Source organism: Pinus tabuliformis, chromosome 2_1 (assembly GCF_031772625.1).
Source record: "Pinus tabuliformis cultivar Carrire ecotype Pingquan chromosome 2_1, CPIR1, whole genome shotgun sequence".
NCBI lineage: Eukaryota > Viridiplantae > Streptophyta > Pinopsida > Pinales > Pinaceae > Pinus > Pinus tabuliformis.
Window position 1 is genome coordinate 62,060,003 of NC_142299.1, and position 72,089 is coordinate 62,132,091.

The 72,089-nt window shown below is 39.3% G+C and overlaps 1 protein-coding gene across 1 annotated transcript; it reads right to left on the reverse strand.

Moving 5' to 3' along the window:
* Positions 1 to 38,380: 38,380 nt before the first annotated feature.
* Positions 38,381 to 39,004, reverse strand: LOC149198778 (uncharacterized). The gene has a single exon (XM_089400357.1). It carries the CDS (start codon positions 39,002 to 39,004, stop codon positions 38,381 to 38,383), a length of 624 nt encoding a protein of 207 aa, XP_089256483.1.
* Between the last annotated feature and the right edge of the window lie 33,085 nt (positions 39,005 to 72,089).

Consider the following 72,089-nt stretch of genomic DNA (forward strand, 5'->3'; position numbering starts at 1 on the left):
TTATTCAAAAACATGAGAAAACCATAAAAAACCAAAACCCTAACCCCAAGAGATGTAATTCCAAGAGTTTGTGGGCCCTATTGGGGTTAGTTGGGCAACCAAATTCCCTGGGTCATAACTTGGTCATAGTATCTTTGTTTGGCATGTACAATACCTTGTTAGAAAGGTCTCTTCGAGTACTACAAGATTTGTAGCACAAGAACGACCTTGCAACAGACCTCAAAAAAACATCATTTAGGGGTTCAAAACTACTTCGAAATTTCAGGACCCCAAAAATGCGAAAAATAGTAAATATTGAAGGAAAGTACTTTTGTGGGACAACCACAATTTTATCCACATGAAAGTGTCCTATGACCCGACTATAATGTGCCTTCCAAATAAACTTGGCATGCTCACTTGAAGGAACACAAAGGTGGCCCAAGTAGAATAATAATGCATCCTGGAGGTGGATTGTTGGCATTATGATTCTGGCTTGGCTCTATGGTACAGGTGTTGTACTTGATGGCAACTCACACAGGTGGAAAATCTCTGATCAGGCTCTCAATATGATGAAAAATTAGAAGTACGCAGGTGCATAGTTCAAAAGGTGCGTACCCGTAGGTACGCCGTCCAAGAGGTGCGTACATGTACGCAGATGCCCCGTTCAGCAGGTGCGTTCCCCCAAATTCGCTCTCTCCAAGGCAAAGAAGCGCGCTCACATGGGGTTTATCATGTTTGGCTCCTGGTATTTGGCCCATCGATCATGATCCTACGGTTTTGGCCCGTGGTATTGTTTTATATTATTATTATTATTGAGCCCCATGTTTTTGGGCCCCTTGTATTGGTTTTCTATGGTTTTGCTTCATGGTATTAGTAAAGGCTCACCTATAAAAGGGAGAGGAGATCACTTGGCAAGTCATGGGTGAATTTTGAATATCTCATGATCTGAAATATTGGGTTATCGGTTTAAAAGCGAGATCTAAATCAAGGTAAAAAATTGAAAGGCGAATCTATTGATAAGTGGTGATCTCTCGAGCACTTGATCAGATCTATGGATCTGGCCATTTGTAACTCATCGGTGGACTGCTATTTTGGCCCTAATCGAAGGTTCGCAGGCAACTAATGGTGCAAGCACGGGGGTACGCAGTACAGAAGAAAGCACAGTGCGTGGGTACACAATACAGAAGAAGGCGCAGTGCGTGGATACGCAGCGCAGCAAAAGACCTAGTGCGGAGGTACGCAGCGCAATTGAAGCCACAGGTGCGTGGGTACGCGGTGCAGCAGAAGGATCTCTGTGTGGATACACAGGGACGCAGAAGGTGAGCTGCGGGTATACGCAGAGGCACAGAAGGGCAAGTGTGGAGCCACGCAGACCAGATAAAGAAAAACTGTGGATCTGCCTTAAAGCATTTATTGGGTGACTTTTCTCTGTTAATAAGGTGTTCTGGGTTTTGTTTACTGTTACTGTTGATCTGGTTACTGCAGTTGACTGTGTGTTTTACATATTGATGTTCATGGATCCAGTTTGAAAATTTATGAAAAGTGGTCCTTGAAAGAAAAGAAGTAGGGGGTTGTAGCTCCCTTCCAGGAGAGACTGGAAAACGAGAGAGAGTTGTGGCTCTCTGCAGGTTGCAGCCTGCGTACTGGTAAAGGACTGCACCAATACAAAACGATTGTAAAAGAAGTTTCTAATTGAAAGAAGATAGAGACATATTGCAGCAGGTGGTTTTCACCCACATTGGGTTTCCACCTTATATCTGGTGTTCTATGGTGTGACTATCTGTTTTTCATGTTCTTGTTCATTATTATGCATAAGTTAATCATTAATATCTGAAGGATAAGCTAAAGTATAAATTTGGATGGTATATTGAAAAGTTTTAATAATACTGATTCACCCCCCCTCTCAGTATTATTTTCAACAATTGGTATTAGAGCAAGTCCTTCAGAGAAGCTTGATCGCTTGAAGGTAGATCGTTCATCATGAGCAACTACGAGAGGGAAGCATCAATCAGACCACCGATTTTTTATGGGAAAAACTTCAATTATTGGAAGATAAGAGTTACTGCCTATCTTCAATCTCTTAGTACATAAGTTTGGGATATCATAGAGACAGGCTACACTTTTCCTTCAACTACTCCTACAGATTCGGCCGAGAAGAAGAAATATGAAACAAATGATAAAGCAGTCAATACCCCGTTGGGATGCTTATCCCAATCAAAATTCGTGAAGGTGATGCACTATAAATCCGCAAAAGAAATACAGGACAATATTGTCTTGAGCTATGAAGGAGACGAACAGGTAAAGCGTGCTAAACTTCAAACTCTCAGGATTCAGTATGAGAATCTCAGAATGTATAATGATGAAAGTGTGGCTAACTATTTCCTCGAGGTAGATGAGATTGTTAACTGCATGAAAAACGTGGGTGAAGAAATAAAAGAGGCTATTGTGGTTGAAAAAGTCCTAAGATCCTTGTCCCCCAAGTTTGAATCTAAAGTGTTTGCTATAGAAGAAAAGGAGAATCTACGAACTCTCACAATGTCTCAACTACATGGAATTTTAACTGCTTATGAAATGAGAAAAGGAGGTCCATCAGACAGGAGAGAAGTTGCCTTCAAAGGACAATACTATGAATCAGGGCACGAAGAAGAAGAATAATCAAATTTTGTCAGAAATCTTCAACGAGGTACTGGAAGATTCAGAGGTAAGTTACCTTTCAAATGCTTTGCTTGTGGAAGAGTCGGTCACTATGCTGCCAAATGTCCTCATAAAGATAAGATTGACAAGGGAAAGGAACCTGTTAAATGGAACAAGAAACAGAATGCAAATAAGAAAAGCTATTACACTCATGAAGATAGTGATGGTCTTTCAAATAGTGACGAAGATGAACAAGGTAATAAATACAAACTTTTAATGGCTTTTGAAGATGATGATTACATGGATGCTATAGATGTAGAAGGCTTTTGTGAAGAGATGACTAATCTCAAAGTGTGCTTAGAAGAGAAAAGTGCAATTATTGATTCTCTACAATGTCAACTGGCTGAAAAGGAAAAACATCTTGAAAAATTGGAATGTGAAATTGTTTGTCTTAGAAAGGAGATTGAGAAAACAAAAGCTATTAATCTTAAATTTGTTAAAGGCTCTGAAACCTTGGATGAGATTATCAATGTGCAGCATTCTCCACTAATCAAGATAGGTCTGGGATATAATGGAGAAACATCTCAAGCTTCTACCTCCAAAAGTTATCTTGATGCAGCAAGGAGGAGCGAGCAAAGGCCTAATAGAAGTCATCAGGTGAATCAGGGACAAGCTACCTTAAGGACAAACAGAAGCTACAATCAGCCACAGGTAAAATCTTCCCAATTTGCCCCAAGAATGGATGTCAATAGAAACTACAATCGGTTGGATGATAGATTTGATAATCGTAGAAGTTTCTTCAATGGCCAATGTTTTTCTTGCCATAACTTTGGTCACAAAGCAGCTCAATGTGTTGCCTACAAGACAATCATGACTAGAGAAGCTCAAAAGCAAAGAAGTATGACTGGGACCACGAAAAGGACTTATAACAACTTTTCAGTCCTTGAAAATGAAGTTGAATGTTCTATTTGTAATAACTTTGGTCATGAAGACTCTGAATGCAGGAGCAGGTTTTGGAAGACAACACAGAAGGAACAAACCTCAAGTGCCAGAACATGGAGAATGAAGGAACTGCAACCAGAAAGATGTGGGATAGCTTTTTATGCAGAAGGTCAAGAAAGTCTATGGTACATCGACAACGGATGTTCGAAGCATATGACCGGGGACAAAGAAAAACTTGAATCATATACTGCATTAGAAAAGGGAAAGAAGGTTTCTTTTGGAAACGATATCTTTGCAGCGATAAAAGGAAAAGGCGTTGCTCAGTTGAAAGAAAAGGTCAAAGCTGGAAATGTTTTGTATGTTGATGGATTGAAGCACAATCTTCTGAGTGTCAGTCAGATGTGCGATCAAGGAACCAAGGTAATATTTAGATCAAATGGATGTTGCGTTCGTGATCTTGATACAGGTGAAACAGTGATCAAAGGTAGAAGGACTCCAAATAATCTATACATATTTGAAGAAAGACAACAACAATTCTATTTGAGCAAGGATGAGGAACACTGGTTATGGCACCGGAGGTTGGGGCATCTAAGTTTTTCACAAATAAGGAAAGCTTGCAAATACTAGGCAGTTCGTGGTCTTCCAGATATCAAAATTCCAGACAACACCATATGCAAATCATGTCAGTTTGGAAAGCAAACCAGAACTAAATTTCCAGAGAAGGAAAGATCAGCTAGCATGCCTCTTGAGCTAGTCCATACAGATGTATGTGGTCCATTTAGAAAAAGGACACCTCGAGGAGAAGAATACTTGATATTATTCATTGATGATTTCTCCAGGTTTGTTTGGTTGGGACTCATGAAGCACAAATACGAAGCATTCGAAAAATTCAAATCCTTCAAGGCATTGGTTGAAAATGAATCAGGTTACAAAATTAAGTGCCTCAGATCCGACAGAGGTGGGGAGTTTACCTCAAATGAATTTTTCGATTTCTGTGAAGAACATGGAATAAGAAGGGAATTCTCTACAGCAAGGACTCCTCAGCAGAATGGGGTGGCAGAAAGAATGAACAGAACAATCCAACAAATGGCCCGTGCCATGCTTGATGAATCTGGAACTCCCGCAACCTTCTGGGGTGAAGCTGCATATGCCGCAGTAGTGATTCTCAACAAAACAAATGTACGAGTGAACAACACTCAAACTCCTCATGAACTCTGGTTCGGTAAGACTCCTTCGGTGAAACATTTCAAAAATTTTGGAAGCAAATGCTATATCAAGAATACTGATGAACAACTTGGAAAACTTGAACCTAGAGCAGATGAAGGCATTCTCCTTGGTTATTCTCCTTGCAGCAAAGCATATAAGTGTTACAATAAAAGACTTGGAAGAATAGTTGACAGCATTGATGTAGTGATTGATGAAAAAGGATACATTCCTAGGCAAGTAAATTATGAAGATATCAAAGAAGATGAAGACTACCCTCCAAATCAAACTGATGATGAAGAAGAAGAACCACAAGAGGCACTAGAGGAACAGATAAGAATAGAAGAGAAGTCTCCATCCAGGTATGTTCAAAAGAATCATCTAGAATCTCAGATTTTGGGACAGAAAGAGGCAGGTGTACAAACAAGAAGAACAATAGCAGAAGCCTCAAGCTATTTGGCATTGCTCTCCTCCACTGAACCACAAAGTGTAAAAGAAGCATGCAAAGATGAATGTTGGGTCAAAGCTATGAATGAAGAACTTGAGCAGATTGAAAAGAACAACACTTGGGAGTTGGTTCCTAGACCAAAAGATAAAAATGTCATAGGGACAAAATGGGTTTTTAAAAATACGCTGAATGAAAATGGAGAAGTGATCAGAAATAAGGCCCGACTTGTGTGTAAAGGGTATGCTCAACAAGAAGGAATAGACTTTGAAGAAACTTTTGCTCCGGTTGCTAGACTTGAGGCGATCCGAATGTTCCTTGCTCTCTCAAGCTATCAAAAGTTCAAAGTATTTCAAATGGATGTGAAATCAACTTTTCTGAATGGAGATTTAGAAGAAGAAGTTTACATTGAGAAACCAGATGGGTTCATTCTTGGGAATGACCCAAACCTTGTATGCAGACTGAAAAAGGCTCTATATGGTCTTAAACAAGCTCCAAGGGCTTGGTACTATCGTTTGGACAAATATCTTCATCAACAAGGTTTTTCAAAAGGATCAGCAGATAGCAATCTTTATATAAAACTCGAAAATGACAAATTGCTAATACTTGTTGTATATGTAGACGATATCATCTTTGGCAGCAATGAAGAAGCTATGAGTCAAAACTTTGCTTTGGTGATGCAGAAAGAATTCGAAATGTCCTTGCTTGGAGAATTGACATACTTCCTTGGATTGCAAATCCAACAAAATGAAGACGGTATCTTCTTGTCTCAAACTAAGTACCTCAAGCAGATTCTGAAAAAGTATGGCATGGAAGATTCGAAACCAGTATGTACCCCTATGGTGACAGGATGCAGTCTTAGTGCGAATGATGAATCAGCAGCAGTTCATCAACCAACCTACAGATCTATGATTGGAAGTCTACTTTACTTGATAGGTACTCGACCAAACATTATGCACGCAGTGGGAATAGTTGGAAGATTTCAGGCAAATCCAAAGGAAACTCATCTTCAGGCAGTGAAGAGAATTTTCAAATATCTTCAAGGAACTCAAAACTATGGCTTATGGTATCCTAGAGATACAGATCTCACTCTTCATGCTTACACAGATGCAAATTGGGCTGGAAGTGTGGATGACAGGAAAAGCACAAGTGGTGGTGCTTTCTTCATGGGTTCCAGATTAGTATCTTGGTTCAGCAAGAAACAGAGTTCGATTTCTTTATCTACAGCTGAAGCAGAATATGTGGCTGCTGCATCTTGTTGCACGCAACTTCTTTGGATGATGCAGACCTTGCAGGATTTTCAAATCACTTGTACTCCACCTATCTCCATCTTATGGGATAATACAAGTGCAATCAGCATTTCAAAGAACCCAGTCATGCATTCAAAGACCAAGCACATACCGATCAAGTATCATTTTCTCTGGGAACAAGTGCTTGAACAAAAGGTCAAGTTGGAGTATGTTCCTTCTAAGGAACAAGTTGCTGATATACTCACCAAACCACTGCCCAGGGAAACTTTTGAATACCTCAGGCAAAAGCTGGGGGTTGTTGATGCATCATCTTGTTGTTGAATCTCATCTGTTTCAGAGATTGTTGGTTGTACGCAAGGTTGATATGGGGTATACATTTCCTGGTTTATGGACTGGTCAAAGTTCGAATGGCACAAGTTCAGGGGGAGCATATAATGCATTGTTGGCATTATCGTAGAAGATCTTGGAGAAAATACAAAAGGAGATCATGGATGCTGATCCAAATATCACTCCAATATGTCTCTATTTCCTTCATGGTCATTTATGGTGTTTGGTGATCATTCTTTTGCAGATCTGGTCTATGATCAGGGGGAGCATCACCCTTTGCCCTTGATGTCAAAGGGGGAGAATGACGTGGAGGATCTTGAGGTTGCCATCAAGTCCAAAGGGGGAGATTGTTGGCATTATGATTCTAGCTTGGCTCTATGGTACAAGTGTTGTACTTGATGGCAACTCACACAGGTGGCAAAACTCTGATCAGGCTCTCAATATGATGAAAAATTAGAAGTACGCAGGTGCATAGTTCAAAAGGTGCGTACCCGCAGGTACGCCGTCCAAAAGGTGCGTACATGTACGCAGATGCCCCGTTCAGCAGGAGCGTTCCCCCGAATTTGCTCTCTCCAAGGCAAAGAAGCGTGCTCACATGGGGTTTATCATGTTTGGCTTGTGGTATTTGGCCCATCGATCATGATCCTACGGTTTTGGCCTGTGGTATTGTTTTTATATTATTATTATTATTATTATTATTGAGCCCCATGTTTTTGGGCCCCTTGTATTGGTTCTCTATGGTTTTGCTTCATGGTATTAGTAAAGGCTCACTTATCAAAGGGAGAGAAGATCACTTGGCAAGTCATGGGTGAATTTTGATATCTCATGATCTGAAATATTGGGTTATCGGTTTAAAAGCGAGATCTAAATCAAGGTAAAAATTTGAAAGGCGAATCTTTTGATAAGTGGTGATCTCTCGAGCTCTTGATCAGATTTGTGGATCTGGCCATCTGTAACTCATCGGTGGACTACTATTTTGGCCCTAATCGAAGGTTCGCAGGCAACTAACGGTGCAAGCGCGGGGGTACGCAGTACAGAAAAAAGCGTAGTGCGTGGGTACGTAGTACAGAAGAAGGCGCAGTGCGTGGATACGCAGCGCAGCAAAAGACCCAGTGCGGAGGTACGCAGTGCAATTGAACCCCCAGGTGCTTGGGTACGCGGTGCAGCAGAAGGATATCTGTGTGGATATGCAGGGACGCAGAAGGTGAGTTGCGGGTATACGCAGAGGCACAGAAGGGCAAGTGCGAAGCCACGCAGACTAGATAAAGAAAAACTACGGATGTGTCTTAAAGCATTTATTGGGTGACTTTTCTCTGTTAATAAGGTGTTCTGGGTTTTGTTTACTGTTACTATTGGTCTGGTTACTGCAGTTGACTGTGTGTTTTACATATTGATGTTCATGGATCCAGTTTGAAAATTTATGAAAAGTGGTCCTTGAAAGAAAAGAAGTAGGGGGTTGTAGCTCCCTTCCAGGAGAGACTGGAAAACGAGAGAGAGTTGTGGCTCTCTGCAGGTTGCAGCCTGCGTACTAGTAAAGGACTGCACCAATACAAAACCATTGTAAAAGAAGTTTCTAATTGAAAGAAGATAGAGACATATTGCAGCAAGTGGTTTTCACCCACACTGGGTTTCCACCTTATATCTGGTGTTGTATGGTGTGACTATCTGTTTTTCATGTTCTTTTTCATTATTATGCATAAGTTAATCATCAATATCTGAAGGATAAGCTAAGGTATAAATTTGGATGGTATATTGAAAAGTTTTAATAATACTGATTCACCCCCCCTCTCAGTATTATTTTCAACATGGAAATCAGGATCTTGCTTTCCATCTACTAGCATCTAGTATGTGGAGGTGACCTATGGATCATTTTTGTATAGTTGCAACCATCCATAGTTCTCATGGCCATAAGAGTTGAGAACAGTAGTTAGTGCTACAACTAGGGATTGGTTGAGGCAGTCTGCAACATTATTGGTGCTTTCCTTTTTTTTATTTAATGTTCGTTTCATATATTTATACCACTTCCGATGGTGATTGTTTTGCAACTTCCCTTGTGTCTATACAAAATAAAGAGGTCGGTGATCAGTGTGAATGATCGTCTCCTTCCCCATAATGTAATGCTTCAATTGCTGGTAAGCCTGCATAATGGAGTACATCTCTTTATCATATGTGGGGTACTGCCTAATTGTATTGGAAAGTGTCTCACTATGATAGGCGACTAGATGCCCATTCAGGGTGAGGATTGTACCAATAACATAGTTCGAGGCATCTATCTCCATTTAAAATGGTTGTTGCAGGTCTGGCAATGTGAGTACTGGTGCAAATTAGAGTCGATGATTTAAGTCAATGAACACCTTCTATTGGGACTCGAACTAAGAAAACTTTGTTTTCGCTCTACCCTTAGTAATCTGACTCAAAGGCCAAGTGATATGGGAGAATCCCAACACGAACCTCTGATAAAAATTTGCAAGGCCCAAAAAACTATGAAGCTTCTTTGGAGTGGTCAGGGCTAGCTAATCTTGAATGACTTGGATCTTAATCTGATGCACATGAATGCCACACTCATCTATGATGTAACCGAAATATTAGACTTGGCTCATGCCAAAGGTGAATTTCTCCAAGTTGGCACATAGTTTTTGTTGCCGAAGGGAAATGTGTTGCAAGTGTTCTTCCCAACTCTTTCTAAAGATGACGATGTCTTCTAGATAAACAAAAAAATGAGTTGCTGAAGGGCTGAAATATGTCATCCATTAGCCTCATAAAAGTAGTAGGGGCATTTTTCAACCCAAAGGGCATAACCAACCATTCAAAAATTCCTTCGTTGGATTTGAAGGAAGTGTTTCATACATCTTTGGGCTCTATTGGAACCTGGTGATAGCCAGAATTCAGATCGATCTTGCTCTATTGGAACATCTGTGAGTGTAATAGGCTCAATATTCTAGATGTTGATGGTGGCCACAGTGGCACTGGGCTATGCATCAATGATTTGACTCAGAGTTGAAACCTTCATCTGACTCGGAAGCCTTTAGCTTAGCCACTAATGACTGCGTGGCCTGACACTCACTTGTGTTGTGAGTGGAGATCTTATGGAACTCACACCACTTTCCCATGGCATTCTTTGTCTTCATGGTGTTGTTCTTTTCTTGCGACTTCGGTGATTTATCTCAGGTCACCCCGTCTTGTCTTGACACTTTGTTTTGCGGTTTGGGGACACCTTTCCCTTGCTTCGAATTCACAGATCCAAAGTCTCACTTTTTCTGTTTAAACTTCTACTCAATCTTGACAGTGTATCGGTATGTCGTGCCAAGCAAGGAGATGCCCAGGAACTCCATCTCATCTTGGATGTACCTATGTAGGAAACCATGGTACTTCAGTACCAAATGTTTCTTAGAATCCTTGATACCCAACTTCGTGCAAAGGGTATGGAAAACATTGGTAAACTCCAGCACATCTTGGTCCCTTCCCTGCTATAGCATGTTCCACTTTATGTATTTATCCTCATATTTCCTGACAGGGTAAGATTGATCCTTGATGGCGTCCCAAAACAAATTCCAGGTGGGTGCAACTGAAAAGAGTGAGGGTGCACTTTCATGCTTCTTCTCCCAGTTGGTTTCCCACCAGTCCTTGACGTGGGGGATGGCTTTGAGAACTACAAAAGTAATCTTTTCCCGAATGGAAAATCATGAATAGAAAAATATCCTTCTAGAAAATGTAACCATTTATATACAGTGTCTACATCTCTCTCACCCTCAAATATGGGGATGTCAAATTTAACTTGTACCTTAAAGGGTGTGGCATTTCTATAGTAGCTGCTAGAAGGAGATGCGTCGCCCTTAGGTAGTTTCTGAAGGATCTAGGCAAAGTTGTCCATCATCGTGTTCCTCTGTTGCTTGAGGGATTCTTCAAGCAATATTGTAAAAGGATCTCCTACCTGCTCATCTTTCTTCTCTTCTTCCATGGGAGGCCATCAAGATTTGCAAAGTTGGTCTTGAAAAGGTTCGACCCTTTTGAGCCCTAACTCCTTATACCCCAACCTTGTTTGGGACATGCAAAGAAAAACTGAGAAAGAGCAGACTGCTCTGATACCACTGATGTGAACTAAAACATGAACACAAAAGATTATAGATATAACTATAAATACAGAGATGCAATAGAACTAACACCTCATTTCATTAATATCAAATACTGAAATATGCTTACAAACAGAATGGAAATGAGACTAGCTCACATGATGGTAGCTTATCTCTGAGAAGAGATGTGGCAGCTACATCCTTTGAATTATGTTACAATGAGGCTCAAGGGCCTATTTATTATTGAAAAACATGATAAAACCCTAAATAACCAAAACCATAAACCCAGGAGATGTAAAGCCAAGAGTTTGTGGGCCTCATTGGGGTTAGTTGGGCAACCAACTTGCCAGGGTCGTAACTTGGTCATATTATCTCCGTTTGGCTTATAATACCTTTTGGAAAGGTCTCTCTGAGCACTACATGATTTTTTGTAGGCCCCTACCCATGGTTATGGGCATGCATTGGCCCTAAAAAAAACATTATTTAGGGGGTCAAAACTGCTCTGGAATTTCAGGACCCGAAAAAGTGCTAAAAATAGTAAATGTTGAAGGAAACGAATGAAAGTGACTGGACGTTTAGGTGGAATAGGTGGGTGGCCACCAATATCCACCTGGATCAAATGGAGCCCTTTTATCATGTATTTCCACTTGTTTCACATATGCCAGCAACCATAACTTTTCGATCACCGATTGTCGATTGGCCCTTCTATTCAACCATATCCCTTTCTCCTTGATCTCATCATGACTGCATGCTAGCCCTTGTATCAGAGCCCTCTAATCGGTAATTTCTTAAGGTGGCCAATGTGCCAACCATCGCAAACATCTGATTGCCAATCGCCAGTGTGACGTCATTACTACCATGTGGCATTCCAGAGTGGTGACACATGTCACTATAATATGGCCCATTAGGCCACCTTAAAACACCAAAACGTCCTATCACCTGTCCCTCCATACTCCCACATCATGCCGATGTCAGCTGCCACTTGGAATTATTAGAACCAATCGGATCTTGTCATGTGTCCACATCGAAGCTCATGTGTGACTGCCATCTATCCTTATCAGACCCAACAGGATTCCTCCACGTGTCGTGCCTGGACAAGAGAGAAAGAGTCCTCTCCTGCTCTAGTTTTTCAATAAATCCATTTGTATTTCCCTTTTTGGCCTTCCCGGTGATTTAATGAAGAAACCTCAATCCCTGCTTATTCAACTCAATCGACGTTCGTTGATCGATAGTTTCCAAATTCTTGTCACCTATGAAAATGTCGAATGTTGAATGCCGATATGGCACTGTCCTTCGACATGCGGGATCACAAGTCCCTAATCAACGAGTTACCTTAGTTTTTGTGCCACATCTTGGCACCTCTGAACATCGATATGTGATATGTCAGGACCTCCCACATGCGGGATCTCTAGTTTCTAATTGGTGAATTGCATTCAATGTGCGCTGCTCCTTAGAACCTCCAAACGTCGATATGCGATATGTCGGGACTTTCGATCTTCGATCTCTGATATTGTGTTGGAACTCCGATGCTCCGATATGAGATGTCGCTAATCGCCAATCAGTGATTTTCTTCCACTATTTACCACACCTTCAATCATACAATCGCCAATTTTTAGTTGGACATGTGTTAGAATGACACAAACTCATTTTCCTATGAGTTCTCTTTTGGAGAGGCATAACGTCAACTAGATCTAACTTTTGATCCAGAAGTCGATTATGGGAGCCGTTGGAAAGAATATTCTGAGCACTAGCCAATGGAGTGGTTCTAATTGATATTTTCACCCATATGGAACCTCAAGGAGGGATCCAAAGTATCTGCACAACTGAAATCACAACCACCAAGCCACGAAGCCCCATCATTAGGTTGAGATTTGTTTGACACCAATTCCAACACTTACACAACTAGCGACCTATATACCATCAAATGTAAAATAATATCCCCCTTCGGCGTTGGTGGCAATGCTGCAGACTCCCACTAAGTTTGGCATGGTCTAATTTTATTCCAATCTTCTCCCCCTTTGACATTAGTGGAAAAGAAAACTTCACTTGCACTCCCCTTGAACTAATACATCCTACTCTCCCATGAATTCCACTCGCTGGTTAGCTACCACCACCTACCAATTGGAGGGAGGATTCACAACTCCTATGTACTGACTAAGATACTCAAATAGTTCCCTTTCTAGTGGCTTGGTAAAGATATCTACTAGTTGCTCCTTAGTGGGTAAATCTACAAGTTTTCCAATGTTGGCTACAACTTGTTCCCTTAAGAAATGATACTTGATAGGAACATGCTTGGATTTTGAATGCATGACTAGATTTTTGGAGATGTTGATTACACTTGTGTTGTCATATGTGATTGGAATGGAATTAGACAACTCTACCTATATAACATTTAAGGTTTAGTTCATTCATAGAATTTGTGTACAGTAGGTAGAAACATCAATATATTTTGCTTCAACAATAGATAGAGAGATAGAGCCTTGTTTCTTACTAACCCATGCCACCAAGCATTCACTCAGAAATAAGGTTGCACCAGAAGTACTCTTCTTGTCTTCAAGACTTCCAACCCAATCTGCATTTGTGTAGGCCTTCAAATTAAAGTCTTCACTCCTATCATACTACATTACATACTCTATTGTACCTTGAAGATATTTGAAAATCCTCTTAGCTGCAACCACATGACTTTCTCGTGGACAAGCCTGAAACTTGCCACAATTCCCATTGCTTGCTTGATATCTGGCCTTGAAGCTATTAGATACAGTAAGCTTCCTATCATCAACCTGTATTCAGTCTAATTTACCTACAACATTACATCTTCATTGCACAATTTATACCTTGTAGTCATGTGTGTGCTGACAGGTTTTCACTACTCTATTCTGAATTTATTTAGAGATTTCTTGAGATATTTGGATTGGGATATAAAAAATCCTCATGGAGTCTGAGTAATTTGTAGACCTAATAATAAGGACAACTCACCAATCATGGACATTTCAAACTCCGTTTGTATATAATTTTCAAACTGATGCCCCAACTAGTTGACATTGCTTCTAGATATTATGTCATCCACATACCCAACCACTATTAGTAGATGATCATCTTTAGATTTTACATAAATATTGTTTTCAACTGAGCCTTTCTTAAACCCTTTTTGTTGGAGATACTTATCCATCTTTTCATACCAAGCTTTGGGGGCCTGTTTCAGACCATCCAGGGCCTTTTTCAATTTGCATATGATCCCTTCATCGAAGGAAAGTATAAATCCTTCAGGCTGCTCAATGTAAATTTTCTCTTCTAAATATCCTTTGAGAAAGGAAGACTTCACATCCAGTTTATATTCTTTGATGTTCTTATGAATGACAAGAGCAAGAAATATTATTATGGTTCCTAGTTGGGCTACTGGTGCAAAGGTTTCTTCAAAATCTACCCCTTCTATTTGGGCATACCCTTTGCAAACCAACCAAGCTTTGTTCCTTATTACTTGACCCTTTTCATTCAATTTGTTCTTGAAAACCCACTTGGTTCCAATAACATTTTTCTCTTTCAGTCTTGGAACAAGCTCCCATGTGTCATTCTTTTCAATCTAGTCTAGTTCTTCATTCATGGCTTTCACCCAGAACTTATCTTCACTTTCTTAACAGAGGTTCTTGGGTTCTATATGTGATAGTAGAGCCAAATTTGCATGACTTGTACTTCCCACAAGTTTCCTTCTGGTCTAGACACCCTGTCTTTGATCTCCAAGAATCTGAATCTCAGGGTGTTCCTTCTATACATACCTGGATGTTGTTTTTGGCCTTGAAGACGTTCTTTCTTCCTCACCTTCATTGTCTGAATTTTTTTCAATCAGATCGGCAGCCCTCAAATATGAAATTTATTCATCATCTGAGTTCAAATTACTTTCAGAGGGTTCAGGTTGTGAGCCTACTTCATCAACTACTATGTCAATGCAATCCTCTATCTTCCTTGTCCACTTTTTGTAACATTTGTACCCTTTTCTTTGAATACAATATCCAAGAATTATTCCTTCATTAGTGCATGAGTTCAAACTTCCCGAAGTTATTTTCATTTATTTTAATGAAGCACTTTCTCCCAAACACCTTGAGGTGTTTAACTGATGTAGGTCTTCCCTTCCATAACTCATAGGGAGATTTTTCACTGTTAGGCCCAAGATGAGTTCTATTTGACAAGTATATTGTTTCCTGAGCTACTTCTCCCTAGAATTTGTGAGACACTCCTTGTTCATCTAACATCGCTCTGGCCATTTCCTGGATTGTTTTGTTCTTCATCTCCACTAGTCCATTTTGCTGAGGAGTTTTGGCCACTAAGTACTACCTCCTAATGCCTTTCTCTTCACAGAATTCCTCAAACTCTCTTGAGGTGAACTCTCCCCCTCTGTCTGATCTTAAGAATTTTATCTTCAAATGTTTCTCATTCTCTACTTGAACCTTAAACTTCTTGAAGTGCTCAAATGATTTTGAATTTTATTTTAAGAGAAAAATCTAAGTAGCCCTGGTGAAATCATCAATGAACATAAGGAAATACCTCTCTCCTTTTGAATTTGTTTCTCTAGTTGGGCCACAGATATATGTGTGAACAAGCTTTAGAGGCCTGGATGAAGATAAATCGTTCGATTTGAAATGAGTCCTATTTTGTTTGCCAAAATGACATGACTTGTAGATGGTGTTATCAGGCCTTTACAACCTAGGAAATCCTTTCATTGTTCCTATCTTACTTATATTTACCAAGTTGTCAAAATAGAGGTGCCCAAGCCTCTTAAGCGACAACCGTGCTTCACTTGTTTTGCTCAAATAACAACTGACCCTTGAATCGTCGAACACATATATGTTATTCTGAGCCCTGATTTCCTTTCCCACCAGTTTTCCATCCTTTATACTATGGATCTCATTGTCTTTAGATAATAAGGTCACATCATAGCCATTGTCACACATCTAGCTAACACTGAGCAGATTATGCTTGAGACCTTCCACATACAACACATTCTGTGCTTCTGTCTTTTGATCAAGACTAACCACTCCTTTTCCCTTGATTCTTGCTGAAGCATTGTTTCCAAAAGTGACATTGCCTCCTCTGTCTTTTTCTTTCAGTGACAATTTTTTTTTTTTTTCCCCGGTCATATGTTCAAAACAACCACTATCCACATACCATTTGTTTTCTTTATCATGAGCTAATAAGGCAAGTCCACATGGCATGCTCTTTTTGGTCTTTAGTTTCCAACTTCCTTTATCCTTTTGGATATGTTTTTGTATGTCATTTTGAGCCTTAGACAGATGTTCAAACTTGCTTCTATACTAACTGGCCTTGTGCCCAAAATTACGAAATTTAAAGCATTCCACTTAACTTTGTAGGGGAGATAAAACATTCTGATTCCTAAGAGAGGAATCTTCAAACTTAGCAGTCTGGTGTGTATTAAATCTTCTATTTTCATCTCTTTCAACTTTACCCTTCTACAATCAATGGCTTTGTGTCCAAATATATGACACTTATAGCAGTGACCATAAAACAAATAGGCACACCTATTTTTAAAAGCATTGTGAGATTGAGAAGGAAAATTCCTTGGCCAAATGACTGATTGGTTCATTTTCCATTGACATTATCCTCTTTTTCTAGCTACTCTCTTGTCTTCATGAACTATTTCATTATTCTTCCTATTAAGATCCTGTGGTTCTTCAACTCCATGGACATGAATTTGTCTTCTTCTTCCGAATAGAATATTCTTGTGTCTTAGAGTATCCCAGACCAATTCTGATTCCTGAGGGCCTTTGACGATTCATGATCTAATTTAGTCTTCTTGTCCCTTCAACAAATTTCTCATTTAGACCCTTTTCGGTGTTTCCTTCCTCAAGATCACTTCTTAGAGAGATAACCTCTACTTCGAGACACTAACAAATTTCCTCCCTTGTTGGAATTGTTAGTTACCTATACCAATAGGTTTCATATTTCATGATTGGCAAAGAAAGTTCCAAATATGCTCTGCTTTGGTGATGCAAAGATCCCATATTTCCAAGAGAAGACAATGTGTGTATATAGCTTGATGTTGTCCCAATTTGATGGATGTTCCAACAACCTAATCTGGATCATGCCATGTTTCAATTTTCTGTTGTAGAATAGAGAAAGAAGTTTGTCCAAACTGTCTAATCTTGGCAGACCAGTAGCTAGGTAGAGAAGTAAGGTTCCCAACTGCTTAATCTGGGACCTTGGAAGCAATAAGGGTAGTATTAGCTAGAAAATCGAAAGGAAAAAGCCAAGGAAAAGAAAAGGCATATGAGGGTCTGCAAGTCTAAGTGCACCCTCCAGGAAGTAACAAAAAATGCTAGGAAATAGATGGGTAAGCAGACGGGGTTGCAGAAATATAATTCCTTTCAATGGAGGGTTTGATAACCTGGTCACAAAGGCAAATCAGTGGATGGATAGGCTCCTCTTCTACATCATGTGCAGCAAAGCAAAGGAGCATGTCTAACTTCCCATTTTCCCCCTTTGCATTCATTTACTAACATCCCTTAATCAGCTCAGATTCATGGAGGAATTTGAGGTTTTATGCTGCTTCTTATGCCTTTAAAAGCCACATTTCCTATGTAAAAATCTTTTCATTTTGATCTACTCTTAAAGCTAAGTGGTTTTCAAATAGACTCAGTGATTTCACTCCTCATTCACCTTTTCATCCATATTAACCTTTACTTTTATTATCTAAATCCCCTATGTCACCCTTTCCCTACTATTATAACACTATGGTGTATAGATCCCAGCATTGTATAAATATCCTCCCTCTTTAGAACTATAGCTAAATAAATAAGTCTTGGGGAACTTTAGTCCAACAGGGACTATGGTCAGCCCTGTGAAGGGATTGCTTCAACCTCTGGTTGGAGTGATAACCTCCTCCTAAGCCCTCACCTTCCCGCTGCTCAAAAATACCATAGAAAACCCCCTTCCCCCTGCTAAACCCACTCTTAACCCCTTTTTCTAATTAAAAACCCTTGAAAAATCCAAAAATCCCAAAAAACCCACCAAAACCCTTATATCCTAAGTACCGCGCATATAAATTAAATTGAATATTTTAATATATGGGCGGGACCCAACCCAGAAAGTTGCGCGACCGTCGGCGTCGCCCGCCAGCCGTCTGATCTTCGCTGCCCAGATCTAACGGTGGGCGGTCGTTTTCGCTCCCCGACCTGCCTCCCTTTAATGTCCAGGGAAAGGCGGTATCGGGCGCCATACCCGGGACGCGTGGCAGGCGGCGGGGTCGTTCGGAGCCCCCCTCCCCGATACCGCCTTTGCCAAAAGGTGGTGCGGGGAAAACCGCTTACCACCGTCCCCGTTACCACCTCCCCTTTGCGTCAGGCACACGTCATCATGACGTAGCACCTCCCCCCGCCCCTGCGCCGTGTGGCCCTCCACGTAGCCCTGCCACCCTATCTGCCCGCCACCGTGTCAGTCCACTCTGGTCGCCAGCTCAGTGCCCACGTCACCTCCGTACCCGGGCCCGCCATGACGTCATGCTGACGTCATTGGCGGAAAGGCGCCAATTACTCTATTTTTCCGAATTTGTCGTTATAAGTCGCGGTTTGGGCCGTTTTATGTCATTTTCGAGCGAAAAGGACATAGCTGTTGCCGCTGGTTCACTGCCAAATCACCTCCGGACCTCCAAATTCGAACTTGCGGCCGTGCCAACTCATCAACCAAGCTACATTCAGCCTTCACAGTTCGGCCCGCAGGCTTTCTAAGCGATTTTTACAGGTATTCACCATAATTCCCCCGTTTCGCCCATGCATACCATTTCTCTGCAAATTCACCATTAGAATACCTATCAAGTGCCACAATTAATCACTGTCTGATAGTTAAATAAGAGCTAAAGGAACCTGTACTGCCACAACCCTGTAATTCAACATTGAAACAGTCGAATTCGCGCACCAAAATTGTAAATTCTTCCCCAAGGTGCCCAGCATTGTTCCCTTTTGCCGGGTGTAGACCAGCTGCAGTTTCTTACCAAAGAAAACCTCACATACCCTCTGCAATTTACCTCTAGCAATTCACAACCCCTGTGAATTTACCAAAAACTGCAGAAGCAAGCCTGCTTTTCCATTGTAAAAAACACTTCAGACATTGTGTACAGTTGGCCTATCATTCAAGCTCTTAAAAGCTTTGCAAACCATTGCACTCATCTTATTCAACATCAAATCATACAATGGCTGCCCCTGCACCCAAAGCTCTCAGTGTTACACCATTAAATCCACCCAATAAAGACCTGCAGTCCTTGCCTCTTGCTGACAAGGACTACCTTATTGAATACTGTGTGGGAATCAAGGACTTTCTGCAGACCTTCAGGCAATTGAGAGAGGACTACTTGAATGGTCATGATACGTATGGGATATGGGAGTCAAACCTGCCATACTATTGCCTCCCATCTGTAAATGTCTTTCCTGAAATCATTCGCCTATGTGCTGAAAACTATGATGCGCAGCACAGAGCTATTAGCACTCCATCTGGGAGGATCCTCTTCTACATTAATCCTGAATCCATCAACAAAATGCTACATTTTGATCAGACAAAGCTGCTAATCCCATTCTCCATGAACTATCTGCTGGACACTGGTGCCAAGATGACCAGTGAGGAGATTCAAAAGGTCACCTGGACATTCATGAGACCTGAGTGCCAGCCTGCAGGGCCACCTCCTTATTTAGATGTCTACTTCACTGAAGTAGGCAGATTACTCCTGGACATGCTTTCTTATGTGCTGGGATACAGAACCAGCGAACATGTGGATGAGACAATGCTGGTATTACTAGCTGTTTACAGCCCAGGCCAACCCCCTGCCCGCAAATATAACTTTTCCAAGTTTATAGCTAAGAAAATCCATGATTAGTTGGGTGCAGTGGATAGGCAGAGGGTCTTCAAGTACTCGGCTTATATCTATCACCTCTTTATGTACTATCAGTCTGAGGCTTTTCCATGCTATATCAAAAAGCTGGATTATAGAGGGGAAAGAAGATTTGTGATCTTCTGGACCTCTGTCTATCACAAAGTCACAAACTCACCCTATACCTATTGTGAGTTTGTTGACCAATTTGTGTATCCAGTCTCTTGCCTATTGATGAGGTCCCCTCCTCCCAGAATATCAACTGAGATACAGAAGGCTCTGCAGCTTTCCAAAAAATATAAAATAGGTGATTGGTACCTATATGAGGATCATATAGTCATCAGAGTCTATCGCTGTGAGCTCTGTCCATACAGGCTCCCAAAATATGTGCCTATGAGGTTGTTTGCCTTGGAGTATGACAGGCAGCTGATTCAGTCCGACCTCACCCACTTCCACAGCGCCAAAAAGAAGGCCCACCTCAAATTCAAACATCAGTTGGGCCCCTTCATCATGAATCAGAAAGAAGGATGGGAAGATGCTGACCTCATCCTCAAGGACAAATATAAACTATCATATAGTTTTCAGTGGGTCCCTTATGACCCTGAGGGCTTTATTACTGCCAGGAGAAACAAATACTGGCTTCTAGGTTATAGGCATTGTCAATACCCACACATTGAAAGATATGCCAACCAGCAAGAATGGCAGCAGGGTACTCTAGTTGAAAAGCTAACTGAGGAAGAGATAATGCTAAAGAATATAAAGCAGCTTGAAAAAACCATTGACCTAGACTCTGTGCAGCAGGTACCTTTCAAGCGGCCTTATTCAAAAGGAGAAGGGACCTCGGCCTCCAGGACTGCACCAGTCACACAAGCACCTTCCACAGCAGCACCAGCTGCAGACAAAGGCAAAGGGATAATGGGTGCAGAGGAGGAAACAGTGAAAGAAAGGCCTGCCCCTTCAAATGAGTAGCATCAAGAGCCCCAACAAGGGCAGCAAACATAATAGCAGCAAGAGCAGACTGCCCCTCAACAAACGGAGCTACCAGCAGCTCCAGTAATGCAAACTCCACCTCCACAGACTGAGCCATTGACTGCTCCAAGTTTGCAGACCCCAACACATGAGGAAAGGGGTATGAAAAGAGATAGAGAAGAGTCCACTCCTATTAGTGGATCCTCCCAACAACCAGGAGCCAAAAGGCAAAGGCTAGACTCCCCGGAGGTAGAAGACATCACTAAAGAATTCCTTGACAGCTCAAGAAAAAACAGGGAGGACAGCTAGCACACAGGGACAAGCTCCTTTCAGCAGGAGCAAGGATTACAACTTGGTTTGGAGGTGTCTTCCTCCTCCCAGCAGAGCAAGAAGCCTAAGAGCACTAAGGCTTCTTTCAAACAAATAAAAGCTCAGAATGATCTGCTGAGGGCTGAGGTCTACAAGCAATTTATAGATGCAACACCAGCCCAGCAAGAAAGGCTAATGTCTGTGTATGACATTAAAGAGGAAAAAATAATCCTCAGTCACTTTAAGCCTACAATACCGCAGCCTAAGTCAGCTGCAGATTTTGTGAAGACAAGGGTAGAGGTCATGGCCAAAGACATCCATCCCATGGACCAAATCGAACTCCACAAGAAAACTGGAGAAATGGTTTATGCAACCTTGGTGGAGAGGGCAACCATGGCCCATGAGCTAAAAGAGTCCTTGAAAAACACCAACACACAATTGGATTTTGAAAGAATGTCCTCCTTGGCCAAAGACAATAGAATAAAGTCTCTTGAGGACATCATCATTGATCTAGGACATGATCCTAGTGATCCAAAGGGTGTGAAGGCCCTTATGAAGAAGAAAGAGGATGACCTGAATGCATTAAAGAAGAGGTTGAAGCCGTTGCCCACAGAGCACCCTCAAACCGCAGAGCTCCAAAAGCAAAAACAGGTTGATGACCAATTGGACCTCATAATGCAGCTAGACCAGAGGATCATGGATTTGGAGAAAGAGCTGGAAGGAGCATTACAAGATAAACAGGGAGAATCCACTTCCCTAGCTCCTCCAACCACTTCAACAACAGCAACAACTTCAGGGGTAGCAGTGGCCCCCATAACAGAAGCAGCAGGAACAACATCAGCTCCAGATGCTAGTGCAAGTGTAGAAGAATTGACTAAGGCCATCAAGGAAATGGAGCTCTAGGAAAATGAAATAAAGAAGGCCAAGGAAAAATTGGCAGAACTGGATGCCAAATATGACAAGTCAAAAGTAACTGTAGTAGAGCAGGGCAGAGAAATAAAGGCCCTAAAAGACAAGATAAAGGCCTTAGAGAAGGAGCTGAATCTAGAGACTGCCATGGCCAACATAAAGAGGATTCTATGGGCCAAAATTGACCAATCCATCAGTCAACAATGGAGGTCAATCAAAATAATACATGAACAGATGGAATTAATGGGCCAAGCACAAGCAGAAATCCATAAGGCCAAGACAACACTGGGAGATAAGCCAGAACAGGCCAACAGGATGATAGACTTCTTGAATAGGCAAGAAAAGGAGGAACTGGCAGCCATAGGCATTGCCAACAGAACCGAGGCTGTCCTCACTGCTAAAAAGGTACTAACTCTCAGAAACTATGTACAAACTGTGGAGAGGAAGTGCTATGAGATCCAAGCTGAGGTGGAGGAATATAAATTTAAGATGGCAGTACTGCAAGCAAAGGGACTGCCCAGCCTCCTAAGTGGTGCAGGAAAATTGATCTCTTGAGATCAATTTGCCAACAGAATGGCAACCTCCATTGAAAATCAGATTATTGCATCTGGCAGTACATTTGAGCAAACAGGGCCCCCCACAGGACAGAGCTTGTATGATAAACTTGAAGGCCTGTTCTTCATTGAAAATGAGGTAAATCATCTGTTTGAAACCCCTCCTAGCTTTTATAGGTATACAGAGGCCGATGAGACCTTGATTAAAATTCGGAGACATCAAATGCCTAAGGAGGATTGGTGGCAAGCGATGCTTCAGATTTTGCCACGGTAGCCTCCGTTGTTCGGCTACCGCCAGCTCCAGGTCACTATAAAACAAACAGCATGACAAAGTCAGCAATAAAGGCAGCTGAAAGGGTGACTCAGCACAAAGACAATGACAGCTAGCCTAAAGGATAAGAAAATATGCATATTTGGACAGCTTAGCCTTAGCCGACTTCAACACCCACCAAGTCATCAATTCCTGACTATTTTTGACAGCTAAAGCAATAAAAAGTTACTACAGCTTTTACTTTCTCAGCTACCAAGCTCCAGGAGTTGGCATAACATTTATGAGCCATTAACTCCTTTTCTTGATATTTTACATGTAAATTTTGTATAAATAATCCCCTTAGTAACGCATAAGGGGTTGGTGATTTTTGACTCTAAGGAGAATCTATTGTATACTTTCAGTTTATCTAATACAAAGGGCTGGACCAGCTCAGTGATTTCCTGAAGTATTTGATGTCTGGATGATGCTAGGTGTGCTGATGCAGAATTCCTGTGTTATCTGATGAAATGACAAGTTTTCTTCAATCTCTGTTCTTTTTCTTTCTTATGTTTATCAAACCATACTCATGTTGTACTAAGCTAGCAGTGAAGAAAAAGAATAGTACAGGATTTGTTTTATTACACCTTGTGCTCAATTTTTACTGCTGTGAATGTTTGTCTTCAGGATTAACGATATACATGAATTCTTAACTGCTCATGTGTCTATTAATTCTATATGTGTCAATGTTAACTAGAAATTCTTCATTGCTTCTAGATTGATATTCTTACTGTCTTTTCTTTAGCAGTTTTCTGTGAGATTCTTAATTGCCTTACATAAACTGGATACACCCCACTTAATAACTATTATGAACGTTTTTCCTCAGACACAAATCTGGCTCTGCAGCATCACTAAGGTATCACACAGCATCTCAGACAAACTAAAGGACCATTGACTCCATGCCCAATGAACTAGGACATACTAGTGAGAACATATACATACTGACTAAAGTCATCACCAAACACTTTCTGAAAACAAAAACCTGAATATCATAGCTAGCCTAAAATACTATTAAAACAGAGCTAAACCTTAAAGAGAGAGCCCTCTCTGATTACAGCTTGGCTAGGAGCTGCAATCCAAAGACTGGTTAGTGGTTACCCCGGCCGTATTCCCTTGGGAGTCATAGGGAACAACCTGGGTGATAACATAAATGGCGACTCCACTGGGTACCTGAGCATATTGTTGTTCAACTGTTGTCTGCTAAGACAATGGTTTTAAAAGCTTGGGTAGTCCCTTAAAACAGTCCTAAAAAGTATCTTAAAAATACCAAAAAGAAGTTCAGAAACTGGCTCCTAAAAAGGAAATCAGGCACACTAGGTCAAATCCTGACCCTAATCCACCAGCTATTTTTGAAAACCCCAACACAATCCCAAAAATCATTAGGAGGAAACAAAGGTAGGGAGATCCTACTGATGTAAGCCCTGAGATAGCTAGCCCTGAACCAGTCCCAACTCCAATCAAGGTTCTATTTCGATCTACCCTTGATTCCCCCAGTTCACCATCCACCTCTCAAAGTCCTTCTTTCGCACCTCCATCCACTACACATACCCCCTTGACCAACACTTTGGTTTCCACTATCCCCATCACCCCTGTAGTACCAGTCATTCATACTGTCCCACTTGCCCCAAACAATCCTATAAATCCTGTAAACATGGCTAATAGGTATGCACCCCTGCAGTTGCCTGCTAAATTATGCTGCAGCTCTGCCTCATGAGTACCAATCCAAGATCACATATTTTGACTCCACTGGCCCTTTTTCAGCAACTCAGCATGCCAAGAGGATGCAAGACCATTTTGAGAGCTATGAAATAGACGATGATAGTGTGAGAATGAGAATTTTTGTTCAGAGCTTGACAGGGGATGTAAGGACGTGGTTTAGATCACAACCCCTGATAAGCTTTATCAAGCCTTTACTAACAGATGGGAGAAGAAGAAAGATCCCTTGCACATACTTGGTGAATATGATACAATCAAAAGAGGTCCCCAAGAGACTGTCTTAGAGTATTGTGCAAGATTCAACAATGTGTATAATGCAATACCACAAAATTTAAGACCTCCCCCTGATTTAGCCTTGTACAAATTCCCTGATGGTTTTGACCCTGATATGGCATATCAGTTAAAGGAAAGAGCACCTGAAACCCTTGAAGAAGCCCAGAAGGTTGTTGTCACAGTGGAGGCTAACCTAATTGCCAAGAGAAACAGGGCAAGATTGGAAAAGAGAACCACCTTCAAAGATGAACCCTCAGCCTTTGATCAAAAATTGGATGCAATACTCACTGGTATGAAGAGGTTGGGAGATAGAGTAGAATCAGTGGAGATAAAATCATCATGGGAAGCACCACCTAACAACCCTAACAGGAACCCAAATTTTAGGAGAAATCAAAACCCAAATGTTGGTAAGACCGGTTCTGACCCAGACATAAGACCTCCTTTCCAGGAAAACTATACTGAGGCATCCACTTCAGATGAACAAACAGATGATACCCACATCAACCTGATGGGCCTGAATGATGAGCAGCAAGTCTTTCTAAGTCAAGAAGATCATGAAGATGATGATATTCAACAATTCCAAACTAGGTCAGGTGAGTCATTTGACTTTAAACAAGGCTATGACACAACTGTTTATGAAGTTCATAAACAATATAAGCTAAGGAGTAGAACTATAAATGTAACACAACCTGAAAAAACAAAGGATAGCCACCAGCCTAAGAAAGCCATTGACACAGAACCAAGTAACAAAACTGGTCCAATTACAGATGAGGTGATAGTTGAGGAAATAACTGAACAACAGCCTATGGCTACATCACCCTTGCAGCCCAATCTAAGTAACACTTCTCAAGAAATGAGTAAGAAGGACAAGCTTCCAGATCAAGACAAGAAACAAGAGGAAGACCTGGGAAACAAGGAAAAGGCTACCACTCACAACACCAAGATCCAATCTGATAGACCCTTTGACTTAGAAGCTGAAATTGGAAAATTGAAGGTAGCTGTTCCCCTCTCAGAACTAGCCAAACATGACATTTATAGGCAGCAAATCAAGAAGTCCCTTCAACTAACTCGCAATAAAGATAATGTGAATGTGTTAGATGACACCCCAGAATTGCTTTTCGGTCCAGAAGTTGATGGAAAAGCAGTTGTTGCAGGTATCTTACCTTTTTATGTCAGTTTACATATTCATGATAAGATATTACACAATGCAATGTTTGACTCAGGTGCCTCTCACAATTTGATGCCTAAATCAGTCATGGAAAGATTAAATCTAGACATAAAAAGGCCATATAAGGACCTATTCTCATTTGACTCCAACCAAGTTAAGTGTTTAGGTCTCATAAAAGATCTCTGTGTCTCACTTGTCCAATATCCAAATAAGACAATCCTGATGGATGTTGTAGTTGCTGATATCCCACCCAAATATGGGATGCTGTTATCAAGGTCATTGGGGGCTAAACTCCAAGGTTCTTTGCAGTTAGACATGTCATATGCCACTATCTCTGTCTTTGGGCAACCAAAAAGACTATACAGAGAAACACTGATGAAATACATGGTCAGCAGTGAAGAAAAACCTCAAAATTTTCCCATATATGTTGTTCATTCTGATATAGACTCATACATTCTCTTCAATGACAACACAGGCCTTGTAAACAATGAAGAAACTGAGACACCTAAACAAGAGCAAGACATTAATCAACAAAACGTTCCCCCAGAAATAATGGCTGATCAATCATCAAGCAAAGCTGCTGCTCTAGGAGTCAAATTGATTCAATCAAGAGATGAGACGGTCCTAAAAGACAAACTAGAACTTCAACTTACAATTCCAGCTCATGAAGAGGTCATCAAATTTTCCCTAGAACAAAATATCCTGTGGTTCCTTGAATTTGATGGGTCAGTAAACAAATTAGGGGCAGGAGCTGGAGTTTGGATACATAATAAACAAAACAGTCATGCGGAAGGCAGGGCCTATAGACTAAATTTCAGATGCACCAATAACATGGCAGAATATGAAGCTCTCTTACTAGGCCTTAAACTAGTAAAGTCCTTACAAGCCATAAAGGTTTCAATTATGGGAGATTCAGATTTAGTCATCCAACAAGTAAAGGGAAATTTTGTCACTAATGACAAAATATTGAGGTCTTATAGGACTGCTGTTACTGAAATACTAAACTCCTTCACTGAATTTCAGATTACCAAAATTCCTAGAACCCATAATCTGCATGCCCATAGCTTGGCCACATTTGAAAGTACCTGCAAGCTACCTTTTGAGCCCCACCATTGCTTCAAAGCTGAGGTAAAACACAGACCTTCTGTCCCAAACAATGTCAAGGACTGGCAAGTATTTGAAGATGATGCACAAATAAATAATTTCTTGACCTTACAACAAGAATTTGTAGGACTAAATATTGACACTGAAAGAGCAAGTCAATCACAAATACTTGAAAGAGCAAGTCAATCACAAATACTTGATCAATAGAATCACAAGCCAATATCACCCAAAACAGCCAACCAAATCCTACATCCAACAATTTTCAACAAAGACAATATACTACAAATTCAACAAATTGGTTTTGAAGAAATGGCTGATGCTGAGGCTGAAGTTATACAATTGAAAGATAACTTTCTACCAACAGGCCTAGCCCCACTTGAGGATATTTTTGATTCAAATGATGTCCCTAGAAAACCAAAAATGCAGCCCCTTAACTCTGCCATTGAAGAATGCAACATTGGAACCATGGACAAGCCCAAGATAATAAAATTATCTGCATCCCTACCTCCTGATCAGAAGCCCAAATACATTGACCTCTTCAAAGAATTCCAAGATGTCTTTGCATGGGGTTATGAGGACTTAAAATCCTATGACACTTCTGTCATTCAACACACAATCCCTCTCAAGCCAAATCAAAAGCCATTTAAACAAAAATTGAGAAGAATAAACCCCATGCTCCTCCCTGCAATTGAAAAAGAGGTACAAAAAATGTTTAAAGCTGGTATCATAGCACCAATCAGGTTTTCTGATTGGATTTCAAACTTGGTGCCTACAAGAAAGAAAACTGGTGAAATAAGACTTTGTGTTGATCTTAGAAACTTAAACCAAGTATCCCTCAAAGACAACTACCCCCTACCTAAGATGGATCACATTCTCCAAAGAGTGGTAGGAGCATCAAGGATCTCATTGCTTGATGGATTCTCAGGTTTCAATCAAATCCTAGTGCACCCTGATGATCAAGACAAAACTGCATTCACAACCCCCTGGGGAACTTTCAAATATGTGAAAATGCCCTTCGGATTGAAAAATGCAGGGGCAACATTTCAAAGAGAAATGGACATTGCTTTTTCCAAGGAGATTCATGACTTTCTTGTCATTTATTTAGATGACCTTACACCTTTCTCAAAATCAGACCAAGAACACTTGAAGCACTTAAGGCAGATCTTCCTAAAATGCAGGAAATATGGAATTTCATTGAATCCAAAGAAGTCCCTGTTTGGTATGGAAGAAGGAAAGCTCTTAGGGCATATCATTTCAAAGGATGGCATCAGAATTGACCCAGATAGGATACAAGCTATCCTGCAAATGCCCCACCCTAGAAACATTAAAGAATTGCAAGCCTTCTTAGGGAAGATTAATTTCTTAAGAAGGTTTATCCCAAACTTAGCAGAACTGATCAGATTACTGAACAACATTCTAAAAAAGGATTCAAAAGTGAAATGGACAGTGGAAGAAAATCAAGCCTTTGAAGGTATAAAATTGGCCCTTACCCAAACCCCAGTCTTAACAAATCCTCAATTTGATAGAGAGTTTATCATTTTCTCGTTTGCCTCTCAACATACTATTGTTGCTGTTCTATTACAAAAAGATGACCAAGGAAATGAGAAACCAATTGCTTTCTTCAGTAGAACTCTTAGAGATGCAACTCTGAAATATCAGATCATGGAAAAACAAGCTTATGCTCTAGTCAAAGCCATTAAAGACTTTAGGATTTATATCCTTTATTCCCATGTTATAGCTTATGTGCCAAGTCCCATTGTAAAGGACATACTCACTAAAGAAAATTTAGAAGGAAGAAGAGGAAAATGGATTGCCAACATCTTGGAATTTGACATTGAAATAAAACCTACTAAACTAATAAAAGGGCAAGGTTTGGCCAAACTAATGACAAAAGCCAATTTCCACGCCTTAGACATAAACCAGCTGGACAATGAACCGGGGCTGGCGACTCCAAAGATCAATATAGCCTTTGAACAATCCCCTTGGTACTCTGATGTATGTTATGTATTACAAAACCTGTGTGCTCCACCAGGATTGTCCAAAACTAAGTGTAGGTTCCTAAAAATGAAAGCTTCTAAATTCTGTGTTATGGATGGTAGTTTGCTTTGGAAAAACCATGAGGGTATACTGTTAAACTGCTTGGTTGAAGATGAGACTAACAATGTCACCAAAGAATTTCATGCAGGTGACTGTGGTGGACACTTGTATTGGAAGTCCACTGTGGATAAGATACTGAGGGTTGGTTACTATTGGCCCACCATGTTCCCTGATGTCAAGAAATTCACCACCTCATGTCATAAATGTCAAGTATTTGAGGGAAAGAGAAAGTTACTGCCACTTCCCTTGAGGCCAATTGCAACTGAGAGACCTTTTCAACAATGGGGCTTGGACTTCATTGGGGAAATTCATCCCTCATCTTCAGGCCAACATAGATGGATTCTCACAGCTACAGACTATTTTACTAAATGGATTGAAGCTGTTCCATGCAGACAAGCAAATGATTCCACTATCATACAGTTCCTTGAGACCAATATTCTTTCTAGATTCGGCTGTCCTGATAAAATAATAACAGACAATGCTGCTGCTTTCAGATCTAAGAAGATGGTGAATTTCTGCCACAAGTTTCACATTACCTTAGGCCATTCAACTGCATACTATCCTCAAGGAAATGGCCTTGCTGAATCATCAAATAAAAGCCTGGTAAACATCATAAAGAAGGTATTGGAGGAAAATAAAAAGAATTGGCACAAGAAGCTTGTGAATGCCTTATGGGCAGATAGACTAACAACCAAGAGATCAATTGGGGTCAGCCCATATGAGTTAGTCTATGGACTAGAGGCCAAATTCCCTTCATCACTAGGGGTTCCTGTTATGAAACTACTGCAAGAAAGTCAAGCTGAACCAAATGACATGCAAAGAAGGGTAAATCAAATAATATGTTTGCAGCAAACTAGAGAACAAGTTTACAGCAGAGTGCAAGTGCTACAAGAAAAGTTAAAAAAGGCTTTTGATAGAAGGACGAAGGCAGAAGATTTCAAAGTTGGTGACAAAGTCCTTAAGTGGGATTCCAGAAGGGAAGATAAAGGAAAACATGGAAAGTTTGACTCCCTTTGGAAAGGACCATTTGCTGTTCAAGCAGTCCAAGGAAACAATACTTACTTCCTTAAAGGACTTGATGAAGCTGGTCTAGACGAAGGTCCTGTAAATGGCAGGATGTTGAAGCACTATTTTGACTACTATCCATAAATGCAGCCCGAGTTGCCCTTGTACATACTCAAATGTATATATTACTTTCTGTTAAAATGTAAAAATGCAGTTTCTCAAGTTTTATTGGTGCTCAGCAGAAGCTAATCAGTGCAGACATCTACCAAGATGGGAAGAGTACAATTTGGCATGTCAAAGCAGCATACTTCAAGTTTTGGTAAAAACAGTCAGGGGGCAAGGCATTTTGACCTGCTGTTCTTGGTCTTTCAAATGGAAAAACCATCCCCATGTGGAGCCACAGTTAGTTACCTATACCAATAGGTTTCATATTTCATGATTGGCAAAGAAAGTTCCAAATATGCTCTGCTTTGGTGATGCAAAGATCCCATATTTCCAAGAGAAGACAATGTGTGTATATAGCTTGATGTTGTCCCAATTTGATGGATGTTCCAACAGCCTAATCTGGATCATGCCATGTTTCAATTTTCTGTTGTAGAATAGAGAAAGAAGTCTGTCCAAACTGTCTAATCTTGGCAGACCAGTAGCTAGGTAGAGAAGTAAGGTTCCCAACTGCTTAATCTGGGACCTTGGAAGCAATAAGGGTAGTATTAGCTAGAAAATCAAAAGGAAAAAGCCAAGGAAAAGAAAAGGCATATGAGGGTCTGCAAGTCTAAGTGCACCCTCCAGGAAGTAACAAAAAATGCTAGGAAATAGATGGGTAAGCAGATGGGGTTGCAGAAATATAATTCCTTTCAATGGAGGGTTTGATAACCTGGTCACAAAGGCAAATCAGTGGATGGAGAGGCTCCTCTTCTACATCATGTGCAACAAAGCAAAGGAGCATGTCTAACTTCCCATTTTCCCCCTTTGCATTCATTTACTAACATCCCTTAATCAGCTAAGATTCATGGAGGAATTTGAGGTTTTATGCTCGTTCTTATGCCTTTAAAAGCCACATTTCCTATGTAAAAATATTTTCGTTTTGATCTACTCTTAAACCTAAGTGGTTTTCAAATAAACTCAGTGATTTCACTCCTCATTCACCTTTTCATCCATATTAACCTTTAACTTTTATTATCTAAATCCCCTATGTCACCCTTTCCCTACTATTATAACACTATGGTGTATAGATCCCAGCATTGTATAAATATCCTCCCTCTTTAGCACTATAGCTAAATAAATAAGTCTTGGGGAACTTTAGTCCAACAGGGACTATGGTCAGCCCTGTGAAGGGATTGCTTCAACCTCTGGTTGGAGTGATAACCTCCTCCTAAGCCCTCACCTTCCCGCTGCTCAAAAATACCATAGAAAACCCCCTTCCCCCTGCTAAACCCACTCTTAACCTCCTTTTCCTAATAAAAAACCCTTGAAAAATCCAAAAATCCCTAAAAACCCACCAAAACCCTTCTATCCTAAGTACCGCGCATATAAATTAAATTGAATATTTTAATATATGGACGGGACCCAACCCAGAAAGTTGCGCGACCGTCGGCGTTGCCCACCAGCCGTCCGATCTCCGCTGCCCAGATCTAATGGTGGGCGGTCGTTTTCGCTCCCCGACCTGCCTCCCTTTAACGTCTGGGGAAAGGCGGTATCGGGCGCCGTACCCGGGACGCGTGGCAGGCGGCGGGGTTGTTCGGAGCCCCCCTCCCCGATACCGCCTTTGCCCAAAGGTGGTGCGGGGAAACCGCTTACCACCGTCCCCGTTACCACCTCCCCTTTACGTCATGCGTACGTCATCATGACGTAGCAACCTTCCCCCGCCCCCGTGCCGTGTGGCCCTCCACGTAGCCCTGCCACCCTATTCACCTGCCACCGTGTCAGTCCACTCTGGTCGCCAGCTCAGTGCCCACGTCACCTCCGTACCCGGGCCCGCCATGACGTCATGCTGACGTCATCGGCGGAAAGGCGCCAATTACTCTATTTTTCCGAATTTGTCGTTAAAAGTCGCGGTTTGGGCCATTTTATGTCATTTTCGAGCGAAAAGGACATAGCCGTTGCTGCTGGTTCACTGCCAAATCGCCTCCGGACCTCCAAATTCGAACTTGCGGCTGTGCCAACTCATCAACCAAGCTACATTCAGCCTTCACAGTTCGGCCCGCAGGCTTTCTAAGCGATTTTTACAGGTATTCACCATAATTCCTCCGTTTCGCCCATGCATACCATTTCTCTGCAAATTCACCATTAGAATACCTATCAAGTGCCACAATTAATCATTGTCTGATAGTTAAATAAGAGCTAAAGGAACCTGTACTGCCACAACCCTGTAATTCAACATTGAAACAGTCGAATTCGCGCACCAAAATTGCAAATTCTTCCCCAAGGTGCCCAACATTGTTCCCTTTTGCCGGGTGTAGACCAGCTACAGTTTCTTACCAAAGAAAACCTCACATACCCTCTGCAATTTACCCCTAGCAGTTCACAACCCCTGTGAATTTACCAAAAACTGTAGAAGCAAGCCTGCTTTTCCATTGTAAAAAACACTTCAGATATTGTGTACAGTTGGCCTATTATTCAAGCTCTTAAAAGCTTTGCAAACCATTGCACTCATCTTATTCAACATCAAATCATACAATGGCTGCCCCTGCACCCACAGCTCTCAGTGTTGCACCATTAAATCCACCCAATAAAGACCTGCAGTCCTTGCCTCTTGCTGACAAGGACTACCTTATTGAAGACTGTGTGGGAAACAGGGACTTTCTGCAGACCTTCAGGCAGTTGAGAGAGGACTACTTGAATGGTCATGATACTTATGGGATATGGGAGTCAAACCTGCCATACTATTGCCTCCCATCTGTAAATGTCTTTCCTGAAATCATTCGCCTATGTGCTGAAAACTATGATGTGCAGCACAGAGCTATTAGCACTCCATCTGTGAGGATCCTCTTCTACATTAATCCTGAATCCATCAACAAAATGCTACATTTTGATCAGACAGAGCTGCTAATCCCATTCTCCATGAACTATCTGCTGGACACTGGTGCCAAGATGACCAGTGAGGAGATTCAAAAGGTCACCAGGACATTCATGAGACCTGAGTGCCAGCCTGCAGGGCCACCTCCTTATTTAGATGTCTACTTCACTGAAGTAGGCAGATTACTCCTGGACATGATTGCTTATGTGCTGGGATACAGAACCAGCGAACATGTGGATGAGACAATGCTGGTATTACTAGCTGTGTACAGCCCAGGCCAACCCCCTGCCCGCAAATACAACTTTGCCAAGTTTATAGCTAACAAAATCCATGATCAGTTGGGTGCAGTGGATAGGCAGGGGGTCTTCAAGTACTTGGCCTATATCTATCACCTCTTTATGTACTATCAGTCTGAGGCTTTTCCATGCTATATCAAAAAGCTGGATTATAGAGGGGAAAGAAGATCTTTGATCTTCTGGACCTCTGTCTATCACAAAGTCACAAACTCACCCTATTCCTATTGTGAGTTTGTTGACCAATTTGTGTATCCAATCTCTTGCCTATTGATGAGGTCCCCTCCTCCTAGAATATCAACTGAGATACAGAAGGCTCTGCAGCTTTCCAAAAAATATAAAATAGGTGATTGGTATCTATATGAGGATCATACAGTCATCAGAGTCTATGGCTGTGAGCTCTGTCCATACAGGCTCCCAAAATATGTGCCTATGAGGTTGTTTGCCTTGGAGTATTACAGGCAGCTGATTCAGTCCGACCTCACCCACTTCCACAGCGCCAAAAAGAAGGCCCACCTCAAATTCAAACATCAGTTGGGCCCCTTCATCATGAATCAGAAAGAAGGATGGGAAGATGCTGACCTCATCCTCAAAGACAAATATAAACTATCATATAGTTTTCGGTGGGTCCCTTATGACCCTGAGGGCTTTATTACTGCTAGGAGAAACAAATATAGGCTTCTAGGTTATAGGCATTGTCAATACCCACACATTGAAAGATATGCCAACCAGCAAGAATGGCAGCAGGGTACTCTAGTTGAAAAGCTAACTGAAGAAGAGATAATGCTAAAGAATATAAAGGAGCTTGAAAAAACCATTGACCTAGACTCTGTGTAGCAGGTACCTTTCAAGCGGCCTTATTCAATAGGAGAAGGGACCTCGGCCTCCAGGACTGCACCAGTCACACAAGCACCTTCCACAGCAGCACCAGCTGCAGACAAAGGCAAAGGGATAATGGGTGCAGAGGAGGAAACAGTGAAAGAAAGGCCTGCCCCTTCAAATGAGCAGCATCAAGAGCCCCAACAAGGGCAGCAAACACAACAGCAGCAAGAGCAGACTGCCCCTCAACAAACAGAGCTACCAGCAGCTCCAGTAATGCAAACTCCACCTCCACAGACTGAGCCATTGACTGCTCCAAGTTTACAGACCCCAACACATGAGGAAAGGGGTATGAAAAGAGATAGAGAAGAGTCCACTCCTATTAGTGGATCCTCCCAACAACCAGGAGCCAAAAGGCAAAGGCTAGACTCCCCGGAGGTAGAATACATCACTGAAGAATTCCTTGACAGCTCAAGAAAAAACAGGGAGGGCAGCCAGCACACAGGGACAAGCTCCTTTCAGCAGGAGCAAGGATTACAACTTGGTTTGGAGGTGTCTTCCTCCTCCCAGCAGAGCAAGAAGCCTAAGAGCACTAAGGCTTCTTTCAAACAAATAAAAGCTCAGAATGATCTGCTGAGGGCTGAGGTCTAAAAGCAATTTATAGATGCAACACTAGCCCAGCAAGAAAGGCTAATGTCTGTGTATGACACTAAAGAGGAAAAAATAATCCTCAGTCACTTTAAGCCTACAATACCGCAGCCTACGTCAGCTGCAGATTTTGTGAAGACAAGGGTAGAGGTCATGGCCAAAGACATCCATCCCATGGACCAAATCAAACTCCACAAGAAAACTGGAGAAATGGTTTATGCAACCTTGGTGGAGAGGGCAACCATGGCCCATGAGCTAAAAGAGTCCCTGAAAAACACCAACACACAGTTGGATTTTGAAAGAATGTCCTCCTTGGCCAAAGACAATAGAATAAAGTCTCTTGAGGACATTATCATTGATCTAGGACATGATCCTAGTGATCCAAAGGGTGTGAAGGCCCTTATGAAGAAGAAAGAGGATGACCTGAATGCATTAAAGAAGAGGTTGAAGCTGCTGCCCACAGAGCACCCTCAAACCGCAGAGCTCCAAAAGCAAAAACAGGTTGATGACCAATTGGACCTCATAATGCAGCTAGACCAGAGGATCATGGATTTGGAGAAAGAGCTGGAAGGAGCATTACAAGATAAACAGGGAGAATCCACTTCCCAAGCTCCTCCAACCACTTCAACAACAGCAACAACTTCAGGGGCAGCAGTGGCCCCCATAACAGAAGTAGCAGGAACAATAGTAGCTCCAGATGCTAGCGCAAGTGTAGAAGAATTGACTAAGGCCATCAAGGAAATGGAGCTCCAGGCAAATGAAATAAAAAGGCCAAGGAAAAATTGGCAGAACTGGATGCCAAATATGACAAGTTAAAAGTAACTGTAGCAGAGCAGGGCAGAGAAATAAAGGCCCTAAAAGACAAGATAAAGGGCTTAGAGAAGTAGCTGAATCTAGAGACTGCCATGGCCGACATAAAGAGGATTCTATGGGCCAAAATTGGCCAATCCATCAGTCAACAATGGAGGTCAATCAAAACAATACATGAACAGATGGAATTAATGGGCCAAGCACAAGCATAAATCCATAAGGCCAAGACAACACTGGGAGATAAGCCAGAACAGGCCAACAGGATGATAGACTTCTTATATAGGCAAGAAAAGGAGGAACTGGCAGCCGTAGGCATTGCCAACAGAACCGAGGTTGTCCTCACTGCTAAAAAGGTACTAACTCTCAGAAACTATGTACAAACTGTGGAGAGGAAGTGCTATGAGATCCAAGCTCAGGTGGAGGAATATAAAGTTAAGATGGCAGTACTGCAAGCAAAGGGACTGCCCAGCCTCCTAAGTGGTGCATGAAAATTGATCTCTCGAGATCAATTTGCCAACAGAATGGCAACCTCCATTGAAAATCAGATTATTGCATCTGGCAGTACATCTGAGCAAATAGGGCCCCCCACAGGACAGAGCTTGTATGATAAACTTGAAGGCCTGTTCTTCATTGAAAATGAGGTAAATCATCTGTTTGAAACCCCTCCTAACTTTTATAGGTATACAGAGGCCGATGAGACCTTGATTAAAATTCGGAGACATCAAATGCCTAAGGAGGATTGGTGGCAAGCGATGCTTCAGATTTTGCCACGGTAGCCTCCGTTGTTCGGCCACCGCCAGCTCCAGGTCACTATAAAACAAACAGCATGACAAAGTGAGCAATAAAGGCAGCTGAAAGGGTGACTCAGCACAAAGACAATGACAGCTAGCCTAAAGGATAAGAAAATACGCATATTTGGACAGCTTAGCCTCAATCGACTTCGACACCCACCAAGTCATCAATTCCTGACTATTTTTGACAGCTAAAGCAATAAAACGTTACTACAGCTTTTACTTTCTCAGCTACCAAGCTCCAGGAGTTGGCATAACATTTATGAGCCATTAACTCCTTTTCTTGATATTTTACATGTAAATTTTGTATAAATAATCCCCTTAGTAACGCATAAGGGGTTGGTGATTTTTGACTCTAAGGAGAATCTATTGTATACTTTCAGTTTATCTAATACAAAGGGCTGGACCAGCTCAGTGATTTCTTGAAGTATTTGATGTCTAGATGATGCTAGGTGTGCTGATGCAGAATTCTTGTGCTGTCTGATGAAATGACAAGTTTTCTTCAATCTCTGTTCTTTGTCTTTCTTATGTTTATCAAACCATACTCATGTTGTACTAAGCTAGCAGTGAAGAAAAAGAATAGTACAGGATTTGTTTTATTACACCTTGTGCCCAATTTTTACTACTGTGAATGTTTGTCTTCAGGATTAACGATATACATCAATTCTTAACTGCTCATGTGTCTATTAATTCTATATGTGTCAATGTTAACTAGAAATTCTTCATTGCTTCTAGATTGATATTCTTACTGTCTTTTCTTTAGTAGTTTTCTGTGAGATTCTTAATTGCCTTACATAAACTGGATGCACCCCACTTAATAACTATTATGAACGTTTTTCCTCAGACACAAATCTGGCTCTGCAGCATCACTAAGGTATCACACAGCATCTCAAACAAACTAAAGGACCATTGACTCCATGCCCAATGAACTAGGACATACTAGTGAGAACATATACATACTGACTAAAGTCATCACCAAACACATTCTGAAAACAAAAGCCTGAATATCATAGCTAGCCTAAAATACTATTGAAAAATAGAGCTAAACCTCAAAGAGAGAGCCCGCTCTGATTGCAGCTTGGCTAGAAGCTGCAATCGAAAGAATGGTTAGTGGTTACCCCGGCCGTATTCCCTTGGGAGTCATAGGGAACAACCTGGGTGATAACAGGAATCATATCTTAAAGAACCTCTTCCTTCCATCTGGCCTCCTCCAGCTCAACTTTCAAAGACATAAAATCATCTTTACATATTTTTGAGTTTGTTTCCCTTATTAACTTGAGAAACTCCTATTTAAGCTATTTTTTATCCTCTTCTAATCTTTCTCGGTTTCCTTATTCTCATTTTAGCAAAAGAGCTAGACTATCCTTGCTCTTGATAGCTTCTTCAAGCTTTTCTTTCTGATAGGAAAAATCCTCATTATCAGAGTCATACATTTCTTCTTCTACATGTTACAACTGTTCCTTTAAATTCTTGTTTGTCTTCCTTTCTTTCTTCAACTCATCAAGGGCACTAATGAGTTCCACTTCAAGGTCTACCACTCCTTCCTCTTCTTCCTCTTCAAATTCCATAATACCCAGTTTCTTGGAGTTTGTTTCGAGGGCCATAAGAAGATACTTATTTGACACATTTTCTAATGAGTCTTCATAGTCTAATTATGATGCTGAGCTATCCTCTTTGGAATAGAACCCCTTCTTCGTGTAGGTTTTTTTCTTCTTATATGTCTGCGACTTATTTCTAGATTTTAGATCTTCTTCTCTTTCAGATTTTTCTTTTCAAGGGAATTTGGAAGAGAAATGTCCAACACTTCCATAGTAAAAACACTTAAAGGGAAACTTCCCTTTATATTTACCGGAGCCACGCTTTAGTTTTCTGGCTAGTTGAGCCAGCTTCTGATCAGATTCACTATTAGAGTAGTCTTGATGAACTTGTGCTCCTTTCCCTTACTGGATACTCTAAATGCTACTTCCTTCAGTTCATATTTATCCATTCCTACTCTCATCTCATAGACCGTCAGAGTACCATGTAGATGTTCCATCTTGAGATCCTTTAAGTTAGGCATTTCCTCAATAACTGAGATTTCAGCATTAAACCTCATGGGTAGAGATCTCAATACTTTCTTAATAATTATCTCCTCCTTGACTTCTTCTCCTAGTCCTCTAATCATACTAACCACTTCATCAATTATGAGGAAGTAGTATGTTATGCTTTCATTCTCAGTCATCTTCAAGCTTTCAAACCTCATTTTGAAAGTCTGAATTTTCACTTGCTTGACTTTGTCATCCCCTTCATGACACTGGTTAATCTTTTCCCACATTCCATAAGTAGACTTACAATGCATAACTTTCAAAAGTTTTGATTGACTAACACCAGCAAGAATATCATCCTTGTATTTACCATTGCACATATACAATCTCTTTCCATTTGCATTAGTGGGGGGAATATCAGGGACACTGTAGTTTACTAGTACTGAGGTCCAAACATCTACCCCCAGGGACATAAGATATGCCTCTATTCTTACTTTCCAAAAATCATAGTTGGATCCATCAAATACTGATATCCTACTTGAGTAAAATACTTGACTCTCTTTCCTATTAATAATTCCTTATGGATCTACCTTCCAGTGTTAATTAAACAGTTGTTGAAGGAACTTAGTTGCGATATCAATTGTTGGAATAAGGAATTTCTGAGAGTGGGGGGTGCATAAGTAATTTATGAAACTATTAATTTTCTTTTATTGTTATGCTTATAGTTCCTTCTTATGTTCTTTCATATGTGAGATAATTCATTCATGAAACAATAAATCAATAAATTTTCAGACACACATACTCAACTAACAATCTCATGAGCATGACAAATTTGACATAATATTTTCACATGGAAATCCAGAGGGAAAAAAACACCAATTTGTTGTTTGTTATATGACGTAAGTTAAGCATCCACTTAATTACATTTGTTTATTTGTGAGCATCCACTCACTAGAGGCACCAACCCCCTTTGTTTAGCAAGCACCAACTTGCCAAGAGGAACCAACCTCTTAAGTATGTAGGGACCAATCTGCCACGACCACTATTCTGTTATTTCATGCAATTTTCAAACTGGAAACAAATGCATACAATTTTACAAGTAAAATACCAACTAATGGTTGTTTGGAGATTCAACTTTTGCACTCTTCTTTCTAAACTCACTTGTAGCAGACCTCCTCTTTGATGCACACAACAACACTTCCTCTTTGCTCTCCCTTCACTATCTAGGGATCTCCACTAACTTCATCATACCACTACCCATGTAACACACTGCTTCAATACACACTCACTTCTTTGCACTATCACACATATGCTCACACTTCCCCGTCATCTCAATGGAGGTTCTGCCTTTTGTTCCAGTGTTTCATTTGGTTCAATGTAGCCACTGTAACCATCAATTTTGCCAAAGAATGGCACCCCATTCTTTTGTTGTTTCATGCTTTCTCCAGTTATGTCATTGCATTAAATTCATAAGAATGGGTGATGATCACTTATCTGCCTCACTGTTGACTCTCCATGTTGTGTACTTAATCTTAGTCCCCTTACACATTCCATAGAGACTCCCCATGCATATTTATGGCTCACAAAGATTTAGTTGTACATCCTCATGGAGTCTTTATTCTTCATTTATATTTACATTGTGTGCACGAGAGGCCTTCGGCCATCAACCTTACAGTTTTGCATTGAACACCACAACTACTAATTCAAACATCTTTAATGGCTCCATGTACCATCATATCTAAGCTTTTCATCGCAGTGATGTGTAGTGGTGTAACACTATGAAATAGTTGATTCTTGACCTCCAATTATTTCTAGCCCATTTTGATTTGAAGCTCATGGAAATTTTATCATAGGACCAAGGGCGATGACCAAGGGATCATCCCCAAGGCATTAAGACTTTCAAACCCCCGTCGGGGGATATATTTCCTTTTTTATGCCCTTTTCCTTTGGTTTCATGTTTGTTTCACACAAAAATAATGGAGCCCTTTTATCGAGGATTTCCATGTTGTAAATATTCTAGCAACCAAAAATCATCGATCGCCAATTTTCAATTGACTCCTCTGTTCATCCCTAGACCTTGGTCCTTGACCTATTTGTGATCATATGCTATCCCTTGTATTAGAGCCCTCTAATTGGCAGTTTCTCAAGGTGGCCAATGTGCCAATCATCACAAACCTCCAATTGTTAATCACTGATATGATGTCATCATTGTCGCATGGCGTTTCTTGTGTGGTGACACGTGTCACTAGGATATGACCCATTAGGCCACCTTAAAACACCATAAATGTCTACCATGTGTCCCTCCATACTACCACATCATGTTGGCGTCAGCTACCACTTGGCATTATCAGAACCAATTGGATCCTGGCATGTGTCCACAACGGAGCTCATATGTGATGCTCTCGATATGCAATGTTGCTAATGACTAATTGATGATTCACTTATGTCTTTTTACTGCACCTTGGATCATCCGATCACTGATTTCTAATTGGACACGTGTCAAAAGGAAACCAACTCATTTTCCTTTTCCTTCTCCTTTGGAGAGGCAAAAATTCAACTAGCTCTAACTTTTGATCCAATTATGGGACTTCCATATACCATTGGAAATATTATTATGAGTACTATCCAATGAAGGGGGTCTGGTTGATCTTTGAGCCCATCTGATACCTCAAGGAGGTCTCCAAATTATATGCACAACTGAAATCACAACCACCAAGGCTTGAAGCCCAATCATCAGGCTAAGCCTTGTTTAACATCAATGCCAACACTTACACAGTTAGCCACCTACATACCATAAAATGTCCAACACAAATATTTAAAAAAAATTGACTCCTTTTGGGAGAGACTAGACCTTCATAAGGACAAGAATTCCATGCAAAGCCAAGGGAATGCAATGAAGAATAAAAATTTGAAAAGGTGAACTCTAATAATAAATATTTTCAACATATATTTAAGTATAATAGAAGCTCTAAACTAAGCCCTATGAAGTTACGGGTAAGATTGAATCATAGGTTACAATTGTTAGAAGTGTATTTTATTGTGCACAAATTATGAGAGAAGTCGAAAATAGATTTCTCCAAATTCATGCTAGAAGGTCATGCCAAAACTTGGTAGGAATTTTATATCAAATCCCTCATCCTATGGGGGAAACTAGCACTATCTAAGTTGAAGGTATTCAAAGAACTCCTCAAGTTCCTATTTTACCTTAGCGAGTATGAAGAAAATAAGAGGATGCCATGATACTAATAGTAATAAAGGTAAGGATAGAGTGTACAAGATTACACTGTAGAATTACAGAAGCAATCCATTTAGTTGGGAATACATTCCAAGATCCCACATATGGTCATAAATTAACTAGTTAGTTCAAATGATAGTCACACAAGAAGGAAATTTATTTTTTCCAAGCTCGAGATGATAATGAGGGCTACTTGCAAGGCCTATGAATATAATCTAGTAACAAAAAGGAAAAAACCAACTAGTTATAAGTAACTATATTAACACGAAGATACAAATAGAGGTAAAACAAGAAGAAAGGGAAGTGGAAAACAAGATTTTTTTTACCACTACACATGTTTGAAAGTAACCTAACAACCAATATAACTATTGTAGCATTAATTATTGCACTAAACAAAAATGTGTGATCTTTCGTCTCATGTTGAACATCAATAATAGTAAAAAGTAATATAAGAAGAATATCTTTCTATAAGTGGATGTAGATAGAGAGGTAGACATAAGCTCAAACATGGCATAATAATGTAGAAGGCGATGAAATTGAATGGTATCCATCATGAGATGAAACTTGAAGATGACACGATTTTTCCACATCAAGATTCTTATCAAGAAGGAGAAGGTGGATGTTATGTTCGATTTGGTTTATTGGATAACCTCATTTCAAAGGACCCAATAAGTAAGCATGGTTTATAAATGATTTATCAAGTATTCATCCGTACCCTTTACAGTGTGTAATAATGTACAACTCAACGTTACTAATCAACACAAGCTTAGACAGTTCTAGTAGTCTAAATTGAATTGATGAAGTATATTAAGTCAATGCATTTTCCCTAAATCCTTGCAATGTAGTTTTAGTAGTCACAATAAGTCTAAGAGGGATATTGTTGAAAAAATGTAGCAAGAAAGGTTCAATTTGACTTTAGCCTTAGTCAAATTGAGTAAATAGAAATTCAACGTCATCAGAAAAACTTGGAGGTAGTTAACTAATGTGGCATGGATCTGGTCACTCAATTAACTCAGTAAATTTGAGTTAGAGGGTTTGGATTTTAGTTATGCATGTGTGATTGCTAAATTCTAACAATTTATTTCAGTTATATTTAGTTGTGTTCAGTCAAGTAACCTCTATCTATTGTTGGAATTAGTTGAAGGTGAGTGGTGTAATGGGACAACACTTTAACTCAAAGAGTTGTTAATTAACTATTCAATCAACCCAAAATAGCTAGTGCATGGAAGGAATTAAAGTTTCTTAGATGAAGTGGAGATGACAAGGCAGTGTAACAAGAGTTGTGTACTAGCTTGAGTGTATAGGTGTTGCATGCAGTCAATGACCTTGGGAATTGCACAATCAATTTGGAGGAAATTCCTAAATAATAGGGGCTAACTTCTTCAGAAACTACACAAGGAAATAGGAGATTGATGGAGACATAAAGCGGTTAAGTGTTGGGCAGAGGTCTTGAGTCAATATAGAGAATAGTTATTCTCTTGCAGGTTAAGCTCAGAGTTTGAGCTAGAAATTGTAATAGGTTCTCTATTAATCTAATTAATGGAAACAAGCTTGAGGGATTTTTCCTAGTTGGGTTCCCCTAGAAATCACTGTGTATTTTTTTTCTTATTGCATGTTGTTCTAAATTGTGATTTCCATTTTGCAGATTAGTAGAATAGAATTGTGTCTCTTGTTTTCAGGTTAATTTCTTGAGCAACAACAATTTATATGAAAGTTATTCATGGTATTAGAGTTGGATTCACATTATAATAATAGTTTCGAGTTTTTTCCTCAATAAGTTCGAATTTCTAACTTCAGTGTAACAATTTTTCTTTAGATTCAGGAGAATGGACTGAGATTAGAGTATGCCTTGGAAGGTAGAGCGAATTTCATTTTATTGAAGGATTACATGGAGGAAGTGCTTGATGAAAATAGATTCTAGGATTATATGTCAAGACAGACATTCCAAAACCAGGATTAGCTGATGCCCAAAACCTATCCCAATGAAAGAAATATGTAGCCAAGGCGAGGAGAATAATCTTGTCTTGAGAAATCTATCGCAACTAGATTATGTGATTTCTCTTGCTTTGATAACTCCTTGTGATGTATTTTTACATTACTTGAATAAATTCTTATTTCCATTATTATTATTAGTGTTCTCTATCATCAAACAACTACCAAATCATAAAGAACAATGAGACAATAAGACACAAGATGTAGGTGATTAGCTAGGTCAAAAACCTCTCCAACTAAGAGGAAAACCCATAAGAATTTTTCTCTTCTTATATCTAACTTCAATTAACAAATTCCAAGACCTATGACCCTTGACAAATACCCTCCAAGACCAATTCAAAGTTTTCCTTCTTGAATGGCTTCCAAAAACAAACTTTGGCCTTCCAACAACTTCGACCTCAACAAAAAATTATGCAACTTCGACCTTGATGCAACTTCAATAAGTTTCACCTAGAAAATTCACAACTTTGACCTAGAAGCGATTTCACAACATCAAACTTCCATCTTCACAACTTTGACCTTGCAACTTCACAGCTTCAATCCAGCTTCACAACTTTGATGCAACTTCACAACTTCGATGCAACTTGAAAATTTCATCTTTCCTAGTAACTGTAGAAACCCCAACAAAAGAGAGAGAGAGAGGCCGAAAAATTTGAACTTGTTCTTCTTCTCCTTCTTCATATTTTTCCAACTTTTATCTTGAGGAGATCGAAATTTTTTGAGTGAGTCTCCAAATGAGGTCAAGTTCCTTCTTATTTATTGGCTTGTGATGAGTAAAAATTTCTCTCCTTAGGCTGACTTGTCCCTTCATGTAGACTGACTTGATATTTGCACCATGACAAGGTTTTGGAGGGTACTTTGACTCAAATAAATTTTCTTTACAATATGTAACATGCCCAACTAGTTATTCAGTACATGACAATGACTTAATTGACTTTATGACAAACCTAGAATCATTAATGGGTGCTTGACCTAAAATTAAATTTCCCTTGAGCATGAAACCCATGCCTAAAGAATAACAATAATAAATTTATTTTTCTCTTTTCATTAAAGACATAAAATCATGATTAAACATTTCTTTATGAATACCGAACCTAGTTACATATTTCAACATTCCCTCTTAGCTAGGGAGGTACTCATAATCCATACAAGGTACCTGGACATTCTCAATTTGAAAATCTCTCATAAGAAGACTCAGATTGGTAACCAATTTGTTTAGCATCATGCCATACAACGTTTTCACATAGCAAGGCCTTGACTAACAACTCTATCTCTCCACAAGATCAAAGCATAATGCTGATGAGACCAATTATTATAGACACCATAATCATTGTATATGAATAAACATACACCACCCAAGTGTTCACAGGGTATGTACTTTCAAGACTATTCTTATCTTGGATTCCTAGTCCTCAAATAATATCAGTGATCAGAAATTGATCAATGGATGATTAAGGATCCAGAAAAGGCCAAAATTCAAAGTTGTTGGATTCGAGTGAAAGTGGCACCATTGAGTAGAGCTCATAAAAATGATTCCAATGTAACTTAAATGGGTGAAAACCGAGTTCGTATGTGAAAGTTATTCAAATTCAATGTTTTCCGGGCAAACTCCAAAATATCAAAGTCAAAGTCAACGGGCAGTCAAAAGTCAACGTTGATGTGGCAACTGACTGGATGTTGACCAAGCACTGATGTGCCACTATTGATTGTGTGATTATGTGGTAGTGACGTGGAAACTGACTTCGTAGTGACTAGACTAAGCCCTTGGTCCTACCAGTAGGTGCCATGTGTCCTTATTAGAGGAGCCACGTGGTGCATCCCGATTCGCTAAATTTTTGGTTAAGATTCTGATGGACTTGACAAGATTCAATCCTATGACCTCTTGTCTACAAAATCCATGCCTTACTGATTGTGTTACACATGGATCTTGTTTAAATATTTCCAGCGCATTTATTTAATGGAATATTGTTGAATGTTTAACAAAAAATGATGGTGGATTCTGCCAAGATTGGCGGCCCCACCATAACTAAAATCTGTCATATCTATTGCCAAACCTTATCCATCTGCCACAGTAATGTACATACACTCCGCCATAACCGTCGCTTTAATTAATCTTCAACTGCAACATTTAATTTCTATATATGGTTATATACAACGTATGGTTGGGGAGGTGCAAGACTGGGGGACCCCGCCTCCTTATTGTTCTTTAATGTATATAAAAACATCACCAAAAGCTATTGTGAATCCAAACAATTGGCGGTGATGTCAGGATTTGATCCCCCAACCTCCTGTGTATAAATCACTATTTTCACCAATGCGCCAAATGGAGGAGAGGTAACTTTTTATGCAGCAGAGAAGTTTTTGAGCAGGTACAGGCAGTGACACTTCTTTGAAGTGACTTTCTAGGAGATCCTGGAAGCCTTTTTCAAAACCAAGAGTTGCTACAGTGTCCTGAGACAAAGAAGATTGTAGCGAGATTGTTCAAGACTGTATCTGAATCAATTTTCTTTTATGTATATATGGTTTTGAATATTTTAATATAAAGGCCTCCCCACTGAAGATCAGGGCCCAGAGATGTAGGCTTGAAGATATTTCAACTCCGTTATCAAACTTTTGGTGTCATTTTGTTAATGTTCTCGTTGTTATATTCTTTGAATTACTGCAATTTCTATTTTCAAGTTCTTATTCTCAATTTCAAGTTTTAAAGCAATTTAAATGGTGTTTTAATAAGTCATGCATTAACACTTTTTAAAAGATAATAAATTACATTTCAATAAGATATAATATCTGGGATCATCGATCCTCTATGACAACTATTATCTTGGATTCCCTACCAAATCCTCAAAGAGTATTGGATGCCATATGTTTACCCAATCCTCCATTATTTCATCCCAAAGTGAAGACAATGATGATGTGTCTATATCTCCCTCTCAAGTAGGGAGGATATACCCATTCATATAAAGGAATGAACCCATTACTATAAAATGAATGTACCCAAGCTCCCTCTTATCTAAGACCTTTTCCAAACTCCCTCTTAAATAGGGACTTTCTTCCAAGCTTCCTCTTATCCAGGACATTGTCAAAGCTCCCTCTTAAATAGGGACTTTCTTCCAGGCTCCCTCATAGCCAGGGACTTGTTTCCAACAACAACTGTCTTCTTTAGCGGAGATCATGGGACTTATAGATGGTTTTTTAGCTCCTCCTTTTGATGTCATGAATTTAATTTTCATTATTATGGAGCCTTCATCTTGTAGGGAGTCATCCATCCATCACTTTCTTTTAAAAATAAGTCAGTCATGTCATCCTTCTCTTTATCGGAAAGTGATCATTTTTTCCACATATGGATTTCCTTCATACAAATACCTCTTCCACCTAATGTTTCCTTCAAGATATTCCATCCCACCACATGAGTGCTAGTTGTAGGTGACATCTACAACTCTTTTTTGGTAACCCTACATTAACCCATCTAGATGTTGTTCAAAGATAAAAAATGAGCATCAAATCAAAATTACATTTTCTAATGGCCTTTTAACGCGACATCTACTTGTTAGAGACATCAAAATCCTAAATATTCATAGACACATCTCCAAGAATTTAAATTTCAAAGGTATTTTTCTTTTTACACTTTATCAAGTTCTTCATACATCTCCCATGGAGATGCCATATCACATTCATTTGATGTTGTTTCTTTGTGACCATAATTGTAGCTTTCACGATCTCTTATTTCTTTCTTTACATATTCCACCTTAGGAACATCCATTCGTAGTTCCTTCATCTTTGTCAAACACCTCATATTCCATATGAGGACATATTATGCTGATTTCATCTTATCAATATGTGAACCGTAATTTCATGCATTTGTTCAATGACATAAATCCCTTTTTTCGGTCATGCTCATGAGGTAGAGCATTCATCCATGATATCTGCAACTATATGATGACATGACTCAATCAAATACATGCATACATACCTCCTTTCCTCTTTTCCGTCATGTAGACTTCGACATCTTCCTTGATTGAAAGTATTTCAACCATCTTGACCTGCTACACTTCTTTATCACCATACCATCATCCCATTGTTGGCATTATGACACAGGTTTGGCACTATGTCACAAGTGTTGTCCTTGATGGCAACTCACTCAGATGTCAGATCACAGTTTAGGCTCTCAGAATGGAAGAAAAATATATATATGCAAGTTACTCTTAACCAGGTTGCATTTACACGTGGGATTGCCGATCAAAAGTTGCGTAAGCATATACACGTACTTTCATGCATGGAAAAGTGCGTACATGTGGAAAAGATTATTTTTGGATCTGTGGTATTTGGACCTATGGTTTTGGACCTTGGTATTGCGTCCAAAGTATTGAACCCAGGTATTAGGTGCCTAGTATTGGTTCTCTATGGTTTTGGACCATGGTTTGAGTAAGGCCTAAGACTATAAAAAGGGAAGGAGATCATTTCGCAAAAGTATTGAAACAAGAATTGAATATCCTATAAGGATCAATATCTGGAATACTGGTGATTGGTTTGTGGTGCATAGCTGGATCTGAATCAAGGAGGAACCTGAGTGCTAGAAGATGGATAAGTTCTATTGATGGGTCAAATCTCAAGGCTTGAAGAGAAGTATCTTTGTGTGATTTTGATCTGTTTGGCGCGCAACTTGATCCATAAAAATGAAGATTTGGGTATTATTAATGTCTGAATAACTGAAAAGGGTAAGATTATCTTTTATAGATCTATACGCAGGTTTAGTGAAGCAAAGACGCATATACACACTTGTTCAGTAATTCAAAAATTGTGTATACGTAGGTTGGCCTTAATACATCAACGTATACATGCAAGTTCTATATATTGAAGTAGTGTATGTCTCATGAAATTTGTTTTAGCTACTTCTGTTTATTGTTGTAGTAGTCTAAGTTTAGGATTGGTTTCTGGTTACAACATTCAGAGAAGTAATTGTTTGATTCAGTTTTGATTGGAGCAAAGGAGATTGATAGATGCAGATATATTTGATGATTAACTATTATTATTGATGGATCCAGTCTGAAAATCTATGAAACGTGGTCCCTGGAAGTAAGAGAAGGTTGTATCCTTCTGTAGGTCAACACCTACGTACTAGTACCTCAGTTAGTACAAGAGCTAAAGGGGGTTGTAGCTCCCTTCCAGGAGAAGTTGGAGAACGAGAGAAGGTTGTAGCCTTTTGCAGGTAGCAGCCTACGTACTGGTATAAGACTGCACCAGTACATTGTAAAAATAAGTTTCTAATTAAAAGAAGATAGAGATGCATTTCAACAGGTGGTTTTCACCCACATTGGGTTTCCACCTTATATCTTGTGTTCTTATGTGTGACTGCCTATTCTGTTTTACTATTCTTGGTTACTGTTTATATGGTTTGACGCACAGATTAATGATCAACATCTGAAGAATAATTTAAATTACAAGTCTATTGGTTATACACTAGTTTCCTTAACTGCAGTTGTGTACATACGCTGTTTTGACTAACTGAAGTAGTGTATACAAATCTGATTGTAAAATGAAAAATAATTGACCTGATAATACTAATTCACCCCCTCTCTTAGTATTATTTCCAACAATTGGTATCAGAGCAAGTCCTTCAGAAGAAGCTTGATTGCTTGAAGGAAGATCTATCATCATGAGCAACTACGAAAAGAAAGCATCTATCAGGCCACCAATCTTTGATGGAAGCAACTTCGTCTATTGGAAGGTAAGAATCACAACCTATCTTCAATCTCTTGGTACATAAGTTTAGGATATCATGGAAACAGGATACACATTTCCATCAACGACTCCTACAAACACGGCTGGTAAGAAACAGTATGAAACAAATGCAAAGGTTTTCAATACTCTATTAGGGAGTTTATCTCAATCAAAATTCGTCAAGGTTATGCAGCTCAAAACCGCAAAAGAAATATCAGACAAGATCTTTCTGAGCTATGAAGGAGACGATCAGGTAAAACGTGAAAAACTACAAACTCTCAGAATTCAATATGAAAATATCAGAATGCACAATGATGAAAGTGTGGCTAATTATTTCTTACGTATAGATGAGATTGTTAATTGTTTGAAAAACTTGGGTGAAGAGATAAAGGAAGTTACTTTGGTTGAAAAGGTTCTAAGATCTTTGTCTTCTAAGTTTAAATCAAAAGTTTCTGCCATAGACGAAAAACAGAATCTGCAGAGCATTACCATGTCACAGTTGCATGGAATCCTAACTGCTTTCGAAATGAGAAAAGGGGTACCCTCAGACATGAGAGAATCTGCATTCAAAGCCTTAGGAGAAGGAGAATACAATGAGTTAGGACATATGTCCGAAGGAGAGGAAGAATCAAACTTTGTCAAAAAACCTTCAACGGGGTTCTGGAAGATTCAGAGGTAAGCTACCTTTTAAATGCTTTGCTTGTGGAAGACTTGGTCACTATGCAGCCAAATTTCCTCATAAAGGTAAGCTTGACAAAGGTAAGGAACTAGTTAGATGGAACAAAAAACAAAATGTAAGTAAGAAGAGATATTATACACATGAAGATAGTGATGGATTTTGAAATAGTGATGAAGATGAACAATGTAATGACTATAGACTTTTGATGGATTTTGAAGATGATGATTTCTTGGATGCTATAGATGAAGAAGGTCTTTATGAAGAAATTTCTAAACTCAAAGTTTGTTTAGAAGAAAAGAATATGATTATAGATACTCTGACATTCCAACTTGCTGAAAGGGAAAAACACAATGAAAAGTTAGAATGCGAAATTGTGGGACTTAGAAAAGATATTGAGAAAACAAAAGCTCTTAATCTTAGATTTGCTAAAGGATATAAAACTTTAGATGAGATTATCAAACTGCAACATTCTCCTCTAATCAAGATAGGTCTTGGATATATTGAAGAAGCATCTCAAGCGCAGAAGTCATCCACCTCCAAAAGTTATCTTGAAGCAGCAAGGAGAAGTGAACAGGTTGACAATCGACTGCAAAGCCATAATAAAGATCACTAGGTAAATCAGGGACAATTTACTTCAAGAATGAACAAATATCACCAAGTAAATCGGGGGAAATCTACTTCAAGGATGAACATAAGCTACAACCAACCGCAGGTAAATCATTCTCAATTTGCCTCAAGAATGGATGTCAATAGAAACTACAATCATTTGGTTGGTAGGTTTGATAATCGCAGGAATTTCTTCAATGGCCAATGTTTCTCTTGTCATAACTTTGGACACAAAGCTGCTCAATGTGTTGCCTACAAGACCATCATGACTAGAGAAGCTCAAAAACAAAGGAGTATGACTGGGATCATGAAAAGGACCTACAATAACTTTTCTGCTCTTGAAAATGAAATAGAATGTTCTATTTGTAACAACTTCGGTCATGAATATTCTGAATGCAGGAGTAGGTTTCAGCAAACAACTCAGAAAGAGCAAGCTTCATTGAGTCCCAAAACATGGAGAAAGAAAGAACCACAACCAGAAAGATGTGGTATAGGCTTATATGCGGAAGGATAGGAAAATCAGTAGTACATCGATAATGGATGCTCAAAACATATGACAGGTGATAAAGAAAAACTTCAGTCATATAGTGCCTTAGAAAAGGAAAGGAAGGTCTTGTTTGGAAATGACACCCCTACACTCATAAAAGGTAAAGGTTCTTTTCTTTTGAAAGAAAAGGTCAAAGCTGGAAATGTTATGTATGTTGATGGCTTAAAGCATAATCTATTGAGTGTCAGTCAAATGTGTGATCAAGGAAATGAGGTAATATTTAAATCAAATGGATGTATTGTTCGTGAGCTTGATACATGAGAAACAGTGATCAAAGGCATAAGAACTCCAAATAACTTATACATACTCAAGGGAGGACAACAAAAATGCTATCTAAGCAAGAATGATGAACACTGGCTATGGCACAGAAGATTGGGGCATCTAAGCTTCTCTCAGATAAGGAAAGCATGCAAATATCAGGCGGTTCATGATCTCCCTGACATCAGAATTCCAAACAATACAATATGGAAATCATGTAAGTTTAGTAAGAAAACTAGAACTAATTTCCCTAAGAAGGAAGGATCGGCTAGTAGGCCACTTGAACTTGTCCATACTGATGTATGTGTTCCATCTAGGAAAATTTCACCTCGAGGAGAAGAATACTTCATATTATTCACTGATGACTTTTCAAGGATGTATTGGATAGGACTTTTGAAGCATAAATATGAAGCTTTCTAAAAATTCAAAGCTTTCAAAGCCTTGGTTGAAAATGAATCAGATCGCAAAATCAAATGCCTCAGGTCTGATAAAGGAGGGGAATTTACCTCGAATGAATTTTTTTATTTTTGTGAAGAACATGGAATAAGAAGGGAATTCTCTACTGAAAGGACTCCTTAGCAAAATGGAGTGGTAGAAAGGATGAACAAAACAGTTCAACGAATGGCTCAAGCTATCTTGGATGAGTCTGGAACTCCTACAACCTTTTGGGGTGAAGTTGCATTTGCTGTCGTTACTATTATGAACAAGACAAACGTTCAGGTGAACAACAGTCAAACTCCTCATGAACTTTGGTATGGTAAGACTCCTACAGTAATGATCCGGATCTTGGGAGGATGCCCCCAAGATCTAAAAGATTTAAATGGATCTTGGGAGGAGAGCCCCCCAAGATCTGAAAACTTGAATTGCCATAAGAAAAATAGGAGAATGCCCAATAAACAAAACCACAAGGAAACTTTTTATTAACACCCACTGATCTGGATTTAAACATGAATGCAACAAATTACAGAGCTAACCATATACACAAAGATGCAGTGGAAATAATACTTCATTTCATTAATGTAAGATACTAAAATATGCTTACAAACAGTAATGGAAATAAACCAGCTAGGGTGATGGTAGCTTATCTCTGAGAAGAGATGTAGTGGCTACATGCCTCTGAACTGTAAAGGCTACATTGTGGTGGACAATCTGTCCTTTTACAAAATGTGACTTGTTACTTATAGTATTTTTCAGTTACAATACCACGGGTGAATTCCATGGGTGAATGAATACCATGGGTGGATTTTACAATACCATGGGCAGATGCCATTTACAATACCATGGGTAAATTCCATGGGTCGATGAATAATATGGGTGGATGAGTACCATGGGTTGATTCCATTTTCCATTCGGATCATTCCTCCCTCCTTAAGAAGCAATGGTCCCCATTGCGTAAAGTTCCCTCTTGCAAAGCCTTTGTTGAATATGAAGAGCCACTGAAGATAAGGGTTTTATGTGGTTAACCAAAAACCCTGATAAATGAAAATCTAAGAATAGAGATACCCTGTAATGCTTGTGACCAACTGTGATTCTGACAGTGTGCGGCCTAGCAAATGGACTTTGATGACAAGGATTTTATGCGGTTGACCCATAACCATGATGTTGGTTGTTGATGAAGTAGCAGGTGCCTACATAGCCTGGGGTGGGAGGGCATGTCTCTAAATAACCCAAGTCGAATGTTGCTATGTTGAAACTGATGAATGTGAAGCAGGTGCCTACTAAAGTGGGGTGGGAGGGCACGTCTCCAATGGAAACCCACTCCGAATGCTGCTCCAAAGTTAAAATGGACATAACTCGGCCAATATAACTCAGAATATTTATTATAACCTGTTTTTAGAAGTAGGAGGATCATTTTGCATCTTCCCATGTGATGAAAATCCTTATCTGGGCACTCTGAGATCTCAGATTCGTGCTGCAACAGTTCCGCCGTCACAAAAATTCTGATAAAATAGCTTATTCTAAATCAGCGATATCTCCCACATCCGGACTCCAATTTGACCTTCTTTTTTTTTTGAAATTGGGTGATTTTTCGAGAAGAATCCAGATCTGGTATTTTTTTTGTAAATTTTGTACTAAATGTTGCATATCTGATCTGCAAAGTCACCGCCCAAAAAAAAAATTCTTGCAGAAAAATGAGAAAAGAAAAATTCTTCCTGCTTGACCCAAGAAAATGCTCTGTGGAGGTTGTAGGAGATGCCTGAAGTTTGTTTAATATTGCTGAAAAATTTGAAACTGAAATATGATCAAACCCTCATTCCCATGGAATCGTAACTTGCTCTGATACCACTGATCTGGATCTTGGGAGGAGGCCCCCAAGATCTAAAAGATTTAAATGGATCTTGGGAGGAGAGCCCCCCAAGATCTGAAAATTTGAATTGCCATAAGAAAAATAGGAGAATGCCCAATAAACAAAACCACAAGGAAACGTTTTATTAAAACCCACTAATATGGATTTAAACATGAATGCAACAAATTACAGAGCTAACCATATACACAAAGATGCAGTGGAAATAATACTTCATTTCATTAATGTAAGATACTGAAATATGCTTACAAATAGTAATGGAAGTAAACCAACTAGGGTGATGGTAGCTTATCTCTGAGAAGAGATGTGGTGGCTACATGCCTCTAAACCGTAAAGGCTACATTGTGGCGGACAATCTGTCCTTTTACAAAATGTGACTTGTTACTTATAGTATTTTTCAGTTACAATACCACGGGTCAATTCCATGGGTGAATGAATACCATGGGCAGATGCCATTTACAATACCATGGGTAAATTCCACGGGTCAATGAATAATATGGGTGGATGAGTACCATGGGTTGATGCCATTTTCCATTCGGATCAGGTAAAATACTTCAAAATTTTTGGAAGCAATTGTTACATCAAAAGGACTGATGAAAACCCTAGCAAGTTTGAACCTAGAGCATATGAAGGCATTCTCCTTGGTTACTCTCCCCATAGCAAAGGATATAAGTGTTACAATAAAATACTTGGAAAAATTGTTGAAAGTATTGATGTAGTTATTGATGAAGAAGGAAACACTCCATGGCTGGTAAAATACAAAGATTTCGAAGATGATGAGGACTATCCTTCAACATCAAAACAGACTTATGAAGAAGAAGAAGAAACCTATGAGGCACCAAAAGAATAGATAAGGGTAAAAGAAAGGACTCCATCCATGTACGTCCAGAAGAATCATCTAGAGACTCAAATTTTGGGGCAAAAAGAGGCAGGTGTTCAAACAAGAAGAACTATTTCTGAAGCTTCAAGCTATCTAGAATTTCTCTCCTCCACTGAACCACAAAATGTAAGAGAAGCATGCAAAGATGAATGCTGGGTCAAGGTCATGGATGAAGAACTTGAGCAGATAGAAAAGAATAACACTTGGGAGTTGGTTCCTAGACCAAAAGATAAGAATGTCACAGGAACAAAATGGATATTCAAAAACAAGCTGAATGAAAATGGAGAAGTTATTAGAAACAAAGCCAGACTTGTTTGTAAAGGGTATTCTCAACAAGAAGGTATAGACTTTGAAGAAACTTTTGCACCGGTTGCTAGACTTGAGGCCATAAGAATGTTCCTTTCCTTATCTAGCTTTCAGAAGTTCAAAGTATTTCAAATGGATGTGAAATCTGCCTTTTTAAATGGGGACTTAGAAGAAGAAGTGTATATTGAGCAACCAGATGGATTCATCCTTGGAAATGATCCAAAACTTGTATGTAGACTTAAGAAGGCATTCTATGGTTTTAAACAGGCTCCAACGGCTTGGTATTATCGTCTGGACAAATACCTCCATCAACAAGGCTTTTCAAAAGGATCAGCAGATATCAATCTATATATAAAAATTGATAATGATAAATTGCTAATACTTGTTGTGTATGTTGATGATATCATCTTTGGTAGCAATGAAGAATCCATGTGTCAAAACTTTGCTTTGGTGATGCAGAAAGAATTCAAAATGTCCTCTCTTGGTGAGCTGACATATTTTCTTGGTTTACAAATCCAAAAATATAAAGACGATATCTTTTTATCCCAAACCAAGTACCTCAAGTAGATCTTGAAGAAATATGGCATGGAAGATTCGAAACCAGTATGTACCCCTATGGTAACAGGATGCAGCCTCAACGCAAATGATGAATCAGAAGCAGTACATCAACCAAACTATAGATCCATGATTGGTAGTCTACTCTATCTGATAGGTACCTGACTAGACATCATGCATGCAGTGGGAATAGTTGGAAGATTCCAGGAAAATCGAAAGGAAGCACACCTTCAAGCAGTTAAGAGGATTTTCAAATATCTTCAAGGAACACAAAACTATGGCTTATGGTATCCTAGAGATGCGTATCTCACACTTCATGCATATATAGATGCAGATTGGGCAAGAAGTGTGGATGATAGAAAAAGCACTAGTGGTGGTGCATTCTTTATGGGTTCCAAATTAGTATCTTGGTTCAGCAAGAAACAAAGTTCAATTGCTTTATCTACAGCTGAAGTGGAATATGTGGCTGTTGCATCTTGCTGCACACAAGTCCTTTGGATGATGCAAACTTTGCAAGATTTTCAAATCACTTGTACTCCACCTATCTCCATCTTATGTGATAATACAAGTGCAATCAGTATTTCAAAAAATCCAGTCATGCATACGAAGACTAAGCACATACCTATCAAATATCATTTTCTCCAGGAACAAGTGCTTGAACAAAAGGTCAAATTGGAGTATTTTCCCTCTCAGGAACAGGTTGCTGATATACTCACCAAACCACTGCACAGGGAGACATTTGAATACCTCAGGCAGAAGTTAGGAGTAGTCGATACATCATCTTACTGTTGAAACTTGTCTGTTTCAGAGAAAAGTGGTTGTACACGAGTTTCATGAGGAGGATCCATGTACATACGCCTGTTTTTGTGGATACAGTCGCGTATATGTTGGTTAAAGACAAACAGTGGGCTAGGCTCAGGGTGAAAAGAGTTTGATATGGGTCTGACATAGACCATCTAGCACAGGTTTAGGGGGAGCGTATATTCTTCTAATAATGCATTGTTGGCATTATCTTAGAAGATCTTAGTTCAATTTCATAGTTGTTTTTGGTTTCAAGTGGAACAGATGCATAGGGAGAACATGGTTGCTGGTTTGAATGATGATTGACAGATGCTGCTGATGATAGTTGTTGATGACTATCATAATCTTGTTGTATATATTTCGTCTCTATGTCATGTATTTCTTTTCTTATCAAGGTCATGTAATGGCCTATTTGGTTTTCCCACTATGCTTGGGATGGATGATATAATGTTCTTATTTTATCCTGTGTAAAACTTTGGTGTATCCCCACTTGTTTGGGAGATGGATGTATGTATGAGTCTTTGGTGATAGGAAGGTTGGTTATGATGTATACAGTCATGTTCTTTCTTATAGACCATTTTTCTGCAGACATTGCCTACAGTCAGGGGGAGCATGGACAGCACAACAGAGCAGAGATTTCAGCATGTACTCAGGGTGAGCATAACCCTTTGCCCTTGATGTCAAAGGGGGAGAATGACTTTGAATGTTTGAATGTTTTGGGGTTTCCATCAAGTCCAAAGGGGGATATTGTTGGCATTATGACACATGTTTGGCACTATGGCACAAGTGTTGTCCTTGATGGCAACTCACTCAAATGGCAGATCACAGTTCAAGCTCTTAGAATGGAAGAAAAATATATATACGCAGGTTACTCTTAACCAGGTCGCATATACATGCAGGATTGCTGATCAAAAGTCATGTATGCGTATACATGCACTTGCATGCATGGAAAAGCGCATACATGTGGGAAATCTTATTTTTGGGTCCGTGGTATTTGGACCTTGGTATTGCATCCGAAGTATTAAACCCAAGTATTGGGTCCCTAGTATTGGTTCTCTATGGTTTTGTACCATGGTTTGAGTAAGGCCTAAGACTATAAAAAGGGAAGGAGATCATTTGGCAAAAGTATTGACACAATAATTGAATATATTATGAGGAGCAAGATCTAGAATACTGGTGATTGGTTCGTGGAGCATAGCTGGATCTGAATCAAGGAGGAACCTGAGTGCTAGAAGATGGATAAGTTCTATTGATGGATCAAATCTCAAGGCTTGAAGAGAAGTATATTTGTGTGATTTTGATCTATTTGGCGCATGACCATAGAAAATGTTAGGGGAAAATGTTGGCCCTTTGGGGGAATTAAGGGGTTTTAAATTTTTAGTGGGCCAATATTTTGTATCATATACATTTTTACAAATCACTTCAAATAGCCCACCTTATTTTAAGGGAGAGGATAAAAAAGGTAAATTTAGCCCTTGAAATTAGGAGTTACAACCTTCCATTCACCCATCTTCAAGAATAGGTTTTATTTAAGTGAATCCATTCACCCATTTTCAAGAATAGGTTTTATTTAAGTGAATCCTATGGGCCAAAGGCCCAAATACCATATTTATAAAATAGGTATGATAAATTAATAAAAATATAAATAAATGAGAGGTATGGTAAATAAATAAAACATTTTTTATATTTACTCCATAAATCACCTTATATACATGCAAGGGTGTAAACAAATAAAAATATAAGTAAGGTGGAGGTATGGTAAATAAATAAAATGTCTTTTTATACTTACTCAAAAGGTATGGTAAATAAATAAAAATATAAATAAACTAGATGCATGGTAAATAAATAAGACCTCGTTTTATATTTAGTCCATAACCCTCGTTCTATTTATGAAGGCTCAAGAAAGAGGTTTTATTTAAGTGAATCCTATGGGCCAAATACCATATTTTAAAAGAGGTCTGGTAAACTAATAAAAATATAAATAAACTAGAGGTATGGTAAACAAATAAAACATTTTTTTTTATATTTACTCCATAAGTCACCTTATATTTACGAATGTTATAGATATTTTTGGGTCCTGCGACTCCAAGCGACAAATATCCATAATTCATGGGATTCTTAGTCCCTAAAAGTGTTGTTTCAACCCTTAAAGGAGAAAGGTCAAAGGATTATAGCTCCTCCCAGAAAGTCCTTCATGAAAAACCACTCAAAACAGGTCAATTCAGGATAAGAGCACTTGCTCCATGGTCTGCCTGCGTTTAAGAGCAGGTAGATACACTGTGCACCTGCGTTTAAGAGCAGGTAGCCCTTCTACAGGGTGCACTGGGCGGGAAAGTGACAAATGGCAGTGTTGGTTTGCAAGGTGGAAAGTCATGGAATCTTCCATAACTCTCTCCTGTGACACTTTCTACTAAGAATTCGACCTTGGATAAGTCATAGATGCTCATTCACCAAGTGGAAGCATGGACTATCAGTTGGAGGACACTAATAAAAAACAAAGAAGCCGACTCATTACCTTGTCAAATGGATATAAATGGATCCCTTTCCATGAGATCCAGAGGTTGGAATTTGGGCTTATTGCAAGGAAGTGCTGACAGTTTCTTGAGGAGATCTTTGAGCTTGTTGGGTGATTGCTTTTGTATGAGGTTCTAAGAGAAATCTTTCATGTCAAGAGGATGATGCTGGGTCGGAACAGCTGGTTGTAACTCTCTTGACTTATTTGATCAATAAAGCTATTCTTGTTCCTTCCATTTACTTTTGCAATATATGTTTTGCTTATACATGTGAATGGCTAATCTACACTGACCCTAGATTACTTATATGATAGATCTTTGTTCTTGCATAGTCTCTGGTTGCTTTTATCTCACAGGTATTCCTAGAAGCTGGGCATATAAGCGGGCAAGAACCGAATGGCTACAAGAAGGAGGAAGAATCAAGTAAGGAGTTCAAACGGAAGACACAGGTTGGCCCCTTCTTTCTTCTTCTATCTATTCATATAAAAGGAAATCAAGTTAGACTTTATTGTGGTTTTGTTTCTAAGGCACTACCATACCTTAGTGGGATAGAGTAGATCCGTGTGGACACTAATCCCTGTAACAAAAATGGCGACTCCGCTGGGGAGGACTTGCTTATAGTTTGTTTGTCTATTTGTAATTGTTTATCTTATAAACACATAGACGGAGTCTAAAGAACAACGAGCTAGCCTTCGAACTGCATTCGTTTTACGAATGCATAGTAGATCAAAGCTACTTCAGTCGATCTCCGGGTTGTTTATGATTTGAACATTCAATCTACAAACTCTCTATTTTGTTCTCTTTATGGTAGCTTAGAACCTTCATATAAGATCTACCCTTATTTATCAAGTTTACTGATCTTTTACATGGCCTAAAATACTGAACTAAACTGAAAATAGTGACCCGGAGCCAGTCAAAAGTCTCGTCACTGAGCCAACGCAGGTTCTGAACTGAGCAACTGCTCTTAAGCGCAGTTCCCGTGAGGAGTACCTGCTCTTAAGCGCAGGTAGCCTGTGTAACAGGTGCGCTGGACTGTTGGAGATTTTGCCACTGAATTTTGGCCCCCAGTTTCACTTCCTTCAGTTTTATTCTCTGTTTTTGCTGCCTTAGATCAGTGTCCCTCTGTTCAGAAACATCTTTTCCTTGCAGAAATTCCAACCCCAAATGTGCAAAGAACTGTTAATGTTTTGATTGTATTTTTATCATTTTCAGTCTCTCTTTCGCAAAAAGTAGTTTAATCAAGCTGTCGATTTGTGTTTGAAAAGTGTCGTAACTGTCGTTTTCAGCCATAGGCAGCCAAACACCCTTTAAAAGTGTTGATTATATGATCTACTTTTGCTTTTGATTCGAATTGGTGCATTTTTAAAAGAGTCGCAAAGCTTTTTCTCCTTTCGAAAAGAAAAATTGTTGAGTGTTTTTCTACCCTCTCTCATCTTTGAAAAAGGAAATTGTTAAATCGCTTTCGCTTTTAAAATAATTCGAATTTGCACATTTAGCTTTCTTTTTGCATACACTAAGAAAGTTTGAAAAGAAATACATGCATTGTGCATTTGCATTTTAGACAGTCTGCTTGGCTTGGTTTAGGAAAAGTGCATTGTAAAGTGTGCTCTATGCTCTTTGAGAAAACAATTTGATTCTCTTTCCCTTAGTAGCTAGGATTTTCATGACTTGAAAAGAAGATAAAATTTTCTTATCATCTTTAGATTGCATTTAGGAATTACATCCATCATCACGCTGTGAACCTCAAAAGGCAAACTTCATAAGAAAGATCAACTTTAAAATAAACTGAATGAACCTAACAACGCTTTGGAACCTAACACAACATCTAGAGGTCTAGGATAGAGACGTGTTCCGACGTCTTTAAACCTGGTAACTGTCGGTGAGTGGTTGGGTGATTCCTCCACTGTGAGCCGATAATTGCCAATACGGACTTGAGCTCCCACGTACCGTCACGTATATATTGGGAGACCACTATAGGATTAAAGCTTTTATCCATAGGAAGCCGTGTCTGCCGCCTTATCGATCGCAATGCACCGAACAAAGTATTCGGGAAGATTGACTGCCATACCGTAAAACGTATTCTGTAGTTTTGTGATTGATCTGGTACACCCTCTACCTAGATCTCCAGAGCAGTTCCTTTTGTTCCTTTTCAGACTCTATAACGGAAAAGGTCCATCCGAGCATTTGTCACTTCGGGCTCGTTAAAACATCGAAGGAGACTAGAGTCATCTTTTGTTTTTTCTCGACTCTTTAAAACTGAAAAAACAAGTTGTGTCCAAGCGTCATAAAATTTATTTTAAGCGAAAATTGCCACCTCTTTTCCTACGTTGATATTTAGGTTGAGAAAATGGAGTCTACTGACCAAGGGATGCCCCTTGGAGGAAATCCTAGTCCTTCCTCCTCTTGGGGAGAAATCGGTGCACCCCATATGGCCACATTGTCACTTCCAGTGTTGACAATAGGCTTGCAAGTCTAGCTCTTCTCAACCTCAATCGTTATGAACACCGCAATTCCTAATCAATCTAGTCAGCAGCTAAACGATCCAAAATTTGCCCTCTAGACCTCCACCTCATCCAACTCTTCTTCACTTCCTTCCTCTTCACTTGGTAAGGCTGAAAAAGTGAAAAACCAAGTACCTAAGGAGAAGAAGGAAAAGAAGAAGAAAGAGAAGAAGGAAAAGGAGCCTAAAAGGAGAGGGGGCAACAAGTCGTTACCTAGCGAAAATCCACACACTGCACCGACCAGGCCTAAAACGCCATGTGTCATTTGCAAAGGGAACCATTTTCATAGAGATTGCCCCTCTATCCCTCAGATCCTGAAGGATTGGTCCCCTCGGTTGCACAATCCGGTTGCATCAACCTCTGAACCTCATGTTGACAGCACACCGTCGACTAGTGGGAGTGAAGTCCACGGACAAAAAGGAAAGTCTAGATTTCCTTGTAAACTGTGCGAAGGTGATCACGCCGTCCACCATTGTCCCTTCTTAGATGAGGCAAAAAGAGTTTTGGAAGATCGTCCAGTTTCACCTATACGACTTCCGCCTGGATATGAAAAACTCTCGCCAAGTCCACCACTAGTCGAGAATCTGGCTGGCCCTCTGAAGTGGTCAGCCGAAGCATCTATCGTCGAGAATGAACTATCTGAATCCATACCTGACGAAAGTCAAAAGGTTGAAACAACAGTTGACCCGGTTTTGCCTTCAGAAGTTCCGTCCTCGGACGATACTTTCACAGAAGAGAATGAGGATAGCACCATCCAAATTCTGTTCGTGAATACAGACTCTAATGATCAGGGGAATAGTCTTCCCATTCCTTTACCACAGGAAGGAAGTTCATCAGATTCATATCCAGCCGTCTATTCGGTCCCACCTCCAAGCAACCTAGTTGTTTCCTTTGATTGGAATCAACTAGGCAGACCCCGCTTACCGGCTAGTATACCATTTCGAATTATAGTTCAAATCTACCGAATGGTTATGGCCAGTACCATCATAGATGAAGGGGCTTCTGTGAGTATCCTTTCCTCAACTGCTTGGAAAGCGCTTGGTTTGCCAGCGCTTCTACCTGAAATGAGAAATATGACAGGGTTTGATAAAAGAACCAGTCGACCTTTAGGTATTCTTCCGAATGTACCTGTTACATTAAAAGGGAAGACCGTTCAAATGAACGTGATGGTAGTCCAAGGTCTGTTAGATTATAATCCACTCCTTGGTCGAGACTATATTTATTGCATGGGTGCAATTGTTTCCTCACTCTTTAGAGTGATGTGTTTTCCGCACGAAGGAAGAGTGGTTAAGCTCGTAGACCAACTTTCATTCCCCGGTTCACACGCAACATATAGTCATCTACCATTCCTAAATGGTCTTTTACCTCAAGAAATGCCTCAACACCCAGTCCGTCAGCCTGATGAAGGCGAGTGATTCGGGGACGTGACTGAAACCCAGGGGGCATGCATCCTGGTCTGCTTCGGCAGGAAAACTCTGGGTATAGAATAGGTTTCCGCGAGAGTATATGACCTTCCGTAATTCCCATCCGGAATTTGGAATTGAGGTAGGACTAACCTCCGTAATTCCCATCCAAAATTTGGAAATGAGGTAGGTTTGGAATAAGATATTCTTGTCAAAGTTATGTGAGCGCCAGCGGCACTCCACGTTGTTTATTTCGGTAGACAGCGCCGAAGAAATGTTTCATTTACTACGTGAATAAAACAATCTTTGGTAACCTGTAAGAGGTAGGCCTCTCCTGCTAAAACATATGTTATAGTGGACGAAGTAGGGGTAACCTTGAAATCATATTTTATACCTGGGGGCATGCAAGCCTTTTGGCGTGCAAGCGAAGAGCGACCATTTATTTTTTTAGTTTTTTAGGTCCTCCCTTTAAACCTGTAGGCTAACCCTTTAAACTCGTAGGATTGGTCGTTTCCTAACTTGCATAAAGAAAGGATGTGGGGAAAAGATTAAAAACCTTGCCATTTATTATATGAGACATTTCTATTATATGACTGGAATTATCGAGCAGTTTTAGTGCGAACTTCATGCTCGTTAAAAAATAAACCTAAGCATTGTGAGCAAGCTTTCCCCTAGAGTTCAAGATCCTCCAGAAAAAATGATCCAACCTCTAGTAAATGACCATCGTGAATATAAAATTTCAGTCTCTTAAAGCCTTGGACGTGTTTTGCACCACCACCTCCATTTTGCATTGGCCGATCATTCACCTCCATTTGATTGTTTACCCATTTTGAGGAACAACTGCGAAGAGTGATCATTTAGCCATCCTTGTAACACTGTCGTGATTGGAAAAATTCCAAGCCTTACCTGGAATCAGCTGCTACCCAGTTCATCACTCGTTCCTCAAAAGACGAGTCGTCTTTAAGATCTTTTCAAAATTGACTCATAAAATATGAAAAGATTGTCGAGCTATTAGCCTCTCCAGCTCGTTAAAGGGACCGAAAGTGCTATCTCTCCTTTAGATTTTAATATTTTTTGGATTTGAGAGATTATTACACAAAAAGATCGAGCGCTTGTTTTGTTCGGCTCGTTAAAAAGATCGAAAATCCATCCCTTCTGTATTGTTTTATACTTTTTTAGACTCAAGGGATTATATGATGAAAAAGGAACATTGGAGTTTACTTTACGTACCTTTTCAGACTCTCTAAAATTGAAAAGGACCGAGTTGTCTTTGTCGTTAAACTCATTAAAGAACTAATAGAGACAAACTTGTCAGTGGCAGGCAAGAACGAGTTTCACCATCACTAAGCTCGTTAAAACAAAGCGATGGGTTCGCCCGAAGGGCGGATTATAGAACAAGCATATGTTATCCTCCTCAAGCTTGACAAAAACAAATGAGGTACTGGTCAGCAATGACTGGGGAAAAATTGGGAAGGAAACTTGAAGAAACTTTGTTGGTAGCAAGTCGCTCTTGAACATGACACTTTCACTCCGCATCCATGTCGGGTTGGGTTGTTTCATTCATCAGTCACATCACCATGGTCTCCTCACACCATCCATATCTGGGGTAATGCTACCAATCCATCATGTCAGTGTCGCCGATATGTTCAAGAGAAGTCATTCAAAGAGTTTTCCCTAATCCACCCACCACAATACACTTATGCTCCATCCATTTCATGACCGCCATCCTGAACCTCATATCGTCAGTCAGTTTTCACCTCCATAAAATCATTTGCTCCTTTTCGTGTCACTGATGTGGGATCATTAAGGCCCTCCTGTGACGGATCGCTTCTTGTCGACATCAGCTCATTATCCAAGAAGTCGATCTAGGAATACCCCCTTCAGTACTTTGAAGCTTGCATGCCTTAATGGCAAGTTTCTCACTTCCGGTGATAGGTTTACATCATTGGCCTTCGACCGAAAGATTATGCGTGGTGTTCGATGCCAAGTCATTTATTCACACCACGTAGATTGTACTGTAGTACCTTGAGGGTCATCATCATTATCGGTGATTCCTCTCGTGCTTGTTAACAACTTACATCATTGGCTGGTAATCAAGCAATGTCTTTCCATGTTCGACTCCAGATCACTTTTCACATGGATCGACTTGTACTTTGAGTGAAGATCGGAAGAGATTGAAGACCCCAGATCTAGTTTCAGCCATCCGGGCTGCGATATATTCAGGAAAATAAAAACATCAGATGTACAGCATTACGACACAGATAATCATCCAATCAGGATGATGGCTCTACCAGAATCATCAGTCTATTTTCAGACAGTTATCTGTCCTATGTACATGAGTATGAATTTATAACGCTGAGCATGGGAATGCCCGCCTCAGCTAGATCATGAAAAATGTTATGAAGATAATGTATTGTGTTGTATCTTATTACAGGTCTCCTCTTGGCTAGTAAAGAACTCTGAATCCTCATTATAAAGCATTTCACCCGACATTTTTGAAAAAGAAGAAGAAAGAAAAATATCGACCTCATGCTTTAGGGGGCAATCTATTATAGATATTTTTGGGTCCTGCGAATCCAAGAGAAAAATATCCATAATTCAAGGGATTCTTAGTCCCTAAAAGTGTTGTTTCAACCCCTAAAGGAGAAAGGTCAAAGGATTATAGCTCCTCCCAGAAAGTCCTTCATGAAAAACCACTCAAAACAGGTCAATTCAGGATAAGAGCACTTGCTCCATGGTCTGCTTGCGTTTAGGAGCAAGTAGATACAATGTGCACCTGCGTTTAAGATAAGGTAGCCCTTCTACAGGGTGCGCTGGGCGGGAAAGTGACAAATGGCAGTGTTGGTTTGCGAGGTGGAAAGTCATGGAATCTTCCATAACTCTCTCCTATGACACTTGCTACTCAGAATTCGACCTTGGATAAGTCATAGATGCTCATTCACCAAGTGGAAGCATGGACTATCAGTTGGAGTACACTAATCAAAAACAAAGAAGATGACTCATTACCTTGTCAAATGGCTATAAATGGATCACTTTCCATGAGATCCAGAGGTTGGAATTTGGGCTTATTGCAAGGAAGTGCTGACAGTTTCTTGAGGAGATCTTTGAGCTTGTTGGGTGATTGCTTTTGTATGAGGTTCTAAGAGAAAATTTTCATGTCAAGAGGATGATGCTGGGTCGGAACAGCTGGTTGTAATTCTCTTGACTTATTTGATCAATAAAGCTATTCTTGTTCCTTCCATTTACTTTTGCAATATATGTTTTGCTTATACATGTGAATGGCTAATCTACACTGACCCTAGATTACTTATATGATAGATCTTTGTTCTTGCATAGTCTCTGGTTGCTTTGATCTCACAGGTATTCCTAGAAGCTAGGCATATAAGCAGGCAAGAACCGAATTGCTACAAGAAGGAGGAAGAATCAAGTAAGGAGTTCAAGCGGAAGACACAGGTTGGCCCCTTCTTTCTTCTTCTATCTATTCATATAAAAGGAAATCAAGTTAGACTTTATTGTGGTTTTGTTTCTAAGGCACGACAATACCTTAGTGGGATAGAGTAGATCTGTGTGGACACTAATCCTTGTAACAACGAACACTAAAAAAATGCGTTATATTTAGCTGAAACCTATGGGAAAAATACTATGGGACAAATACCATGGACTAGATTGTTATTAATACCATGCAAAAAAACATTATTAACCCTAATATTAGTATTAATAAAAATAAAAATGGAACATGGTATTGACCCATGGTATTCACCTGGAATGTAGCCTATTTAAATGGGGGAATTAAACCAACATAGATCCATCTTTACTTTGGATCTACTAACCCCCGAGAGGCATCAAATATCGTGATATGCAAACTAGCATAGAGTGAAAAAATATTTGATCCAATCAAGAGTAAAAATGGATGTTGTAATTTAATGTATGTTAAACATTTTAGCTTGGTTAAAATAAAAAATAAAATAAAAATAAACTATTAATTTTATTAATTTTTATAAATTACTAATAGTAATTTTTAAGCTCCAGGTTTATGATAACCCATGGTATTGACCCATGGTAATACCATGGTATTCATGTGAGCATAGACTATTTAAAGGGGAAGTTATATCATCTTAGATCCATTTAATTCTGGGTCTACCAATTGCTTAGAGGGATAAATATACTTCATCCCCCTAAGAGTGGTAGATGTGGATATAGGTTGGTTTTTATGATAATGAAGATATTAAATAGACTTAGGAAATTATATTGTAAAAACATATTAAGGTGAATGGTTAAAGCATAGACATTGGACAAGTATATTTGTATACTTATGTTTTAAACTGAAACAAATCCAGGGCTAAAAGGAATGGATTGATTGCACTAGTCATCCTTCTATAACTTTCCAACTTATGCTAGAGTAAACAGATTATAATTTGGGTAATTTTTCTAATTGCAAATAGGAACATACTTTTGTATTGGCAGGGCTAAAAGGAATGGATTTATTGCACTAGTCATCCTTCTATAACTTTCCAACTTATGCTAGAGTAAACAGATTATAATTTCGGTAATTTTTCTAATTGCAAATAGGAGCATACTTGTGTATTTGCAGGGTGGTTACGAGGTCCCTAGAAGTGATGAATTTGAATTTTTCTTGGTTTTTCTCATGCTTTCTATGAATGGCACGGGTGAACTTTATCCTACACCCACTAGGTTATCGATATGTAATTTCGGTAATTTTGATTTCAAAAGATATTTTAAAGAAATGCAATGATTTCATTTGTGTATTCAATAAACACAAGATTTTGTAATTGAGTATAATATTCGCCATGTTCCCCAAAAATTATATATACATATCATATTATTGATAAAATCGCCTTCCATTTTTCCTATATACCATGGAGATTCACCCATTTATTATACATGTAAATTTAGGGGGGGTTCTTAAAATTTTCCCTGCTCATGACTTGATCCATAAAATTGAATATCTGGGTATTATTAATGTTTGAATAACTAAAAAGGGTAAGATTATCTTTTATAGATCTGTATGCAGGTTCAGCGAAGCAAAGGGGCATATACACGCTTGTTCGGTAATTCAAAAATTACGTATGCTCAGGTTGGCCTTAATACATCAGCGTATGCATGCAAGTTCTATATATTGAAGTAGCATACATCTCATGAAATATGTTTTAGCTACTTTTGTTTATTGCTGCAGTAGTCTGAGTTTAGGATTGGTTTCTGGTTACTGTTAATGTATTTTTTTTACAACATTCAGAGAAGTAATTGTTTGATTCAGTTTTGATTAGAACAAAGGAGATTGATAGATGCATATATCTTTGATGATTAACTATTGTTATTGATGGATCCAGTCTGAAAGTCTAGGAAATGTGGTCCATGGAAGTAAAAAGAAGGTTGTAGCCTTTTGTAGGTCAGCACCTACGTACTAGTACCTTAGCTAGTACAAGAGCTAAAGGGGGTTGTAGCTCCCTTCCAGGAGAAGCTGGAGAATGAGAGAAGGTTGTAGCCTTCTGCAGGTAGCAGCCTGCGTACTGGTATAAGACTGCACCAGTACATTGTAAGAATAAATTTCTAATTAAAAGAAGATAAAGATGAATTGTAGCAGGTGGTTTTCACCCACATTGAGTTTCCACCTTATATCTTGTGTTCTTATGTGTGACTGCGTGTTTTTTTTTATTGTTCCTAGTTACTGTTTATATGGTTTGATGCATAGATTAATGATCAACATCTGAAGAATAATTTAAATTACAAGTCTATTGGTTATACGCTAGTTTCCTTAACTGTAGTTGCGTACATATGTTATTTTTACTAAATGAAGTAGCGTATACAAATCTGATTGTAAAATGAAAAATAATTGACCATATAATACTGATTCACACCCTCCTCTCAGTATTATTTCCAACACCCATGACCCCCATATCAGATGGAATTCTCAGCGAGACACTTTATTCTTCCAAGGGAGGTGAACCTTCTAATGAATATTCCAATGGAGGATATTTATTATCCTCATCCTACAAATTCTCCTTCCTAATGATGATGATACATGATGAGCTCTTTCTGTGCTAGATGATTTTCATTTTCCCATAAGTACTACTTATGATTTCAATGAGGTTACCAGGAGCTACTTATTTTCTATGATGATTACTACAATCATGTAGAATTCTACATCAACTATCCTTTCAAGCTTTTCTAGTAATATCTTGTTTTAAAAATATACTTCTAATATGATGCCCTCTTCTATTAATGTACATCTAGTCATAATGCTTCTCATCTTGACTACTATGGTAGAGGCCTTTTCACCTCCACTTGTCCTTGATATGCATTGGAGGAACCCTAATAGTGAAGATCTATACCTTTGGATTTATTCTCATCAGGTTCTTCCACTTCTTCAGTGATATGAGCTTCATTTATTTCTTTCATCTTATTGACCTTCTTGAATTTCAAACACTCTTTCTTGTGATGCCCATATTCCTGATAACCATAGCATTGGATCCTTGACATATCCTTCTTCATCTTTTTATGTGGACCAAATTTCCAAAACCTTCCTCTTCTCATGACATCTAATGCTTGAACCTTTTCTCTTAGTTCCACATCGCTCTTTACTTTTAACTTGGTTTCTTTAGACAATGACACAAGTTCATAGAATGAGGTGGCTTCCTTATTTCAAAAATTCTTGATAGGAAGTTGCCCCATTCATCAGGTAGTGCAATGAGTACCACGATGTTTATTTATTTATCTGACATGACTTCCCCTAACTCTTGCAGTTGGTCTCATATTTTTGACACCCTCATGGAGTATGAAGTTATTCCTTCTTTCTTTGGTATCTTCATATTGTCTATTTATTTTCCCTTTCATGCATTCTTCTAGAGCTTGAGCTTCTTCTTTTGGTAGTTAGACAATTAAACCCTTAACATGGTCAACGACTTCATTTTCTATGAGGATCAAATATATCCTCTTCTTTCATGCAAGAAAATTTGATGACCCAACCAATTTGTTGATTTCCTTGGAAAATGAAGTCATCTTGATAGACTCAAATATAGATGTAAATATACTTACTTGTTAAGTGAATATACTCCTAGAAGATTAAATCTTCAGGTTGATGCCTTCTTGATTTTAATAATCACTTGCTTTGTAAGTAATAGAATATTTCTTATTGATGAATATTCCCTCCAAAAGTGATTCTTCGCTCATAAGGAGATCACATTGATTCTTTGATGATGATAATGTTTTTAACTACCTTTCTTTCTTCAATTCAATGTTAGTCAAACTTGTTTCGCAACGTGAAATTTTCGGCCCTTCTTCAAAATTTCGGCTTACTATTATAGGTATGCAATTTCAGCCTTTTTTGCAATAACCCTAGTTCATATGAGTTGCTAGAATATGGAAATTTCTACTTCGCTTGACTTTATTTCCTTTTCTTGCTATTTTGGCTTGCAAAGGAGAACTTTCTTAGCACAAAACTTGACCCTTGATGGTGGTTGAAATTCGATATTTGATGTTGCAGAAGGATGTCCTAATAATTCACATGTGTGGAGAATATATCTTGGAAAACAGACCTAAAAGTGGTTTTTGTTTCTTCCTTGTGATAATGATTGTAGAATGTGTGAGTTTCCCAAGAATGCTTCAAGTGTGGAACCCTTCTTTGGATGAGCTAGGGTTTTGAGGTCTTCTTTCTTTTCTCTTCTTGATGATTGATGCTCTAGATGTTTCCAAGATGATATCTTCATACTTCAGCCCTTGAGTATCCTTCTTTGTGTTTCCCTTCCTTGATGTAGTCACCTTAGCTTTGATACCATGTTGAGAAATATAGGGAAACTAGATTAGACGATTTCTCTTTCTTTGATAATTTCTTGTGATGTATTTTTACTTTACTTTATTAAATTCTTATTTCCTTTATTATTATTGGTTTTATCCATCATTGAAGAACTACCAAATCATAAATAATAGTGAGACAATGGGAAAAAATATGTAGGAGATCAACCAAGGCCAAAACCTCTCCAACTGAGTGGAAAACCCATCATAATCCTTCTCTTCTTATATAACTTCAATTGAATAATTCCAAGACCTATGATCCTTGACCAAGACCCTCCAAGACAAAGTCAATGTTTTCCTTCTTGAATGGATTCCAGCAACAAACGTTGACCTTCCAACAACTTCGACCTTAGCAACAAATTCTGCAACTTCAACCTTCATACGACTTCACATATTTGACCTAGAAGCATCTTCATAACTTCGACCTTGAAGCTTCAGAGCTTCGACCTTGTAGCTTTGATGAAGCTTAAAAACTTCAATGCAGCTTCACAACTTTGATTCAACATCAGAATTTTGTCTTGCCCAGTAACTATAGAAACCCTTATAAAAGAGAGAGAGAGAGAGACCCAAAACTTCAAACTTTTTCTTCTTCTCATTCTTCATTCTTTTTATATCTTTTACCATGAGGAGATCGAACTTCGCTGAGTAAGTCTCCAAATGAGGTTGAGTTCCTTCTTATTTATAGGCTTGTAAGGAGTCTGAATTGCTCTCTTTAGGCTGATTTGTCCCTTTATGTAGGCCAACTTGATATTTGCACCATGAAGAGGTCTTGGAGAGTCTTTTGACTCTATTTTAACTCGAATAATTTTTCTTTACAATATGTAACATGCTCAAATGGGTCTTCAATACATGAAAATGACTCAATTGACTTTATGACAAACCTAGAAGCACTCAATGGGTGCTTGACTTAAAATTAAATTTCCCTTGGGCATGAAACCCATGTCTCAATAATCACAATAACAAATTTATTTTTCTCTTTTTATTAAATATTTAAAATCATGATTACACATGTTATTATGAAGACCGAACTTAGTTACATATTTCAACATCTTGGAGGGAATGAGAGACCATGTGGTCTCGAATCACCATGGAAAAGAAACACCCTTCACAACGTGGAAGACACTGAATGAGCTATTCAAAAATAGTAGTGTGCATAAAAAATTGTCCTTGAAAGACAAACTTCTAAATATCAGGATGCAGGAGAATCAGTCTGTGGTCCAATACTATTGGGATAGGGTCCCCAAGGTCAATTTTCAGTTAGTTAAATGAAATTTTTGTAATAGATTTTGTAAAGAATGTAAAGTCTCCATGAAATGTGGAAGCAGAGCATACAGCTAAGTAGTAGTGAAAGGGGATTTAGCCCCTTGTTTGGGTAAGTAATAGGTCAGTTTTGAGACTCACCCATAGGCTGCGAGCCATGGTATTGTATTGAAAAAGCTATATATAGTTG

Excerpts from the sequence above, each read along its gene's own strand:
- LOC149198778 (XM_089400357.1), bottom strand. The coding sequence starts at position 39,004 with ATGTCCCTGGGGGTAGATGTTTGGACCTCAGTACTAGTAAACTACAGT.